The following is a 72,089-nucleotide window of genomic DNA, read 5'->3' on the forward strand; positions in this document are numbered from 1 at the left end:
TTGTTTTCAAGGTGCTTACAGATTGACTGCTTTAAAATCTGCTCCAGAGTTTTTCCAGGGATTGATGATAGGCTGACTGGTCTGTAGTTCCCGTTCCTTCTTTTTGCCCTTTTTGAAGATAGGGACAACATTAGCTCTCCTCCAGTCATCCGGCACTTCACAAGTCCTCCATGATTTCACAAAGATAATATACAGCGGTTCTGAGAGTTCTTCAGCCAGTTCCTTCAATATTCTAGGATGCAGTTTATCAGGCCCTGCTGATTTGAACTTGTTCAAAGTGATTAGGTATTCCTTGACCATTTGTCTGTCAAGCTCAAGCTCCAATCCTGCCCCTTCCACTTCATGTTTCCTGGGAGGGTCATAGACCCTTCTTTGGGAGAAGACTGAGCCAAAGTAGGAATTGTGCTTCTCTGCCTTTTCTTTGTCATCTGTTATCATTTTGCTATCCTCATTGAGTAACTGTGCCACCATTTCTTTTCTCTGTACCTGATGAAAGCTTTTTTGTTGCTTTTAGCATCTCTCGCTAACCTCAGCTCATTCTCAGCAGTAGTATCTACTCTCAGCTTTAGCCTTCCTCACACCATCCCTGCAATTCCGTGATACCTGCCTGTACTCTTCCGTTGTGGCCTGGCCTTCTTTCCACTTCCTGTATGTGTCCTTTTTTGTTTTCAGGACATCTCTAAGCTTTTTGTGAAGCCATGTTGGCTTCTTCTGCTGTCCCTCCCCCCCTTTTCCTTGTTGGAATTGCTTGCAATTGTGCTTTTACTATTTCCTTTTTTAGAAACTCCCACCCATCTTGGACTCCTTTTCTCATTAGGGTGGCTTGCCATGGAACCGTACTTACAATTGTTCTGAGTTTATTAAAATCAGCTTTCCTGAAGTCCAGGGTGTGCATATGGCTACTCTCAGCTTTTGCTTGTTAAAATCAAGAATTCAAGTATGGTGTGGTCACTTTCCCCCAGAGTTCCTGTAACTGCCACTTCATCCACCAAATCATCTCTATTGGTTAGAATCAAGTCAAGGATAGCTGATCTTGTCCCGTTAATCTTCCTGTATTTCTGTGCAGGGATATATATTTTTAAAATATAGCGTGACTCCACCTCCCTTTTTATTCATTCTGTTCTTTTTGAACAAGTTATATCCTTCAATTGCTGTATTCCAGTCATGGGAGTCATCCCACCAAGTTTCAGTTATACCTATCAAGTCGTAAATATGAGAACATTCTTCCTACTCCTGAGCCAGGAAACCATTTTTGGAGAATCCAGCTGTACACTGGCTGAAATCTTAATATTTTAAAAAGATTTATGTTGGTATATGCCACTTCTTTGCCACAAAAATGGCTGTCAAAAGTGAGACAATGATGACGCACATGGGATGCTTCAATATAAAGACTTCCTTGCAGCTGACTTGTCAATAAAATAGCCCAAGATGATGGGAGCATGTTTTGTTTTAAATTGTTAATCAAAGCTTTATGCCCATAGTTCCTACCATAAACTATCCAGAAACCAAACCTTGTTCAGGCCAAGTTGCTACTGGTCTTTAAAGGACTCTCACCATAGAGAGACAGAAAGCTGTAGCTCTGTTTCATGAATTTGGTTTCTAAATACTTATGAGTATTTTGAGAAGGCAAAGGAAACAACTTTAAAACAAGAAGATTCAAATGAATGGCTTCCATGGTGATTAGAGAAAAAAGTTCAGAATTGATTATCTAAAATTGGATCGCTGCTTGTTTCTTTTCCCTGAAACGTTGCGGTTCTGAGTTTCTTTGTCTAGACAAGGTAATTTCCCCCCTTCCATCAATGATGTCCTGAGCATGATTGTCCTCAATTGTCCTTTCAGTGCCTGTTGAAGTCATGCCTCTTTCAACAAGCCTTCTAACTGGATACTTTTATACCAGTTGATACCTGTATTGGATCTGAATGTGATTACATATATGTGCTGTTGCTTTTTAAAATTGTGTATATGTGTTTAAAATTGTTTTTATATATGCAAATATTTTAGCTGTTTATATATGCAATTGTTCTGTGTATGTGTTTTTTGTTATTGTAAAACACTTTGGGATGACTCATGGGAAGTGATTCATAAATGAAATAATAACAATAATAACAATAAAATGTCAACAGGCTCAGCTGAACACAGTGGGACTTACTTCTCAATAAATATGCATAGGACTAGGCTCCACAAACCAGTATACCAGAATCCTTGAATTAAAGCCAACAAATTGCTAGATATACAACCCAGTCAAATGATATTCAACAATGACATTCAGCATCAATGAAGTGAATAGAAATTTATATCCATAGAAATTTAAATCCAGGTACTCCTGTTTATTCTGCTTGGCTGGTTCCTGCTACCCCCAGTAACATTTTTCTTCCTCCCTCCACCTCCCCCTTTGATCAGGCAACTTGTGGCATTATCTTTCCCCCAGAAACGTATGTTCCTGAAAAGAAATGTTAGCAAATCTCCAGGCCTTTTTATTTTGTTCTTTTCACCAAAGACTTTGCTCTGCTACAGGTTTACAAAACATTTGGGGGGGGAGGGGAATGGGGAGGAGGATGTGGGCTCAGGAGGACCTCGAAATCTTCACCTTTTGGCTGTCTCAAGTACTTGTCTGCCTCAAAGCTTAATATGATGCAATTAATGAACAGCTATCCTCCACCCTTCCTGCCTTGTCTCAAGACAGATGTGCTGACAGGATGGCACCTTCTTTAAAGGAATTCAGTTTTATGGAAGGTGATGGATACAAAAGCAGAAGGGGGTTAATGTTTTGGTGGGCCCCCATGTCCTAAAACCTTGTTAGTTTCTACTGCAAATGTCTAGAAAGGACCATGGAAATCAGAAATGGAAAACTATATCTGCAGGGACTAATGATCAAGCTATTCTCTAAACACATATATTATTATTAATAATAATAACAACAACAACAACAACAACAACTTCCTATGCAGCATCTCAAAGCCATTTCACAGTACAATAAAATATATAAAACAATTGTATATCTAAAAGCAATTAAACAATTATATATATAAACAATTTTTTAAAATCACATATATAAAAACAGTTAAAACAATTACATACATAGAAAGTCATATCCAATACAAATATTAACATTGTAACTGTAAACAATCTGTAATAACACTGCTTGTAATAATACATGCTAGAAAATGTATCTAATTTCCTGTATCAATATTTCTAGCTAACCACCGATTTAAAATCTTTCCTGATTTTTTTAAATTTGAAATGTTTACTTTTCTTAAGATTATGCTATGTGGACAAAGTACAGACTGAAACCTGTAAGGCAAATACACCCATTGGGTAGTCGGGTAATAAACATGATACCATTAGTCTCTCTATTCTGTTGCAGGTTACACATCACATGTTCAAGATATGTGCACAGCATAAAAAGTCTGTGCAACCTGTTGCATTTGCACTATTTTAGATATTTTATAGCATAATGCACCACCACAACCTGACATCAGTGTGTTTTCACACACAGTCAAAGGGCCGGAGTCCTTTCCAAGTGACGAAAGGCTAAAGCAGTCTTCCTCAACTTGGGTGTCCATGAGATGATTTGGACAATTCACTGATAGGAGTTGTAGTTCAACTCACTGATAGGGCACCAGGTTGGGGAATTCTGAGCTACAGCATTTGGAACTCAGAGATGCATCCTGAGCTAATTTACAGCCCAAACTCATTCCTTGTTTCTCATCTGTTAGAGGATGATGTCTCTCATGCCAAGGGCTCAAGGGCACCACTCTACCTTGGTCAGGGGCCACCCTCATTGTTGAAGCATCAGTCTTCAGCAGTACTAGAGCAGTTTCACAACAGCTCCAGTCTGGTTTGTGATGCACTGTGTGGGCTTAGAAGGGGGGTTGAGTTTATCTGGCATGGCTCCGTAGTTACACAGCTGGTTTGTGAGATACTAAGATTTTTAACTTCTGCTCCTCTGAAGCCGAAGCTCTCTGGGTGGTTTACAGCAATTAAAAACAATAAAAATGAATATACAAATTTTGAAACACAAAAAACAATTTAAAAACACAATTTAAAAAAATTAAAAACAATTTAAAAAATATCCAGTCTTCCTTGTGGGTGGCCACTGACCACACAACACAGTCATCTGTGTGAAGCTCTACATGGTAAACCACTTGTAGGAGAGGACTTGTACAAGATTTGGGTGGACCTTATCCTCACTAGAGCCATCTTTTCAGGTTGACTGCATGGGCATATTTAAAATCCACTGAAACCACACTGGGAAGTAGTCATATAACAGCTTATCTCATGGAACTCCACTAACACCACTGCATCTACCACAGTCCTTAAGAATTCTGAAAGGACTGCAGTTCTTAAGGATCCTTGGATAGAAAATATGACAACAGAAGAGGAAATAGCAGGACCATCAGACACCACTCCCACTTGAATAGCATGCAACAGCATGAACTAATTTTAGCATAGTCCACCATTATCTGGCTGAGGATATTTGAGTGGGACTATGTGGCTCCAACCACATGGTTTCTGCATGCAGACATACTGGAATGCAGAGGAAGAATGAAAACCCTATGCTACTGTGGCAATTTGAACCAATTCCAAAGCTGCCAGCGAACTTGTATGATGACCAAATGCCCTATAGCTCTAGCTTCAAGGTTTAACCCTTCTTATTTGCATCTGCAACAGGATCACACACGCTCTATTGGGTGCAGCCAGGGCTGGAATTCAGGAGGCCCTTGGGGTGGTTTGTTCTACTACTTATTTTAAAGGGTGGGCCCAGCCTACCTACCTTTTACTTGTGTTAGGTTATTAGAAAACTGAAAATTAACTTTCCATTTAATTGGTAAAAAGAAAGCTGAAAAACAAAGTCCAGAGTGTCACATCACTCGAAAATGCTTGGAAGTTGTTTAAAAACACTGTATTAGAAGCTCAACTAGAGTGCATACCGCAGATCAGAAAAGGTACCGCCAGGGCCAAGAAGATGCCAGCATGGTTAACGAGCAAAGTCAAGGAAGCTCTTAGAGGCAAAAAGTCTTCCTTCAGAAAATGGAAGTCTTGTCCGAATGAAGAAAATAAAAAAAGAACACAAACTCTGGCAAAAGAAATGCAAGAAGACAATAAGGGATGCTAAAAAAGAATTTGAGGAGCACATTGCTAAGAACATAAAAACCAACAACAAAAAATTCTATAAATACATTCAAAGCAGGAGACCATCTAGGGAGGCGATTGGACCCTTGGATGATAAGGGAGTCAAAGGCGTACTAAAGAACGATAAGGAGATTGCAGAGAAGCTAAATGAATTCTTTGCATCTGTCTTCACAGTGGAAGATATAGGGCAGATCCCTGAACCTGAACTAACATTTGCAGGAAGGGATTCTGAGGAACTGAGACAAATAGTGGTAACGAGAGAGGAAGTTCTAGGCTTAATGGACAATATAAAAACTGACAAATCACCGGGCCCGGATGGCATCCACCCGAGAGTTCTCAAAGAACTCAAATGTGAAATTGCTGATCTGCTAACTAAAATATGTAACTTGTCCCTCGGGTCCTCCTCCGTGCCTGAGGACTGGAAAGTGGCCAATGTAACGCCAATCTTCAAAAAGGGATCCAGAGGGGATCCCGGAAATTACAGGCCAGTTAGCTTAACCTCTGTCCCTGGGAAACTGGTAGAAAGTATTATTAAAGCCAGATTAACTAAGCACATAGAAGAACAAGCCTTGCTGAAGCAGAGCCAGCATGGCTTCTGCAAGGGAAAGTCCTGTCTCAGTAACCTACTAGAATTCTTTGAGAGTGTCAACAAGCATATAGATAGAGGTGATCCAGTGGACATAGTGTACTTAGACTTTCAAAAAGCGTTTGACAAGGTACCTCACCAAATACTTCTGAGGAAGCTTAGCAGTCATGGAATAAGAGGAGAGGTCCTCTTGTGGATAAGGGGTTGGTTAAGAAGCAGAAAGCAGAGAGTAGGAATAAACGGACAGTTCTCCCAATGGAGGGCTGTAGAAAGTGGAGTCCCTCAAGGATCGGTATTGGGACCTGTACTTTTCAACTTGTTCATTAATGACCTAGAATTAGGAGTGAGCAGTGAAGTGGCCAAGTTTGCTGACGACACTAAATTGTTCAGGGTTGTTAAAACAAAAAGGGATTGCGAAGAGCTCCAAAAAGACCTCTCCAAACTGAGTGAATGGGCAGAAAAATGGCAAATGCAATTCAATATAAACAAGTGTAAAATTATGCATATTGGAGCAAAAAATCTGAATTTCACATATACGCTCATGGGGTCTGAACTGGCGGTGACCGACCAGGAGAGAGACCTCGGGGTTGTAGTGGACAGCACGATGAAAATGTCGACCCAGTGTGCGGCAGCTGTGAAAAAGGCAAATTCCATGCTAGCGATAATTAGGAAAGGTATTGAAAATAAAACGGCCGATATCATAATGCCGTTGTATAAATCTATGGTTCGGCCGCATTTGGAATACTGTGTACAGTTCTGGTCGCCTCATCTCAAAAAGGATATTATAGAGTTGGAAAAGGTTCAGAGGAGGGCAACCAGAATAATCAAGGGGATGGAGCAACTCCTTTACGAGGAAAGGTTGCAGCATTTGGGGCTTTTTAGTTTAGAGAAAAGGCGGGTCAGAGGAGACATGATAGAAGTGTATAAAATTATGCATGGCATTGAGAAAGTGGATAGAGAAAAGTTCTTCTCCCTCTCTCATAATACTAGAACTCGTGGACATTCAAAGAAGCTGAATGTTGGAAGATTCAGGACAGACAAAAGGAAGTACTTCTTTACTCAGCGCATAGTTAAACTATGGAATTTGCTCCCACAAGATGCAGTAATGGCCACCAGCTTGGACGGCTTTAAAAGAAGATTAGACAAATTCATGGAGGACAGGGCTATCAATGGCTACTAGCCATAATGGCTGTGCTCTGCCACCCTAGTCAGAGGCAGCATGCTTCTGAAAACCAGTTGCCGGAAGCCTCAGGAGGGGAGAGTGTTCTTGCACTCGGGTCCTGCTTGCGGGCTTCCCCCAGGCACCTGGTTGGCCACTGTGAGAACAGGATGCTGGACTAGATGGGCCACTGGCCTGATCCAGCAGGCTCTTCTTATGTTCTTATTAATTTTTTATTTTATTTTAATCAAAAATGGTGAGTGTATACATTTCCACACACACTATTCATCTCAGGAAACATTGTCAGCTTTTATGCACCTGGCAAATACATTCTTCTTTACCCAGGCTTTTGGATCTTACTTTAATCATAATGCGGGAAGATTCTGGCCTGGCTTAGTGCTCACCTTTTAGTGGGGTAGGAATCATCCTTTTTATTGTTGTTTATGGATGAACACTTTTATTATTCTTACATTTTATTCTATGTTATGGATTTTAAGTGTTTAATAAATTGTTCTGTTTTTTCTCTGGGAGGAAGGGTGGGATATAAATTTAATTAATTAATACATAATATTTTGTTAGTCACTTTGAGATATTTTGTAAAAAAAATGAAGTAATATAATTACAATAGACTCAAGAACGTCTCCGATTTTTGCTACATGTTTGTTTGGCTAAACTCTTGGCCTGAGCACTTAACACTTGCAAGGAGACACTATTTCATGTAATGTGTTGTTTGCCTCTTATCATCTGTGGTGGCCTATCTCCTTCTTGAGTCAGAAAAACAGAATGTTTCCCATGCCCACTGCTTACCTCCTTGCAGTCCCCATCTGTAAGCTGTAGGTGTGCAGAGGGTTCTGTACTCTCTACATACATGCTCCTTTTGTTTTTAAATACTGGCAGATATTAGTCACCATCACAACTACTTTGGTCCTGAGGACCTCGTGCTTCAAAGACTTGAGATGGCAATGGGCACACATTTCACTGTATACTGGAGGCTAGTGATGGCCATGCTTTGAGAGCAGCAAATGTTTCAAGTGTTTCTAATAAGTCAAGCAGAACATTTAATAGTCCCTGCCCTTGAATTCATCTTTTCTCTTTGGTATTAGTTCTTCAGTCACAGATTATTTGCGAATATGCAAGGCACATATTCCATTCTGCAGGTCCTTGTTGCATGGTGTGAACAAGCTTAATCCTAACTCTGATCTGTGTCACACACCACTTCTCACTTCCTTAATATCTGAACTGCATTCATTTACACTCTTCTCTGTTTTTTCTTTTAACACTCAGAGCTATTAAAGCTGCCAAAATCATCACTCATGCCAAAACATTCCTATTGAACTTCACACTGATTTTGTATCCATTATACATATTTAAGTACAATGATCCCAATACTAAATACATATTATTTTTAATTATACTCTGGTGATTTCAGTTAAACTTATTGAGATTGGAGGCATCATATTTTATACCCTAGCCAGAGTGTTTGGTAAACCCGTTCTCAGCTGCTCACCTACTAATGTCCCCTTAATTTCAAAGGCCTTGTATTAGTACAGGATACAAAACAGGAAATTGCCAATCGCCCAGTCCTAGTCTCTTGCCATATAAATAGTTATGTCATAACTATGTGGTACAATCTGGAGACTTTACTTCTAATAAGTAACTAAGAAAACCACACTCTGCAGATGTGATGGAGGAGAGTGGAAATAGTCTGGCTGCTGTGAATAATTCTATTCATGTGTGCTGGCTTTTGTTTTTAATCTGGTTAGATGCACGTAACATTGAATAAAAACAAGCAATTCAGCTAGGAGTATGCTTCACAAGCTTCTGTTCGGAGTTTCATTGTTGCTCTGATTGTCACTACATATCAGATAAGAGTCAGTGTTAGGTCACATTATTGCTGTTAAGAGTTTCTAATAATACGGAGCATGGAGATTAGAGGAAGGGGATGGCCATTTGTCACTGTGACTGGAGGTGTCACCTTGTTTCACACATATGTTTCCTATATTGTCCTGCATTAGGGATGGGGAACCTGTGGCCTTCTAGATGATGCTAGACTACAACTCCCATCATCCCTGATCCCTGGCCATGCTCCCTGGGGCTGATGGGAATTGTAGTTCACAATATCTGGAGGGCACCATGTTAGCTATCTCTGGAGTAGACAATAATGGTCTAGATGGGCCATTGGTCTGACTCAATGTAAGGCAGCTTCCTGTGTCTACTATTTACACCATATAATTACTATGGCAAGTAGCAAAGCAGCACAGCAAAACCAAATACCATATAAAAGTATGATGGTTTCATTAGCGAAGAAAATCCTCTAACATCCTTGCTTGCCAATAAATTTCCATTGTCCCCAGAGCACCCTGGTTTGGAGGAAGCAAAAGTGAACTTGGCTTCTTGCTGCTATGGGTGGGAGTATGTTTGCTGGTGGAGAAGCAGTAGCAACCTAGAGAAGTAGGTAACATGGAAACAGGAGAGTCAGGGAGCAAAAGAGAGAAAGTGAGACTGTAATTACAGGAAACAGCCAGGATGCTTTAAAGTACTTAACATACCCAGGGGCAATATACTACCAAACCTTCACACATTTCTAGGATCTGGGGGTAGTTTCTGATATACTCTAGGAAAGGGTTTCTTCTTCAAAGCCCAGAGGTTAGGGGTTAAGTAATATTCATAAAGGACAGCTCTGGGGAAGGCCCCCAACCCCCCACCCCAGCCAAAAGTTTCCTTATGCCATCTTACTGGTGCAAGATAAAGATGTCTGGCAACCAGTCTATTCAGGATAGCCCACATAGGTGAACTAGCAAAGAATGTTGTAATGTAGTATTAAAAGTTTACAGCAAAAGAGTTGTAAAAAAGAAAGCTATTTGAAGGAAAGATATCAGAAATGTAAGAATGTGTGGGAAGAGGGTCAGGTGAGGTGAGGAGGAAAAGGAGTGGAATACTATGCATAAATGTTTCTTTGAGAACTTGAAACTTGCCAGGGGACATTGGAAATCTATTTTTATTCACCGGTTGCTCCTATAGGACGAATGTATTTTACTTTCCAAGAATCTGTAGTTTCTGGATTGTGCATTTACAAAGCCATGAATATGGCAGTTTCTTCCGGATTCTCTGATTTCTCTTATGGAATATGGAAACAAAGGGACCTTACAGAAGCAGGCAACTAGTAGTGAACCTTGGGCAATACAATCCAAGCATTTTTTTTCCAGAGCACAGTTGTGCAGTATGTTCAGATAAGCATTTTTTTAATGTTGGGAAAATGCCATAATAGCTATCCACAACTGGAAAAAATAAGATTCTCCTTCTGGGATTGAACCACTGGTGGTGGAGAGTTAAAATTGTGGAGTTTGTCTGCTTTGAAGAATTAGGGATGCAATAGAGCAGAGCAAACAGCGTGTGTTAGGCCATTATCATAACCTGGCACAGCATTCAAGGGAGCTGCAGCCTAGACTACAGGTCAAACCACAGAGTGCCATGAACTGGAACTCCTGGCATCTTTTCATTGTACAAAAAGCATCCACAAGGGAAAGGGGATTTGGATTGTTGCCATGATGTGGTGGGAGCAGGTCTAATTCCTGATCCAAATCCCCCCCTCCAAATACCATTAGCAATAGAGTAAAAGGTTTACAGGTTTAGCCCACATATTTTCCTCTTCACAACTAAAAACAGGTTTTTGCAGGGAGGTGGGTCAGGGAACTGGAGTAGAGGCAAACGGTTAGACCCGCCTCCCCACTCTACCAAGGCAATTGCTTGAGGCAACTGATGCTTGGGAGTAGCATTGGTAGTCTCCCCTCCCCATTCCTCCCGAGTCCCCTATCCATTCCTGTCCATTGGAGATGAGAGATATGTATGACAACAGGCCTACCATACACCCACTACATTATCCTGCTGCTGTCACGTGCACTGAAAGATGCTGGGCACTTGCTAGTGTTGAAGTAAGATGCAACTGACAGTCCAGTCAGCCTTTGTACATGGAGCTGGGAGGCAGACTGCCATCTTGTCTTTTGCCTCAAGGGCCTCCAAATGTCTTGGGCTGGATCCCTCCCCCTACATCATGGCCCCAATTCAAATCGCCCCCTAGTGGCCCCCAGTCATGGAATTCCCACATGACTCTCAAGGAATGCCAGCAAAGAGCTAGACCAGAGCACAAGTTACCTGGAGTGTTATCCCAGCACAGGTCAGACTCCTACAAGGGGCTGAAATATTCTTGCAAACAGATGTATAGACGTTGCCTCTTTGGAAATAATCAGCTCTCAGTTAAAGGAGCCACATGCTGTTGCTGAGGTCTGTGCTCCAGGAAGACTGGTGTCTCTCTCAGGCTCTGGCACTGGTGTGTTGCTGAAAGCAAGAACCTCAGGAGTTCTCAGCACATGGGGTGTTGGCAAAGGAAAGATTTAAGAGCAGGCAATGGAAGAAACAGTCACTTGTGCTCTTCCTCTTCTTTAATTAATGGGAAGCTTGGATAATTTTATCTTTCACAACTTGGGCATTTGGAAGAGGTTTATTAAAAAGATTTGAGCAACACCATGAAAAGGATGCATAGGTGGCTTTTTTTAAAGGAATTAAAAAAACTTACATGGAGTAATGAAACTGTCCACAGTTAAAGGCAGGGAGAGAGAGAGAAAAGAAATGTACAACAATAAAGTGCATTGCAATATTCAATATTTTAACAAAGCAAAAAAAAAACCTACACCAAAACTCCCAACTCTATGAGTTGAAAAAGCGTATAACTATCTTTAAAAGATTATTCTCAATTTTTAATTAAAGATAGGGATGGCAGGGGAAAATAACATGAAATGGAAGGACTTCTCAACACACACCCACACACACCCACACACACCCACACCCCTTTTGGAGATGACCCTAATAACAATCATCCATGAAATATTTCCATAAGATCCCACTTGTAATTAATATTTTTCACTGTTGATCATGGAGTCTTTTGTTAACATAGTTTGTCCAATAGGTGCTTAGTGGCTTGGCTTCCTAAAAAAGCAATAATGCAAAGATCAGTTGAATATATATTTACCAGCTAGTATGAGCTGTTTAACAAATGAGAAATTATCATATGCATATGAATAATATTAGCTTGAGCAACAGCTGCTTCACAATGCCAACACTTGCAGCATTAATGTGTGGAGTGGTGTGGTGTTTAGAGTACTGGAATGGAACTTAAGAGACCAGGGTTTATATCCCCCCTTGGCCATCTAGTTCATTGGATGACCTTGGGCTAGTCACTGTCTCTGAGACTATCCTACCTCACAGGGTTGTGAGGATAAAATCAGGAGAAGGATGTTTGTATGCACCAATAAATAACTAAATAGTTATGTAAAAGGCTGAAGAAAAACATGTTGTAACTCATAAATATTTATTTTTGACCTCTGATATAAGAGGCCTGATTGCTCTTGCATAATAAACAATATGCACTAGTAACTGCAGATTAATTTGAAATGTCTAGCAGGTACTGTAAAGTGGTCCTGTATAGAATGTTAGTAGTACTGGGAAGAGATGTATGAAAACTGGTTTGTTTTTTTACAGAATTCCCATTCACATTACAGACCCACTGTCTTCTTTCTTATAAGGGTTCTTCTTTGATGAACCTGATAAGCCACCAAAAGGGACTCAAGATAATCTACTCCAGGTACGGGTAACTTCTTGAGCTTCCAGGGGGCAGGGGCAGCAGGGGAGCTCTTCCTGGTGTGGTAAAGCTGGTCAGGGACCAGATCTCCCCAGCCATGACCTTTCTTACACCAAAAGTTTCCTGTAAAGAAGAACTCTTGGATTCAAAAGATGCTAGGAATCATGCGCTAACAATCATAGACGTGTATTGCTACTTCTTACATCAAAGTGCATGTTCCATAGTCCAATTCACTTTTCCCTCCGTCTCTTAGAATAATTCTTAGAAGAGCTTAATGCAGCTGTGGCGATGGGGCAGAGAGTGGGGCATCTACAGGATGAGCCAACAGAAGCCACATGCAGGCCTGTGAATTACTAACATCATCATGTACTATGGATCTATAAAGGAAAGGAAGAAATAAATATGAACCTACCACCACTGGGTTGTGGACAGCAACATCTTCCAGAGTCAAAGGCATACTAATAATTTCATGTTGGGAAAAGGCAGCAGTGTTGCATTTCCGAGTTTCAGCTCTATAAGGCAAATTCAAAATATCTTCAACGTTATTAGAAATGGCAACTTCTTTTAAATTGTGATATCCATTCATCAGGATACAAAATGGCTGCCATAGTGGCATTGGGATTTTGTATCATAGAGATCCCAGATTTACGTGTCATGTTGCATACACATTTTAAAAGACAAATGGGGTTTCATAAAATCAAATGATATGAATTGGCACTGAAGACTATCAGAATCAGCAAGATTTATAATTTCTAGCACAGTGAGCATGACAACTCTTAGGTTCTGCATTGTTAATATGTCTTGACTGTCCATGAAGATTATTTTGCTCAATGTACAAAACAATCACCTGGATGCTCAGTTCTGTATCTTCATCAATGAAGATAAACACAACGGTAAGCTTCCAGGTTATTTGTATGTATGAAGCCTCAAAAGTGCAATATTGGCCTAAGGGGATTTTGATCATTCAACGCTTTCTCTCTGACCCCAAAAATATTGTGGGCAGGAGTAGCTGGAGCAGCGGGGCTGTGCTGTGCTGCCATCTACCCAACAGTGACATCACTGCCACTTACCAGGATGGGTAGGGCAGCAGTGAGGTTTGGGCTGTGCAGATGTACCAGCGCAAATGCTGGATTGGCTCTCCTAGTGCAGCCTTGATCTCACCACTGTTCTGCCCCATCCCAACACTGTCTCAATAACCAACAGTGATGGCACTGTCAGGAGGGCAGCATTTCCCCATTGGCTGGTCGTTCCTGATTGGGAGAAAACATTCACTCAGACCACAAACGGAGGTAGTCAGGTAAAAGATGGAATGAAAGCCAAGTTCTTTAGATCAAGTGTACTCACCTTTCAACGTTTTTATCTTTCTGTTGTTTCAGCATCTTTTTATTTTCTTCTAAAATTCTGAATATTTTTGAGTCTTTATGATGCCTTTTCTGCACGTTTCCACCTACTAAAGATGGAGCTGCGGTATCTTCTATTAACCTTTTATTATGATTTGTTCCAGAATGTTCTTGACAATTTGGATACAAATAATTCATCTTGAGACAATGAAAGCAAACATTAGTGTAATGTAATGCTTTACAAATGTCATTTGAAGCACTTAAACATTATTAAAAATAATTCTAACATGACATCTATCACAGTCCTATTTACTAACACACAGACCTACTGTTAATGGAGACTTAGCAGTTTACAGTGGTAGGACGTATATGGGAAACACTTATTTGTGTCAGACTTCTTTTGCAGTGTGTGTATGCAAAGCATAACTGTTATGGACTAATCACGGAAAAGGGGTGGACTTAGAGGAGTGGCCAATGCTAAGATTTAGACCCCAAAAAAGCCCACATATATGGATGCTTGAAAATTGGGTTTTCACAATATAAATCCGACCACAAACAGGACATGTATGGATCTCAAGGCCACTAACAGAATATGGAAAATATGGATTTTGTGATCAGGTATGGATGGGCCCTGAGAAGCTGATAGGCAGTGGTATCCCCTGGGCTGGTTATAAGAGCTATGTACACACCATTCATTTAATGCACATTTAAAGCACATGGTTCCCCCCAAAGAATCCTGGGAATTGTAGTTTACTCCTCATATAGCTACATTTCCCACCACCCTTAAACTACAGTCCCCAGGATTCTTTGGGGGAAAGTCATGTGCTTTAAATGTATAGTGTGGATGCAGCTTAAGAAGATGGGCAGGTGCTGGCTGAGGGAAAAGGTTAGTGGAGTAGTATGCCATAATCCCTAAATCATCAGCCAACCTCCACTGTCCCAGCATTGCCGCCTATGCTGTCTTTGAAGGGTCTCTTCCAATCCTCTGGAACAGATTTTCAGGGGCTACATGGAGCTACAAGGGGAAGGAGGAATCGGCAAAAATTTCTTCCCCTCCCAAAAGATTTCCCAGTGAGCAGAACATCTTTCACCGTAAGTCTGGATCCAACCCAGTATGAAGTAGTATGAAAGTTCCTTATGGTTTCAGTGTCAGCCTTAGGTATCTTTGCACTTGAAGTGAAAAGTTAAAATTATGGCTGCTGCTTCTCTTGAGTAGAGATTGTGTTAAAGGGGAAAAAATCACACAAGACATGGATTGGAGGAAGGAGCATAGTGATCTCTGTGGAATCTGCTGCCCAAACTGACTCTTGCACATTGTTTCATATGACACCAGTCAGCTATTCAGCACACTGCCATACACAAGCCACAATTCTGATAAAAAACATTCTTGCCAGGAAATTAGTATTAGTGTTTATTAATCATTCAAAAAGTTTGGTCACAAGTGTTGGAAGATACTGAAAAGACCAAAAAAGAGTGAAAAATATTAGGGTTTCCAAAAAACACATCAAGGGATTTTTACTACCTACAACACACCAGTGGATTCTCCTAACATAATACTTGGTAATGAGCTGAGTACATCCAACTTCTAAAATGTCAGGTTTGGGGGTATGTGAAGTATCAGGATGGCTCCCCTGATCATTTAGTAGTTGCTAATACTCGGATCTTCCAAGCACTTTTCTAGTTCTCTTTCAAAACTCTTATACTGATAGTCAAAACACTTACTCGTAACATTCACAACCATGCACTGTTGTACAGAGCTTCTGCTTCAATTACTGACTGTGTTGGTAGCAGAGAGGCTTTGCCAATCTTATATATAATGTCTAGGTAAGCACTTTGGCATCCAATTTTGGATAGAGACCTTTGCTTTTCCCTATCTGTGCTATATAGTATGAACAAGGGTACACCTCTGAAAATCAGTATCAAATTCTGGATATGAATCATTTCTAGTAGTACTCAAGATGTATGCTTTTGGGAATTATTTCTTGAAACTCAACAAATAGTCAAGTTTATTTCAGTAATATGATCTTTTGCTTAAACAACATAAAATACTGAATGTGTAAATGAAGAAAAAGACCTAATTCAAATTTATACAGTATGAATATTGAGAAACCTTTGCCTATATACAACATAAGACATATAGGTGATAGTTGTGATTACTGACCAGATCATGGACACTTTGCTCTGTTCTGACATCTGTAAACTGTCCATTTTGTTCCAGGAGCCTATTCCAGATAGCACCAAAGAAAAGAAACAGAGATTGCAGCTCCTTAAAAACAGAGCAGATCTTGTCCTAGCTGCCATCATGTCCCCACCCCCACCCCTCCAGTCTACTTGCTTCAATGGCAATACGTTATAGTTATTTTAAGTGCGCATGAAAGTAAGGAGGTTAGTGATTGCTCTTGGGTACATCTGAAATACATATTATGTCCAAAAAGAATCTAATTGTTGATCCTAAAGAATGATCCTAAGAATGCCTCTTGGCACCATCTTGTAAAAAACTGAAACAAAACACAATGTGCAAATATTACTAATGGAGTATGCAATGCAAGAAGAGTAATTTTTAATATGAACAACAGTTTGTAGGTATCTTCTTGTTCCTCTGAACTGATGTGGGCTTCTGGCCACCAACTACAATGTTTGCAATATGGAGGCTATTCTTTCGTGGTTGTGGTCTGTGTTTGTCTGGAAAATGTTGGGTATGTTACTTCCAGGAGGGCAAGACATAATATCAAGACATGATAATATTTTTAACCTACTGCCCAATGTAATAATATCATGTAGATGTGACTTTCTTTCAGGTTTAAACTGATACTCTTATGGTTGCTGACCTCATTTCCTGACTCCTCCTGTTTCTTTGTCTGACCTTAGGAGAGGAGACATATTTCCTCTGTCTCTCTCTCCAGCACCAGAGATCAAAGATCAAGCATGGCTCTTTGCCTCTCCAACTTAGTTAGCTAGTACTAGGAACTCTTTTCTATCAACCATGTATTTCCTATAATAAACAAAGCTTTCTTGTTTTCCTAGAGTCTCGTTGTCATTATATCCAGGACAAAAGGTGTGCTACTTCAGGTAAGATTCACACATGCACAGCTCAGCTAATGTGCTGTTTTGCTGCTCTGCTAACAGTTACTAGGTCTTTTCAGACTTGCTTTTAAGCAATAACTATTTACTGAAATACCAAATTCAAAGCAACAATGCTTTTTTCCTTCAAAAAGAGCAGCAGCCTTATAGTACAAATGCCTTGTTAGATTGGCATATAATCCAGCCTGCTTAATTTAGTTTTTTAATTGTTTTGAAGAGGGGACAGACTTGCAGCCTTCCATATGTTTGTTCACTACTCTTGCCAGTTTTGTTTTAAAAAATATTTTAAAGCCACACTTTCATATAAAATATTGCAAGGTAGTATGCAACCTAAAACACATTACTATGTGTGTGTTGAGTGTGCTGCCCTCATCTGGTGAGCACAATGAACCCAAGTCTTTCTCCTAAGCTTCCAGCTCAAAGGTGAGCAGGGATTGTCCTACAATTCACCACGTGATGATCTTGTCCCTCTCCCCACTCCAAGATTGGGAGGAAGGCTTGGAGTTGCTTGGCCACTGTGTTGCTGAAACATCCAGCACTCCAAGACAGTCGGTCAAATATATTCGCTAAAAACCATTGGCCTTCACAAAAATATAAACAGTTCAGTAGAGGCACATTTTAGCATAAGTGGTCCCCAGAACACGGGGCAATGAAATTTTGTCTAATCCACTGAGCTGCTAAACTAAATACAGAAACATTATAAGTAGTAAATTTATTCCCATCCTCATCCATTAGCAAGTAACTTTTTTTCTCCCCACTATTAAAAAAGGAAACTCTACAAATAATCCCTTTATTTATTTTTATTTATTTAACAAAAGGTATATACCACTTGATTGTAACAAAATCTTTAGGCGGTTTATAAGAAATATTAAATGTATCAATAACAACTTGTTAAAAACAAAGAAATCATTCAAAGACAATTAAAATCAGCAGTAAACTAAACAAAAAGATTAAAACACCTCAACATCTAACATGACTAGACAGACTTGCCTAAACAGAAATGTTTCAAGCAGGTGCCGAAAAGAACCCAGGAAAGGCGCCCACCTGATGGCAATAGGCAGGGGGGTCATTTGACAAATCTATCCCTATGAGAATGCATAGGGCCTGTCCAGAGCAGGAAATGGAGTGAGATGGAGCAGTATTTTATTTTAGCAATGCAGCAAACAAATGGGCAAACTCTATGCCTCATAGGCAGGAGCTTCCTTGGCTGCTGTGCAGCCAGGCACCCAGATGATCTCAGCTACACAACAGCTAAACTAGCAACAGGAGGAGCAAGGGCAAGACAACTACAATTTTTGGTTTGGCTACCAAAAAATTGTGGACCATGGTAAATTTGTCATTTCATTGCTTACTGGGACTGAAGGAACATCTATTTATTAAGGCTGCAAAGTGTGGCAATAAAAGGCTTGACATAGTTTCAGGAAAACAGCAGATGATGATAATGATTCAGGTGATTATTGCTAGACTTTTCAATAAATGCCCTTTCTGTTGTCAGTGACTCACCTGAACTGTTCTGAGGGGGGGGGGAAGGCTTACAACCTCAAAAACCTCAGCTTTTCACCTTGTACATTTTTAAAGCTACTTTTGAAAACTTTTTATGCAATAAGTGTTTGAACAGATAATACTGTCTTCCACAACAAACCCAAACATGACCAGGTTTACTCAGAACTACGTTCCAATGAGTTCACATATGGGATTTAGGTGCATGAAATTGCAACTGCTTTTTACTACAATCCTTATACAGCTTCTTCTAGCTTCAGCAATAGGCTTTGCTGGCATGGTGATGATGGTAAAATACATTTATAAACTTGTGTATTAAACAATAACAAAAAATCTACACAAATTGCCTCTAAATTATAAAGGTTATTATCATACAGCTTGTTCTGAATATAACTCACCTCTTGGACAATGCCATGTTAAGAAGAGAAAAGCAATACATATGGTGCAAATAGTGAAGATGCTGTTCGTATTTCCTATTTCTTTTGCAGGTTTTGTTCTGTCAGTGATAATGGTAAAAAAGCATGTTAGAGCTTATCTGCACAATTGTTTTTGGAGCCTTGACCTTACTCAATAGATAGGATGTGCAATGTATGTCTCCATGAAGGCAAATGTTACCAAATTCTTCCAAGCTACACAGCAAGACTATGAAAGAATAACCCAAATTGTGTTTGCATTTTGACAAATTTGTAGGGCAGTACAATATCTCAGAGAGGAGGCCAGGTCTCCTGCTCCCCTGGTGCATTCACTATAGCTGTCCAATTTCCCTGCTTTTTAAAGTTTGATAGAAATATCTGTGGGCTATAGGTACATTCTTAAACTGCAAGGTTTTTTGCCTATTAGTAAATTTCCCTGCTTTTTAATCCGGGAGGTAAGAAATGGGATCCTGTGCAAGCCTGCTGAGAATAGACTGATCATTTGCATGCTTATTGAGTTCAATGGGATTCACTCCTATGCAATCATGGTAAGGATAGGAAAAACTGACCATGGGGGAGGGGGAGGGGAAGAGGAAGGAGCGTATTGGAGGGGGCAAAGGAAGGGGGAGGGGAGGGCAGGTTTGATCATTTGCATGCTTATAGAGTTCAATAGTATTTACTTACGTGCAATCATGCTTATGATAGGTAAAACTGACCATGGGGAGGAAGAAGGGGAGGGGGAGGAGGAAGGGGAAGGAATGGATTGGAAGGGGATGGGGAGGGAGGGGCAAAGGAAGGGTAAGAGGGAGGGGATAGGAGGGAGAAGGGAAGGTGGGTTTGATCTAGGGTTGCCAGGCTCAGGGCTTGAAAATTATTCTGTATCTTTAAGAGAAGAGAAAATTCAGCCAAGTGCAGCTTTTCTTGCTACACTGTAATGGGAAAATCCACAAGGTGAAATTCTCCCTTACCCCTGCACAACTTTTAAAGATACAGAAGACCTCTTGGAGGCCGGGCTTGGCAGCCCTAGTTCGATCATTGCATACTTTTTGAGTTCAATGGGATTTATTTCTGTGCAATCGTGTTTGAAAATGGAAATGGACTGCCTTCAAGTCGACCGAAATTATGGTGACCCTTTGAATACGATTTTCATGGTAAATGGAATTCAGAGGTGGTTTTACCATTGCCTTCCTCTGAGGCTGAGCGGCAGTGACTGGCACAAGGTCACCCAGTCAGCTTCATGGCTATGTGGGGATTCGAACCTTGGTCTCCCAGGTCCTAGTCCAACACTGACCTGGGGGAGGGGCAGGGAGGGGAGGAGATGGGGTGGGTGGGTGGGCACTGGGCAGAAGGGAAGCCCCTTTCCTTTCCAAAAGGAAAACAGTGTGAACAGTATCATTGCTTTTCAGCGTTTCTCTCACCTTTTTATTCTACAGCAGGCACATGTAGCCTCCCACCCAAATTTAAACCAAAGCTGTCCCTGTCCATATCCACACCAGGCCTTTTTTCACTTTGGACAGTCATGGCTTCTCTCAAAGAATCCTGGGAAGTGTAGTTAGTGAAGGGTGCTGAGAGTTGCTAGGAGACACCCTGTTCCCCTCACAGACCTTCAATCAGAGTGGCTGACTGTTAAACCAGTCTGAAGCTCTGTCAGTGGAATAGCAGTCTCCTCTCAGCACCCTTCACAAACTACACTTCCCAGGATTCTCTGAGGGAAGCCATGACTGTCTCACATGAAATCAAAGTCTGGTGTGGGTGTGGCCCCCTGATTAGGCAAGCCCAGCAGCTGTGAGGCTTTTAGAACACTGACAGTTGGTTCTTACTGAGCATGTTCCGCGTTATCATTGGGTTTCAGCCAAAATGTCTTAAATTAATTAAAAATCAGCCAGGCATTTTTTTTAACTTTTAAACTGCAGAAGATGAAAGTCAGAGTATGGGGCAAGGTCAGTATTAGGATTACAGGTACTCTGTGAACATGGCTGATTTTTAATGAATTTCAACAGATTATGAGAACTCTCAGAGAAAAAAGTCCAAAAGGGCTCTGCGTTTTTTTTCTCTCTCTTTAGACTTTGAACTCTCTATTCTGTCTGACTGTTTTGTGTATCTCCATGAAAATTGAGAGAGTTGTTAAGCAAGCGTTTCTGAATTCAGGACTATAAGTTTTGTAAGGTTTTGTTTTGAAATGAGCTTATGGGAAGCATCAGAATGGCATGGGGGTATTTTCAGTTTAACATTGCGGAATGTGAAAAATCCATGCTGGCTATAGTATACAGCCACTCTTGTGGCTGTATAATCTGAATAGCAAAATCATAATAATGGGTGTATCATATTTATTTTTTTTCAGAAATGTATACAATTAATAATAGAATGCTTAAAATGCAATAGTTTTCTACCCCCCACCAAAAAAATCTTATTCTGTCTTTGTATGATTAAAAGAGCCACTTTGTCATTTCAGCCAGATTTCATCAGGAAAAATAGGGAAAAACAAAACATCTGCTGTACTTTCAAAAGAAAGAACTGTGGTATCTCAATCCAGTAATGAACTAAGCATAGAAATGTATGCCTGCATACATTCCAACAGTCAATTCATGCACATATTGCATATTATATATAGGGACAAAATTAATCTATTATTGTGACCTACATGCTTACATAACAATATGATGTTTGATTCTAATTTCTTAGCAGAAGAGATCTTTGTTTTTCAAGTCTTATAGAGAACATTGTGATTTGAAATAATCTAAATGATGAAACATTTTTTTTAAGGTTTCAAAAGACCTGCAGGAAAAGGTAATCAGTGTAAGCCAAGATTTATAGCTCCAAATGGGAGACAACCAAAAACCTGTTCTCTATCTGCATAATTGATTAGGAAGCTTCATTGCACCTTTGAAAGGCCTGATGCCTTGGAGTAAAATGCAAGAGGGAAACATTTTGAAATAAAGGCAATGTTGACACAGACTTGGACCAGCCTCTGCATGGTTAAGGAACAATCTTTCCCAAAATTAACTAAACCTTGCCCTTCTTTACAAGTAAGGGAACACTGACAATTATGCAAGCTCAATAGTATCAGTGGCTGCATACTAATTTCGCTGCTGTTTAAAGACTTAAATTCCCACCCAAATCAATAATAGCTCTAAGGGCTTTGTTTTCTTCATGGTATAAGGCCCATTTTAGAAAAAAAGTAAATGGCACTATGCTGAACGCCAAATATTTATCATTTAATATAACCCCACGGACTGAGCATATAAGTGCAGTAAGCTTAAAAAGTCAGAACTGTTAAGTCTGATGGGCTCCAAATAAGACAGTGGAACCTACCACTCCCCTTGACTTTGTAGTTCTCTAATCAACCTAAATAAAGAGGACTTGTGAATCTCCCTAGCAGGAAGCAGCTGAAGGCACAGTAGCCTAGCCCCATTGTGTAGGCTCTTTTTATCCAGCTTCATCACTATTATCATAATAAAGACAGGGCTTCCCTTTCTTCCCCTCTGGGTCTCAGCTTGATCTTGACTCTTCAGAAATTCTCTTTCATACTGTAACATGTTGGCTTCTCCTCCAGACAGAGAATAAATACAAGAACTAACCCCCCTCCAACCTCAACAACAACAACACCCCATCATCCTTTGGAGATGGAGGTTGGATGATGCAAACCTGATAAAGATTAGAATAAAGAACTCACCACCTGCTGAGTTTTGGATTGCTCTCCATGTCTTTTCTGCACTTCAGAAAGCCAAGAAGGTGGCAGCAGCAACTATGGGGGAGAATGAAGGGGGGTTCCAATGAGATTTCAAGGAATCCTTAATGAGGGGGGGGAATACCTTCCCTCCCATAAAAAGGTAGCAAAGGAAACCATATGATCCATTTTATTTTTTGTTTTTGCTCTGTAACTAATTAACCCCTCTGCCCCTAGTTTCTGTCCCTATTTTTATTACACTTTATTTCTTTATTATTATTTATTAAATTTATATCCCGCCCTTCCTCCCAGTAGGAGCCCAGGGCAGTTTTAAAGGTCATTACAGGTTACAAAGATGACCAATTTAAGAAAGAGAAACTGCAACCCAGTGCAGTACATGAAATTATTTTATGGATGAAAACAACAACAGTAAATCAACAGAATGCTTCCACAGCAACATTCTAGGATGCTTGTAGCAGCCTCATATATATATATATATATATATATATATATATATATATATATATATATATATATATATATATATATATATATATATATGCATGTGTGTACTGCTCAGTGTTTTGCTGTAATAAACCCATAAATGGTATCCATGGTAATAAGAAATCTTCATGTTGGCCACACTGGAGTTGGTTGATGAGATAGGTTTTCTATAGTTATGAGATCCCAAGTATGTGACCCATAATTTCAAGTTAATGCATAACACTGTTATCTATTGCTGTGACTTTATCCTTGTCCTTAATAGCCAGAGTGGGGTGAGGGAAAAGGAAGAAAAGTAGGGGGGATTAACTATACATTAGGATGGAAATTGAAAATATTTAGACTTCCAGCAGAGACAGGGCAAACTCCACATTACATTCATCTTGCTTTTTTAAAAAGCCTGTTTTAGGGCCCCCACACTAGCTTCCCACCAAAAATCCCTTAACTCTACACAGAAACTACTGAATATTATTTTTCTTTCTATGTGAAATGATATAAAAGGGAATATCTACCTGTCTAAAACAGCCAGTTCAAAATGAACACAGATGAAGAATCAGAAATGGGGATAAAATGAGGGCTCAGGCCTCTTTTGGTGAGTGGTGGGTCCCCAGGAGTCCCAACATCATGAGGCTGTCACTAACACCACCAATCAATCAGAAGGCAGACTCAAGTGGGTACTCCTAGTTGATTTTAGGCACTGCAGGAGTAATGGAGACAGCAGTAGGGCTAAATCACACATGGCATAAGACATACTTGTCTTATTGAAACCCAGGTCTTCCCCAATAACATATAAAGTGGATAGTTCAGTGTTCAAGTTTTGCTGCCCTGGGCTCCTACTAGGAAGGAAGGAAGGAAGGAAATAAATAAATAAATAAATAAAGTAACAAGGACATGCAGATGATGAAAACTGAATCCCTCTTGTACCTGACACTTACCTCCCTGCAATTCCCCCTAGATGATTTTTCTCTTATCTGGACTGACTTGTAGTACTAGAACCCAGCTGGGAGGAAAATCAAACAGGGAGAAAAGCTGCAGGGAGATAAGACAAGAACTCAGACAGAGGGTTGAGCATCACCCACATGTCCCTTTTGATCTATAAATTAGATTCGCACACCCTGCTCTAGACATGGTTGGAGCAGATCTAGGTGTAAGCAAAAGGATTTGCAACCATCAGATAGTGGAGTTTATTTATTATGGTAAAAACATTTATACCACATAATATAACAAAACTCTCTAAGCTGTTTGCACCGAGATGTAGCCATTTCAGTATGTTGGACTTCCCCATCCATATAATGAGGATGGTAACATGCTCTACCACATTCTGCATCAACTGGACCTTCTAAGTAGTCATAAAGAGCAGCTTCACCTAGAGCATATTACCACACACACTGATCTTGAACCTACAAATGAATGAAGATTTTAAGCAACAACTGAATCAGACAAAGACACAGCTTCCCATCAGGTAGCATGTGTAGATACTCATTCCTGGCCATCTCTACAACTTAGCATTCCAGATATAGTGAAACATCAAATGTGAATGATCAGCGAGTCCCTTTACAAGCTACCTTTCTGTGGCTTCATCCCATGCCGATGCCACCCTGATAATGTTTAGAATTTGGAACCACATGGGTGGAGTCATTGTGTAGCTCCTTCCTGCTCAATTATTGAGCTTCCTTCCCACATTAGGAAGGGAAGAACCCATGCAATTGGTCCCAGTCCACAGAGTTCCAACTTCCAAACATTACTGTGGAGGTATATGATGAAGTCACAAAAATGTGGTTCCTGTGCCACGGAGATAAATATGAAGAGGCCTAGTGATTTGAACTTCCTAAGTGAGTCAGACTAGGCTAAAGGGCCTATACAGAGAAAAAAGGAGAGAGAAATGATATCATCAACACATTAATGGTATCACATGTCACATCTATGATCAGATTCACAGAATGGTTTCACATACTGAACAAGAAGCAGCATAGGACAGAATCCACCAGTAGCTCACAGTCAAGATCTTGAAAAGATGGATATCAATTATCCATGGCAAGCCTGTGAAACCTCCCTATTGAAGAATGAGCAGAACTACTTGAGAATGGTCTTGCAAAACCACTACTAGGTATTTCAGTAATATTAAAGATTGCAGGAAGGTCTCAGAAGTCGTAACAGTTTGCTCGTTTGATCTATATGTCAAGATTGTCAGCCAAAGGTACAAGCACAGTCTCAGTGCTATGTCCAGTTGTCAGGATGAAAGGCAAACTGGCTGAGATACAGAAAGTCTCAACATGACTCCCAGCTCTATCATGGGCTAGCACATCACAAGATAACTGCTGCACTTGGACTTCTTACCTGCAACTGATTGCTTCTGTTTGCCAGCTAGTCTTGTTTCCTGCCTGGATCCTCTTTTCCTTCTCCTTCAAAACACCTCTGTTGTAGGGCACAGCAACTGATAATCTTAGTTTTTTATTTATCTGTACCATGATCCCTAATCAAAAAGTCTCAGGACAGCTGACAACATAATAATTACCACAACATTAAAAATATGAAAGTTTGTCACAAAGAGGAGGGCCAGGATCTCTTCTAGATCATCTCAGAGTGCAGGACTTGGAATAATGGGCTCAAGTTATAGGAAGCCATATTTTGGCTTAACATCAGGAAGCACTTCCTAACTGTTAGAGCAGTATGGCAATGGAACCAATTATCTAGAGAGGTGGTGGGCTCTTACTTGAGGCATTCAAGAGGCAGCTGGACAGCCATCTGTCAGGTATACCTTAACTTAGGTTCCTGCATTGAGCAGGGGATTGGACTAAATGGCCTATTTCCAAATGTATATAGAATTCTATGATTCTATATAGGATTCAACAAAGACAAAATGAAGAACTTTGCCTCATTTATTTCATGGGAGAGATTTAGACATGCCCCTTTCTCTCCCAGGCTGCATTGATACCAGACAGCAGTTTTTTGCATTTCCCCAACATTTCCTTACCTGATAATTTCTGCATTTTATTTGACCTTTCTTATGACCTAAAAGTTAGTTCTGGAAATCTAGCAGAATATAGTGGAAGTTTGGTGCTCATTTCTGTGTTAATTGCTTCCAGAAAAAATCAGTTTGCAACCCCATTAACCCAGAAAATTGTGGGAGTACAGTGACAAAATCTGGGGCAGTATACTGGTATACAGTTCTTTCCTGCCATTTTCATGGGTGAATAGAAGTGCACATGTGCAGAAAGGTGGGGAAGTAGCAATATGTCCAATGACGTTCATTGGTGTGAATGAAATTTAGCATGATATGGCAGTTTATCAGTCAAAAAGCCACAGTTCCACAATGCAAGAGGTACTGAAGTGTGAAAGTAACTTTAGAAATTGGGACAGAAGTGTTACCATTACAATCGGTAAAACTAAACCCCATGTCTGAATGCAGCCTCACTGACACCAAACAGCTTAAGAATACTTAACTTGGCCCGACTGTTCTCAGAAAATATTAAAAATATAATTCAAAATAGAGCAACACATTTTGGTAATGGTACCAAAACTCTGGTAACAGTAACACTCTAAGTCTCTCCTGGGGGGAACGGTATTCTCTTATTGAGAATGCTCCTGGCTGGCAGCACCAGCTACCTCTGAAATTCACATACTTCCAGGGCAATCCTATACATCATGTCTACCCAGAAATAAGCCCTGTAGAGTCTGCCCAGACATATTCCCAAGCAAGTGTGTATTGGACTAAATTCTTATTATTCTCCCTCTCTTCTATTCATATCACATACACACACACATCTCAAGGTTTGATTCAATTATGCATACTCAGAATTCACACAAGTTCATTTCAGTAACCTGAAGCCAGGCCCAAGCCAGTTATCTGCTCTATAACAAGGACCCTTTGGCCTTTTGTGGACAGTGGACATCTGTTTAAAAATAAAATAATCTTTTTTTTTTTTTTACATAGCTTCAGAGTGTGCTGCCTGAACACTGAACCAAGTCTGTATGATTCTGGTAAGTGTTTCGACATTGTGTCCACAAGAACCTTCCACTATATTGGCTTGTATCCATTTCTGATCACATGGGTCATGATGCTCAGTTTTCACTGAAACCCCACATCCTCTGCGGCTCCCCCAAAGTTCAGGAACACCTCTCTTTTTTTTGGAGGGGGGTATTGCACATTTTCTCCGTGTGCAAAACTATCTTTGGATGCAAGCCACAGATTTTTATTTTATTTATTTATTAAATTAATATTCCACCTTTCCTCTCAAAGGAGCCCAGGGTTGGTAATTAAATTACCAGCAAACATATTTTTCTGCTGCCTTGCAAAACTGGCTTACCATTTCATTTTAAACATTTCAAATCTTTTTTTAAAGCAATAAGTAGAATGATGCTTAAAAATGATGATCTTTGTGATTTTTAAAAAAATTGTCTTAAGCTGCCGTCCAAATCCCTTTGCACGAGTCTGGGAGGTAGAGAGGTTGGATTGGGTGGCGGTATCCCTCTGCCAAGCCTTGCCGGTCTTCACCCACAGAGATCCCCGTTCCACTCACCAATCACTATGCCAGCTCCAGGCTGCCTCCCTTGCCTTCTGACCCAGCTGGTGTAAGCCACAGGGCTGAAGATGCAGTGGTGGCCCTGCCACTCCATTATGCCCCATTAATACTGAGCCAGGGTTTTGATTGCCAGGTTAGTAAATGTGATGTTTCAGAAATACTGTGAGCACAATCTAGCCAGAGTATCATTGATCTCAATGGGGAAGTTCCGCACATGCTTAACTCTCTTCCAAGGAAATTAATAAGACATAAGAGTGCTTAGCTTTGGCTGGATCATGGCCATTGTATTTAGATGGTTAATTTAACATACAGTTCTGTATGTCTACTCAGAAATAGGTCTCATTCAGTTTAATGGGGCTTACTCCCAGGTAAGTGGGTGTAGGATTACAGTCCAAAAATGCTTTCCTCTAGTTACATGCACAAGTGACCATGTAGTTTATTTTGAGTATTAAGCTCATATAAAATCACTTCATGCCACCCTCTTACCAATTTTGTATCAACTTAAAAAGGAGTTCCAGTCTATCATCCCTTAATGCACCCCAGTTTTTAAACCCACATACATTTTTGATATATCAAATTAATTTCACTCATGATAAACAGGACTCGTCAAGCGCAGGTCCCACCTCCATCAATTTCTTAAAACACATCAAAACAAAATAGAATTAGCCCATGGAATGGAGTAAAATAGACTATGAATCTTAAACATACACACACACTCCCCATTTCTGCTTTTGCAAGTGTGCACAATTCTGGGGAGTTACTGTTGCTTTAGAAACACTAAGTATGAGTTTCCTGCATGTGATTCCACCTTCTGCTTTAATGTTGAATCAATGGAGCTCTTGTTGGACACAGAATTTGTTTTTAGCTAGGAATATCCCCTTTCCTTCACCAGTGTATGGTAACATTTTAAAGAAGATTTTTTTAAAAAAGCTTAATAATCCACATTTATCTACTGTATTCTGCCCACTTCCAAAAAGAAAATGGAAAAAAAATGACCTAGTGGCTAATATCTTAATGTACCTGAGATAGCTAATTGAAAAAGGAAGTGGTCAAAGTCATTTCTTTTTTAGACTTCAAAGGTGATCCCTCTCCTTTCTCCTCTTTACATTTTAGTGTCTGCAGTTCTGCAGCTGTCAGCTTACCCTGAGTTTCATGGCGTCAAACCTGTCTCCTCATGGTCCATAAAGTTACAGCAGCAGGGATCGTGGTATGCAGGTGTGGAAAAGGGAAAAGTGCAGGATGAGCCTGTTAATGATTTTTCTGGCACCCCATGCTGTGCTGCTAAAGAAAGAGAGCCTACTGCAGAAGGCCACCTCTCTTTGTTTGGAAAGGTATTCTTCCCACTGCAAAGGTGTTGGTTTTTCACGTCAAAGGCTGTTTACTGAAATGATTCACCTTATACAGCTTTTAAAAATGCTTTGAGCCTTTAATTAGGCACAGAAGTGGAGTCACATCACAGTGAAGACTTTTACTTTCTACTCAACTTCATCCAGCAAATGCTTTATCCTAATTATAACTCCACGTAGTTTAGGTTGGCTCAGCTGTTTAATGAAGGAGGGAAAGCAGACAAAAATCTACTTTCTGCAGACCTAGCACACCTTGCTAACAATCTAGATAAATTTAGTTGTGATAAACATGTTTACTAGGGAGTAAGCTCCACTGAAAACAGTGGGAGTTACTTCAAAGTAAATGCACATAAAATTATACCACATGCCTCACTGAAACCAATGGAACAAGTTAGTCATGACTAACAGGACTCTTTGCTTTCAAAGAGACAATAACTGCTGATTTTAACTGAACTGAGGTGTTCATGTTTCATTCAGAATGGAAGTATTCCTGATTTTACAATATACAGTAGGGCCCTGCTTTACAGTGCTTCACTTTACAGCGATTCGCTAATACACTGGTCTCAATTAGACACAATTAGACTAAAGCCTCACTCATACGGCGCTTGTTCCGCTTTTACAGCGGTTTTCGGGCATCACACGCCATTCTATTCAATGGGTTCCGCTTTACAGCGGTTTTCCCTTTACAGCAGGGGTCTGGAATGTAACCCGCCGTATGAGTGGGGCCCTACTGTATATAACATCTACTGGCTGCTGTGATTTGGTGGCAGATTGAATATCGTGAGTGTGCGCTCCTCTGAACCAGGCTGGAGCATAAAAACCAGTGAGTTAAAATGTTTGGGTAATAGCATTATAACCATTAACAACTTATTTCAGATAATATTGTTCTGAAGATAAAGGCACCATATAAAGTTATATCTAATTGTTTATAAAAGCACAATGGATTTATGTATATATGTATTTTATGTGGCTTAATACGCAAGATCTCTAAGCAGATGAAAGGTTAGAATGTGTCATCTATTTAAAATGTAAAAATACTCTACCTAGAGATTCAGCTTTGTGGGCTACACAGGCTCATCCCTTAACCATGTAATGCAGCCCATTCCCTAACCATGGTTAATGGACTGAGAATGAGCTGGGCTTTGCCATAATTGAGAGTACACAGGCACCAACCTTAACCATAGTTTGTTGTAAGACAGAAATTGAAACCATAGTTTGAAGTTGATTTTAGAACCCTGGTTAAAAGCAAACTTTGCTAGTGTTCTTATTTCAGAGGTGAAAGATAATAAGGGAAACGTGATATGGGGTCTGCTCTTCACATTCAGAATACTGACCATATTACACCTGCACTGGTCCTGTGTAGGAAATTGTAGTGTATGAAGCAGCGCCCACTTCAAAATAATTTACCAAGACAACAGTATTTTGCTCACTTTCACCAAAGGCACTTTTTCTTTGTTCAAGATTCATCTGTTTGAAAGCCTGAAGGTAAGGACGTGATCGCCTCCACTCTATTAGTTGTTTGTGCTGCCTGTTTCCCATCACTGATTGCATCCATACCCCCCTGGAGGCCTGTGGAATACACAGCTCTGGTTAGCTTGCACCATCTTGCCAACTGTACTGCAGTGCTGTGAACTGGAATCTAGACCACAGCTTCATTATGCTACAAATTGTGGGAAGAGGGAGTATATCTGTAAGAGATACACTCTATTTGACACACTGGCTGGATTTGTATAAGCCAAGGTTTCTTGCATGATTTGTGCCCCAAAATAGTGGCAAAAACTAGTGTAGTCCACACCTTATCCCATACCTAATAAAGCAGGTGTTAACTGTGCCACAATGTCCCCAACCTTCTTGAATTTTTTTCAGTGTTCCTCTGCCTTCTTCATTATATAGCCTTTCAAAAACAAAACAAAGCACCTGTGCACATAAAATCTCAATCAACAGGCACCTCCTTTCCTTATTTATGAACCTGCTAAACCACCCTTCATCAAAATAGATCCCAAGATAGTATACAAACATTAAACAATCAATAAAACACAATTAAAATTATAAAACCTATGGTCCCTTCATGATAGTCACAGCCATTCCTTCTCACAGCCATGCCCCCTTCTAGAATTATACAACCCTCTAAGATTATAGGATAATCTGGCCAGGCTTTAATACTGCTTTCTGCTTCTCTATCACTGTCAGAAATATTGTCTGAATTACTGAATTCAGTGTCTGCACATTTATTTCCTACTGCTACCAAACGGCTTGATGATGTAGATGGGATGCTATCATCAGGATTCACTATCTCTTCTTCAATTACAGTATTCTCACTCTCTACAACAGCCTTTCCCAACCGGTGTGTCTCCAGATGTTGTTGGACCACAACTCCCATCAGCCTCAGCCATTAGAAATGGTGGCTGAGGCTGATGGGAGTTGTGGTCCAACAACATCTGGAGGCACACTGGTTGGGAAAGGCTGCTCTACAACTTGTCTTGGCTTTTTGAAGGAGGACCTAATAAAGGCTTGCTGGCAACTGACACTCATTGGGCCTACATAACTTACTCAGAAAGTCCCACAGCAATAAAGAAAAGCACAGACTTCTGTAAAACTGCTGGCTGCATAGGCTTACTCTCTCTCTCTCTCTCCCTTTGGGGGCTTTTCGCTGCTGGGTTAAGACAAAGCAGGAAAGGACAAGGAAGCATGTTAGAAGGCTCTTCTCAGTGGCCAACACACTTCCCTTTCATTCTGACCGGCTCATAGGATGCTGGAGACATAGGGACCCTGCTAGGACCTGGCTCCTAAAAATGTAAGGGGTCTAAGACCCCTTGAGACCCTGGATGACTACACCTCTGCCTACAACAAAGCAACCAAAATTCGTAAAATCCCCCACAAACAAACAAAAAAGAGCAGCAGCTCATAATAGCCATAGGACCTTGGACAATCCGATTAACTTTCATCAAAGGCCTGGGTAAACTGATTATGTTGCTGGAAGCCAAATAATGCAACAGCCATCTGTGCCGTAAATGGAGCACCACTACAGATAAGGGCTTATCTCTTGTCACCATGTAGCAAACTGCAACTACCACCAGGATGGCAAGAAGGTCTCCACTGTTCATTTCAGGGCAGTAATGTAATTATAGTATTATTCCATAGTTATACAATGAAGTCCCCACCTTTTAAAAAAATTGGCATGTGTTATCAGTGTACAGGTGGGGGGGGAATGACATACATACTTATTTAACATCTATTACTTTAACAATCTTAACACCCCAAAAGAACAGCACACTATCACAATTGGAGGAAGTGTTTATAGGCAGGAAATAAAAGTAGGCCTGGTAAACTGTGGAATAATGAGGGCCAAATCAATTGGAATCAAACTCTCAACCCTCTAGAACAGCTGAGGGGGGCAGAGGGGCCTTTAGACAGAAGGAGGAATCAGCAAAAATCACTTCTGCCCCCTTCCTCCAGTGGGAACGTTCCTCCCACAAGAACTCTGAATCCAAGGAAGTATGTATTTTATTTTGGCATACATATCAGTTTTCTGTGCCAGCTAATCTTGCTTTTGGTCTTAGAATGTAAATTTGTATTTTATGTGTTATAAATTTGATAATGCATTTATTTTTATTTATTTTTTTGCAGAAGAAAAAGTATAGAACTAAATTATCCAAACTAAAAAGCAAAATGCCTCCAGGAGGAATTGCATGAATGCCAAGCCTTGGACCACACAGCAAAGAGGGGTGTGTGTGTGAGGGAGGCTATAGGGTAAATTCTATGTTGGATCTACATCTTTCTGTGAAATATTGCAAATATGATTCTCAAATGTCAGAAGAGTAAAATATTATCATGAGTCATTCCTTTAGCCATTCCCCTTGACTGCCAGACTTATCCTTATTTACCCATGCACTAAGAATAAGTAATGATCTTCTCTGTTTGAGCAACTAAATGTTAACATTGACTTGTGAGAAACAAAATCTTAGTTTTGAACCACCTCTATTCCTCTCTGCCAAATGCTGCTAAACTTTGAGCCTCACACACTGTCTACTTTATTACAATAAGTCTCTTATTTTGGTCAGTTACGTAATAGAATGAAATAAAAAGTGTTCCCAAATGATGCGCTTGAGTCCTTATGAAAAAGTTATTTGTAGAAGGAATTTCATTCAACCAGCCATTTCTAGAGGTTAGTACAAAACAAGTACAGATAATCATTATAACAGATTAAGGAGAGCAATTAAAATCTATAGATTATAAAATAAATCTTTGCATAGCTAGTGCAGGCTTGTTTACAAAGCTATTTGTCTGGTTGCCTCTGGTGAGTAAGAGGCACCTAGACAATGAAACTGGGAAAGTTGGATTTTTTCCCCTCCTTTCAGGTCATCAATTTGCCAAAAAATGACTAAGAAATGTATGTGTGGGCAGCTGGCTACTAAACATATTTGTGGATCTAGTAACTTCTGTGAACTAATCTGAAAGCCAGGGCTAAATACTGCTATTTATGCAGACGTAACAATTCACTAGAGAGGATAGCAGTTTTTAAATTATGTTTATTAAGAGACCTCTAAACCCCTGTTATCTCTCCATGTATACACTGAATGTGTAGAGAGGGGAAGTAGGATCATGCCCATTGGCCTCACCTACTGACCTCTGTGTATTCTTCATATGCACACAGAAGCCTCTTTCAGGCTTTCCAAAAAATATGCAGTGGTCAAGGGAAGGCGCTCCCTCTGCAGGTCCATTATACCCATGAAGGAAAGGCCTGAGTGGAGGCCTACACTTTCTTAAGTATCCAACTAGTTTTATCTCATTGAGCTTCTTGAGAGAATAGTAGAATTCTCTACATCCAAAAAAAGCAAGAAGAGCCATAAGATTTGTCAAAAAAAAGGAGTGATGTTGGGGAATAAAGGGAGATATGCGAGCACATATAAATGGAGAAAGAAAATATGCAAACAGGGGGACAAAGCCTGCTGAGAACAAGGGGAAATTCAAATGAGCAAGGGGTATATCATATTAAAGAGCTACAGTCTAAAGGGTGCAGGGGAATGAGAATCCAAACTGAAGGAACAGCTAAATCCTGAGACGGGCAGACCAGGGCAGAAGGTAGTTGGAGGAAAAAGGAGTATGTCACTGTTCTGTGGGGGAAATTGCACCCCCTGCAATTTCCCCCCAACATGCTGCTTTTCCCCTCCTGCCAATGATGGAGGATGGAGACCTGCAAAATTTTTAGTGGATGCAATAAGGTGTCCTCTATGCTAGACCACCTGCTCTACCTATGTGTGTCCGTCTCAGTGTGCAGAAAGGGAGATCTGGAAAATCCTATGGCCCCTTGGATGCCCTCCAGGGACAATAGGATTGAAACCATAAAACATTCTAATTTTTTTGTTATTAGTTCATCCTGTTTAAGTATTATGATTTCATGTGTATACATTCAGACTGCAACAGTAGCACACAAATGGTAATATGGGAAAGTTACAAGGTATGTAACTTTCTCCCAGAAGCCACCTTTCTTTGTGCTCTCTATGGGAGCCAGCTGCTCGCATATCCCATGCTAGGCCCTCTCAGTCACGATCTGATCAGGCTATGACTTGACAAAACTGAAAAATTCTTAAGAGACATGAAACCCTAAATAAACAGGTTCTAGACTGAATTCTGCCAGAGGCACTAGTCTTCAGTGCATTAAAGATTTTGGCAGTTTTGGGCAAATAAAAAATTGTCTGCAAAACAGAGAGAATTATGGCTCAAAATATTAGTTGGTACTTCTCATAATTTCTATGTACCAAGTATTCCACTAAACTCTACATTTGTTGCCATAGTAAAGTAGTGTTTTGAACACTGATCATATCTAAGTTAACGGATTGTCCTCCAATGCCAGAATAATTGTATTATAGGGAGTACCAGAATTCTAATTGCTCCATAATCTCACCAATTTTAAAGGTCATGAAGGCCTAAGGGTTTCTCACCTACCTTGGGAAACATTTGCTCAGTTTCTTGCTGGATCTTCACATGTTTACTCGTATGATAAATTGGAGGCTGGCAGGTGTCCATAGAGTGCAGCCAAGAATCTCTACTCTATCATGAAAATGAGGGGAAAAACAAATTTCTGTTGCTCAGAACATACACAAAAATTGACAATTTTATGACTAATTGCTTAAATACAACTCTTTTTTAAATTTATCTGCTTGAAAGCAGAAAAGCATATAACACATACAGAGAACAAACTAATTTATGGTGCTTGTTTAACTTCTTCAGCTGAAAAAGTCAGGTTTCAAAGAATTAAGAACCTTTCATGAATAAAGCACTGCTCTAACTGACCAAAATTGGGATAAATCACATTTTGAATTAAGATAATCCTGAATCTTGCAATACATCAGATTAGTTAAGGTACACCTATTTCTATAGTATAAAAAAGAAAAGTAAACAATGGGGCCAGAACATATGCACTAGATATTATATTTCCAGCAAATGTGAACTGAGAACTTATGTTCCAATTATTTTACTCTATTTTTCCATCTTTGGATGTTGCTAGAAGATTTGTAAACAGGATCTACACTTAGTATTCAAAATACATTTTCAGATTGATTCCTCTATTATTTATTATTATTATTATTAATCTTTCTGTAGAAAACTATACAAATGCAAACTGAACAGAAGGATTAAAAAACCAACAATCAGATAAATTAGGTTTTCTCTTTCATGGAGGAAAAATGCTGTATCAAATTCAAGACATTTTAACAAAAAATTGAATTTGCCCTTTTGCAAATTAAAGCAGTTGCTCCTGAAATGAGATTCCAGAATGTTTTTTTTGGGAGGGGGTGAATTTAGAGCATATGACTAATAGCACCCAATCATTTGCAATCTATATGGAAGCTGTGATTATTCCAGTGTTGGCTGCCGCTAGCCCAAATGACTAGCAGAAATCAGCCCACATGAGCAGTCATTGGAATATGGTAGTAATTGATATGAGGTGGTGAAGCGATTGTAGCATTTATCCCACCCCCAGTGCTAATACCAACATTTCTGGTAAGTGCCAGTTCCCCCCCCCTTCTAGTTTGTTGCTGTAAACACTCTTCCAGCTGATGGGGAAATGCTATATGGAAATGTCCTTTGGCATACAGAAACTACTATTTTTCATTCTTTTATTAATATTCTGAACATCCAGTGTAGAAATATAGGATAGCGAAACTCCCAAAGGGTTGGGTTTGTATACTTTGGGAATAAAGCATCCACACTTCCCAGAGCCTTAGCTTAGGGAGATGTTAAAAGGAAGCAGCAATAAAGGAAGTGCAAGTAACTCATTGTCTTTTAGCATTTCCTATGTAGCATATGAAGAGATGAGATGCCTGGTGAGATGTATGAGCCCTCTTCACACCATCCATGAGCAAGGTGAGAGCCACTTTTCCATGGTGCCATCTCACATGGCTGCAGTCCATCTGTGAAATATTGCAAACCATATGGGTAAGGACAACTGGAAAGTTCTCTTTGGACTTCCATGAAATCATGACATGCACACAGACTTGATCACAAGTTGGAAAGAAAGAATAAATGAAACATGACTGCAAGTGTGATTAGTATTTCAAAATAGAGATTATATTGTATGTGGTCATCACAAATGTTTTCTTTTAAACAGATGTTTTCTTTTACATTAAAGAATGCCATGTAAACCAATAATATTAGTATAGTTATTAACACATCAGGGCAGCATCAAATTTTGCAGAAAGGCTTAGGTGCATACCTGGTTTGATCCTGAATTGTGTATTCCAAAGGCTGGGGTGCCATAATTTTAAAATTATAGTAATTCAGAGGAACCACCTGAATCTTTAAACAATTTTAAGTAGTAAAATAAGAACAAGTCCATTGGAAACCATTTAATAAATTAAGTTTATCAAGTCTGGGTTTCCTATTACAACTCTTCACAAGACTGCTGCATCCTGAGTATGTAAGCATGTAAGAACCACTACAAACATCTTTGTTACAACAGATTGTTTAATTTAAGCACAAGCCAGCTGAACAAAGAGACAACAGCATATTAGTCTTCCTGAGTTAGTGCCACATGTTGGCCATTTATTTTACTGTTACTCTGTAAACAATAAACCTCTCTTGAGAAGCATCCCCTATTCTACTCCTTCCTCCTGTGCTCTACAAACATTCTACAAATAGAGGTAAAAGAAACTCTAAGGTGTTCTCATACAATTCCCAAAACCTATACACCACTAACAACCCAAGAACTCAACAAGTTATGTAATTTAAATTGAATGAATTAAAAAAAACCAAAACCACAACAATATCAGATAAATGTGAAAATTAAGATTGTTGCAGTTTAGGTAAGAGATGGGAAAGGAATGAGTGGGGTTTGTTTGCAACAGATGCAAGAGAGAGAGAGAGATGTTTTAGAAGTTTTTAGGAAGTGACAACATTTAACAAGTCCTAGATGGAGAGGACAGAAAAAGAAGGAAGGATAAATCAAAGGGTTCTCAGAGTTGTGTTTCCCCAGGAGACTGGGAAGTAATGATATTTTCAACAGTGACCAAAATGTATGAGGACTCAATGAAAATAAGAGGTCTTCTTCTTGTCTAAGTTCAGAGATTAATGTAAGCCCTTCAAGAGAAAATGTTGAGAAAACTGGAGCTATGGAGACATAGGCTAGCATTAACCCACACAGAATGGAATGGAAAAGCAGATTTAAAAGTAAATGTAATAAATAAGGTGAACAAGACTGAGAGCACCCACAACAGAGGGCAACATGAAGAACGCATGGCAAAACACTGAGACCGCATCAAGGAAGAAACTAAAGAAGATTGGCTAAAGAAAAAGGTGGTGAATCAGAAGTTGACATTGTTCTGGTTCACACATACAGCTAAACCATGGCTTAGCTATGTGAATGAGTACTGATGAACACAAGTGAAATGTCAGGCTCACACATTTCCCCTCCACCCTGCATGGAAGGAGGACTTCTGCTGAGTTTAGTTTCGCTTTCAACAAATCTCAGCCTGGTGTTAACAACGGAACCTTGTTTTAAACAAGTTCAGCTACTTTAATAAGACAGCTTCATAACACATGGTTTATAGCTGATTTAGTATGAAACTGACCAGAGATCATATTAAATCAGGATCCCTGGGTTGAACATAACACTAAGATTATATTCTTTAAAAATGAAATTAAACTCAGCAGATGTCCTCCTGCCACTCACACACTTTACGCAGGCACATTAAAGTTTATCCTCATACTGCTAATCCTGGTTTAGCAGTATGTATATTCACAGGAGCCAAAGAAAGAAAGAAGTCAGGGAGGATGGACTGATGAGCAGCACAAGAAAAATGGAGAGGTAAAACCTTAAGTTTCTTGAGTTTAGTTCCAACAGACTACACAGAATTAAAATTACATTGGTAAGAGTTCAAGGAGAGAATACAAAACTGAACCAATGCTTGGAAACCAAAGAAATGTGAACAAACATGGGGTAGCAATTTAGAGGGCAGGACAGCTGTAGAGATATGGAAGAAAGAACTTAACAATGAAAAAAGGAAGGAGGGGAATAACAGAGGAAGAAATGGAAGTGAAGAGACAGAGAAAGGCAAGATGAACTAATTTAGAATAGGAGCCAGGAGAAGAACAAAGGAAGCGCATTAAAGAAAACATACTAGATTGTATCAGTCTCCTGGAAGAAAACAGCATGCTTTTTAGAAGAGTTCAAGAATGGATTTAGGAATAAATCAGAAATGAACAAATTTGGAGGGAAGAAATCATTAATGTAAATGAAGAAATCTAGTCAATTGCTCCTGTACACCATTTCAAATAGAGTAATTGTTTTGAAGAACAGCGCAATGATGAGTTGGGTACAAAGACTCTACAGTTTGATCCAACTAGAAAGGAATACTACTTGCTACATCTATTGGGTAGCTAGATAGATTTATACAGTGAAAGCTTTTATACAAGGGATGAGTCTAAAAATAATCAAACTTCATTTTAAAATTGCATAAAAAATGCCACTGGTCTAGACAAAAGCAATTCCCAAACACAAAACATCGAACAAACAACAAAACAAATATAAACATACATAAGCTCTTTTTAAAGTTCTTGTTTTTGGACATGTGTGGATGAGATTTAAATTTATGTAAAGGCAATTACCTTTTTTAAAAAAGGACCTCTTTTGTGAGAGATTTTTGCACTAAGCAGTCGAAGTGTGCCAGCGCTGGAGTGAGCAATATTATCGGGTGTTAGCTGCAGCACTCTGATACATCCTTGAGAACTAGCACATAATTAGTGATGCCTTCACAACTAAATGTTCAGGCCCTAGGTCACAAGGCAGATAAAACCAAGGACGCTCCTAGTTCCTATCTATCCTCCACCGGTTAAATATTTTCTCATTGTAATTGTTTAGATGGCCTTTTGGCATTTGATTAGAACTTTTTAATGTAACTGCTCTTTCACTCTCTCTGTGTGTGTAGCTAGCTAGCTAACTGCTCTTCCACTGTATGTGTGTATCTAGCTATCTGAGCAGCCCACATGGTCTAGTACAGGGGTGCCCAAACTGTGGTCCACAAGCTTTATTCAGGTGGTCCACAGCATATCTAAATTACATATTCATATTGATTTTCAGTTGTATTTTTGTTGCTCCTTTTATTTCTTATAATTGTATTTTACTGTATTACAATTTGAATTTGATGGAATACAAATTGTGATACAATAAAATACAATATAAGAAATAAAAGCAATAAAATACAATTAAAAAATTTCCAGTATCTAGCACAGTGCATTACAGTTGCTGTGTGTGTGTGTGATGGGCCTTCAAGTTGATTACAACTATGAATCAGTGACATCCAATAGCATCTGTCATGAACCACCCTCTTCAGATCTTGTAACTTCAGGTCTGTGGCTTCCTTTATGGAATCGATCCATCTCTTGTTCTGCCTTCCTCTTTTTCTACTCCCTTCTGTTTTTCCCAGCATTATCGTCTTTTCTAGTGAATCATGTCTTCTCATTATGTGTCCAAAGTATGATAACCTCGGTTTCATCATTTTAGCTTCTAGTGATTGTTCTCGTTTAATTTTTCTAACACCCAATTATTTGTCTTTTTTGCAGTCCATGGTATGCGCAAAGCTCTCCTCCAACACCACATTTCAAATGAGTTTTTTCTCTTACCCACTTTCTTCACTGTCCAACTTTCACATCCATACACAGAGATCGGGAATACCATGGTCTGAATGATCCTGACTTTAGTGTTCAGTGATACATCTTTGCATTTGAGGACCTTTTCTAGTTATCTCATAGCTACTTTCCAGTCCTAGCCTTCTTCTGATTTCTTGACTATTGTCTCCATTTTGGTTAATTACTGTGCCAAATCATTATTTTTGGCACACCAATCCTTGACAAGTTCAATATCCTTACTATCGACTTTAAACTTACACAACTCTTCTGTTGTCATTACTTTACTCTTTTTGATATTCAACTGTAGTCCTGCTTTTGTGCTTTCCTCTTTAACTTTCATCAGCATTCATTTCAAATCAATACTAGTTTCTGCTACAAGTAAAGTATCATCTGCATGTCTTAAATTATTGATATTTCTCCCTCCAATTTTCATACCTCCTTCATCTTGGTCCAATCCCACTTTCTGTATGATATGTTCTGCGTATAGCTTAAATAAATAGGGTGATAAAATATACCCGTCTCACACCCTTCTCTATGTTCTGTCCTTACAGTAGCCTCTTCTCCAAAGTATAGGTTGCGCATCAGAACAATCAGATGCTGTGGCACCCCTATTTCTTTTAAAGCATTTCATAGTTTTTTGTGATCTACTCAATCGAAGGCTTTGCTGTAATCTATAAAGCACAGGGTGATTTTCTTCTGAAATTCCTTGGTCCGTTCCATTATCCAACATATTGTGATATGATCTCTGGTACCTCTTCCCTTTCTAAATCCAGCTTGAACATCTGGCATTTCTCCCTCCATATATGGTAAGAGCCTTTGTTGCAGAGATTGAGCATTACTTTACTTGCATGGGATATTAAGGCAATAGTTCGATAATTACTGTATTCCCTGGGATCCCCTTTCTTTGGAATTGGGATATATATTGAACGCTTCCAGTCTATGTGACATTGTTTTGTTTTCCGTATTTGTTGACAGATTTTTGTCAAAATTTGGTCAGATTCCATCTCAGTAACTTGTAGCAACTGTATTGGTATGCCATCTATTCCTGGTGATTTGTTTCTTCCAAGTATTTTAAGAGCACCTTCCACCTCGCATTCTAAGATTTCTGGTTCGTCATCGTACAGATCCTCCGTGAATGAATGAACTGCTACAACAAGCAAAAAAATCATTTAGTGGTCCATGAAGACCATCAACAATTTTCCATTGGTCTGTTGGGAAAAAAGTTTGGGAGCCGCTGGTCAAGCACTTGAAATGTACTTCATTTTACAGGACAGCTAGAATCTACCTGACCATTCAATTAACAATTACTTTGCAAATGACAGTGCAAGGTGAAACGCAACAGATGCTTTGAATATAATTTATGATTTATAAACATATTGTTTTGGGTCTTCTTGAATGGACTATTCTTATTACATATTTATATTCCACTTTTCCTCCAATGAGCTGAAAGTACATGGTTTTCCTCCTCTCCATTTTATCCTCACAACAATCCTTTCAGGTAGGTTAGGCTAAGAGTGATGGCAGTGATTGGTCCAAGATCATCCAGTGAAGTTCATGGCTTGGGGGGTGGGTGAACATAGACCTCCCCAGTACTAGTCCAGCATTTTAACCACAACTTACACATTTGTCATAGAAGTAGCAGAAACCCAATTCAAAATATAGACAAGAGTATGTTAACATGTGAATGAGCCTAAAGTATTCCCTATTAAAGTCTCACAGGTTGGAGCTGTGAATCACACAGGAAAGAACAGAATGTGAATTTTCATTTATGAAACAAAACTTTCCTTCCCATGTATGCCATATACTAAGCAGCCTTTAAAGTGGTTACTTCTCTTATTAGTTCTACAAGTTTACTGAGTTGCTGAGAAATACTTCTTGACATGGGCAAGGCAGAATATTCTCACCCAAGAACTACATTTGCTAATGGAAAAGTGAGAGTGTGCACTAAGAAATGACTTGTCTCAACAGGGCACTGGAACTCTTTAGTTTCTTACTCATTTTGGTGGCTTGGTACCTCCCCCTCCCTGTTACAAAGCCTTATAATGCACCACAGATTTCAACTAAGGGAATTAGAAGCTCAGTGGCAATACTAGCAGCTGAATTTTGTCAAGTCTTAGCTATTGACTACTGCCTGGCTGCTGTTGGAAAGGTAATATTGAATTAGGTGCACCCGAATTTGATCCAGTAAAGCAATTCTTATTTCTTGTTGGCCTGAACGAACACTTTGTTGGGATCTGATGGGCATATAGAGCTCCTACACAAGCAGGGTCTTCTCCACCTACTACAATATTAGGTGGAGCTCCACAGAACGCTGTGAAAATGCTCACACAAACTGGAGTCAATGACTTGTAACTGGTCTCAATAATAATTATACCAATGAACATATCTCTCACCCAAATGGATGCCCAGTCTCCTCAAATCCCTGCTGGCCTCAGCCATTTAGACACATTATAGACAAAAGATTGTCTGAGGAAGTCTTCTCTCCCTTAGTCGTTTTAAGAAAAAGAGGTTATTTACTACGTGCGTATTCCTCACACATATTTTTGTCATTTTCCATCTTAATCCAAGTACTCTTAGCCCCACTTCCTCTTCTAATTCAGTAGTATTATTCTTGAGAAATATGGACTATATAGCACATGAAATGTTTTCCCTGTGTATTTACTTCCTATAAAGCTATCTGTATAAAATAAAACAAATACTTTCAAAAGTGAGCAAAGCAAAATACCCAATTTAGTACAAATCAGAAAGACATGCTTTCAGAAAGAAAACAATTGAGAACAAATGAAAAGAAACATTTAAATTCAAATTGTTGAAAATACACAGAACAGTGATTAAAAACCCTTGTCTCATTTTTATTTCGCATTTACTCATATTAGATGCATAGGAACAAAGGAAGCTGCCTTGTATCAAGTCAGATCAATGATCCCTCTAGCCCAGTGTTGTCTACACGGACTTGCAGCAACTCTTCAGGGTTTCAGGCGGGGGACATTCCTAGCCCTATTTTGAGATGCCGGGGATTGAACCAGGGACCTTCTGCATACAAAGCAGATCCTCTAGCAATGAGCCACAGCTCTTCCCTACTGCTACATAGATAAACAGATATGGATAGATATTTTTATTGCTTTTAGCTCTCTTTCTATCATGCTATAACCTAAAATGAGATTTGAATTCAGTTCCAAAAGGCATTTAGCATTCTAACATATAAAGGGTGCTTCTTCATTTCTCCATTTTATTTTCTTCTCACATACCTGTGAACAATTTCCTTTGCTTCACTCAGACTCACAGTAATAAGGATTCAGCCAAGATATATTTGACTTAGGATGGGCAAACAGGAGCCCATGTGGCCTACCTTTGACTGGGGCAGGATGAAAGGCCAGCAAGACCACCTAACGGTTTGGTGACATCTTCACTAATCCTCCCGCCATTTGGAAACAATTACAGAAGTCACCTAAAAGTATCTACAGAAAGTTTCTAAGGCAAGTCACAAAAAGATTTCAGTTTCAGGCCTAAGGTAAAATATTTTATAGTAATTCTAAATAATTCCATTCAATTTATTGGAGTTACCAGGAATGAGGATCACTAGTGATGCAAAGTAGTTCAAAATTTGGCACTTTTAAGGATAAGACAAATTTATGAAGAAGTCTGTCAACAGCTATTAGTCATAACAAGTTGGACTGCAACAAAACGTTGTAGTGTTAAACGGTCCTGTTCCAGACAGTCAGGCATGCCCTCCTCTATGTTCCCTCTCCCTCCCAGCTTTCCATTTCCCCACAACAGTTAGTATGTATTCTATGGTCATTGAGCATGCTCAATCCTTACTGGGCTGTTTGCTGTTCCTCCATTAGATTTTTTCATTTTTTTTTGTATTTCTGCAAACTTTGGGGTTCCCCAAAGCTAGCCAATATCTTCCTGTTGTGCATGCCACATAAGCAATGACACTCAGAATCTGAACATCAGAAACAGAGGGAATGATTGTTAAGAAGAACTCTCCACATTCAGAGCCTATATGCCTCCAAGCATGTGATCCTGGGTACAGTCATGAATTTGTCTCCATTATCACCTTCATGGTCTGCTTGAGGGCTTTCAAAGCTACTTGTGAGAAGCAAAACGCTGGACTAAGTGAATTCTTATGTCACTAGCTCAATGCTCATTAAGGTTGATGGCTGGGTGGGGAATGGAGAGTTAAAACCCTTCCACAATTTACTCATTTACTTCTTTTGCACTCCTCAACTGTGCATCCACCACTGAGTCCATTGCCTCAGGCAGAGCAGGAAATGGAGCAAGGGCTGATTTTCCAAATCTGGGCCTGCAGGTTCCTCCCTGTCCTACAACTTGACAGCCTGGGGGAAGAGGAGGAATGGAATGAATAACCTAAAAGCTGCATTCAGGGTTGGCGCATATAGAGGTAACAATACAAACTTCAGTAGATGGAGCAAGATACAGAGACTTGCTTCCTCTAACTGCAACCTGTTTATTTTAGATGTCAGTACAAACCATTAAAAATAGCCCTGTCCTGACTTCTGTTTCTTAATTATACTGACTAGAATGTGACAAAATGCTGGGATGTGATTTTATATGCATTGATATACCGATGTTCTGTCAATTTTGGAATGGCTGAATTCGTTTCCTACATTCTCATTTGCAAAAAGCAATGTATTGGCTCAGATCGGACATTACTTTAAACCATAGTTAAACTAAACCATGGTTTAAAGGTGAATGCACAGCATGTTGTTGCATGCTAATGAAATTGCATATGCTTTGCTCCTCCCCTAGCTCCTGCCATGCTGCCAGTTTGGCTTTGTGCTACCTCCAAAATCCAGCCTTCAAAATCTGGCTTCCTGTAACTTGAGCCCATTATTCCACGTTCTGCACACTGGGATGATCAAGAAGAGATCCTGGCCCTCCTCTGTGAAAACCTTTCAAGTTCTTGAAAGAGTGCGATCATATCTCCCCTCACTCTTCTTTTCTCAAGGCTAAACATGCCCAGTTCTTTCAGTCTGTCCTCATGGGGTTTTGTTTCCAGTCTCTTGATCATCCTTGTTGCCACCCTTCTCTGAACCTGTTCCAGTTTGTCTGCTTCCATCTTAAAGTGTGGTGTTCAGAACTGGTCACAGTGCTCAAGACTAGCCAGTGTTGAATAGAGAACTAGTACTTCATGCAGTTTTTTTTATAAATTGTTTTTATATTGTTTTAAATTTTTAAATTGTGTTTTAAATTGTTTTTAAAATATATGTTTTAAATTGCATATTTGTTTTAATGTTTTTGATTGCTGTAAACCGCCCAGAGAACTTCAGCTATGGGGTGGTATACAAGTGCAATAAATAAATAAATAAATAAATAAATTTGAAAACTACTGTTACTGCAGCCTAAAACAGCATTTGCCTTTTTTGCAGCCACATTGCACTGTTGACTCATATTCAGCTTGTGATCAACAATTCCAAGATCCTTGTCACATTTAGTATTGCTGAGCCAAGTATCTCCCATCTTAAAGCTGTGCATTTGGTTTCTTTTTCTTAGAACTTTGCACTTATCCCTGCTAAATTTCATTCTGTTGTTTTCAGCCCAATTTCCCAGCCTAGCCCAATTTCCCAGCCTATCAAGATCACTTTGAAGTTTGTTTCTGTCCTCCAAAGTATTAACTATTCCTCCCAATTTTGTATCATCTACAAATTTGGTAAGCACTCCCTGCAACTCCTCGCCCAAGTCATTAATAAAAATGTTGAAGAGAACTAGGCGCTGGACTGAACCATGTTGTACCCCGCTCATTACCTCCCCGCACTTTGAGAAGGAACCATTGATAAGCACTCTTTAAGTGCGATTTTGTAGCCACCTGTGGATCCAGATAGTTATTCCATCTAGCCCACATTTAGCTAGCTTGCTAATCAGAATATCATGGGGTACATTGTCAAAAGCTTTGCTGAAGCTGAGATATATTGTGTCCACAGCATTCCCACAGCCTACCAGGGAGGTTACCCGATTAAAAAATAAGATTAGTCTGCCAGGATTTGTTCTTGACAAATCCATGTTGGCTTCTAGTAATCTCTGCATTGTTTTCAAGGTGCACACAGAATAACTGCTTTATAATCTGCTTCAGAATTTTCCCAGGGATTGATGTTTACTGATGATACAAAATTGTTCAGAGTCGTTAAAACAAAAAGAGATTGTGAAGAGCTCCAAAAGGACCTCTCCAAACTGAGTGAATGGGAAGTAAAATAGCAAATGCAATTTAATGTAAACAGGTGCAAAGTGATTATGTTGGGGCAAAAAAATCTTAATTTCACATATATGCTAATGGAGTCTGAACTGGCGGTGACTGACCAGACATGAGACCTTGGCGTCATAGTCGATAACTTGATGAAACATCAACCCAGTGTGCAGCAGCTGTGAAAAAAGCAAATTCCATGCTAGGGTTATTAGGAAAGGTATTGAAAATAAAAGTTCTGATATAACGCCATTGTACAAGTCTATGGTGCGACTGCATTTGGAATACAGTTCTGCTCACCTCACCTCAAAAAGGATATTGTAGAGTTGGAAAAAGTTCAAATAAGGGCAACCAAGATGATCAAGGGGATGGAGCAACTCCCTTATAGGGAAAGGCTGCAGCATTTGAGGCTTTTTAGTTTAGGGAAAAGGCGAGTAAGAGGTGACATGATAGAAGTTTATAAAATTATGCATGGCATGGAGAAAAGTTTTTCTCCCTCTCTCATAACACTAGAACTCATGGACATCCAATGAATCTGAATGCTGAAAGATTCAGGACAGATAAAAGTACTTCTTCACACAGTGCATAGTTGAGCTGTGAAACTCTCTCCCAGAGGAGGCAGTGATGGCCACCAACCTGGAAGGCTTGAAAAGAGGATTAGACAAAATCAGGGAGGACTGCTGGCCATGATGGCTCTGCTCTGCTTCCATAGTCGAAGGCAATATGCTCCTGAATACTTGTTGTTGGAAACAGGGGTGGGTGGGAGAGTTCTCTTGTGCTCAGGTCCTACTTGCGGGGTTCCCATGGACAACTGGTTGGTCACTGTGAGAACAGGATGCTGGACTATATGGGCCACTGGCCTGATCCAGCTGTGCCCATGATTTCACCAGTGTGCACCTTTAAACCATAGTTTAGTTTAACTATGGTTTAAAGTAACATACAAATGAGGGCATTTTTTCTTCTTAACAATATTCTTTAGAATAACAATGAAATGTAACATGAATTTCTATACTAAACTTATAAGGAGAATGTACACTTGTAAAGGCATCTAGGTCATGATATTATTTGAATTAGCTTCCCTTCCATATCAGTAACTTGCTATTTCTTGAAAGCTATACTTCCTTTGCAGCTGTGAAGAAGAAAAAAGGGGGGGATGAATGAAAACATAAAGAAGTTCTTATACTACTTTATTGAAAGGACAAAATCCCCGGGCAATACAGACAGAATGCTTTAGGCACTGAAAACAGACTGTTTATAATTCATAATTATAATTATCCAGATTCCTGGATAAAAAGGTAGGGGACAAGTATAACAAAATGGTCACAATATTTAAAATTGCTACAGCCTCAGATAATCCTGAGTATAAGCTAAAGCTTTCCTGTCTGTGGCATAGAAAATGTATTATAGTTAAGTAGATATAGTTCATAAGAGCCATATAGAAGTCTGTAGCTAGAAGATTAATTAGTTCAAAACAATATGTAAAACAGAGTCTGCACCTTCTCATCTTTGCCTCAGTTCCCTATCTCAAGCCTCATTCTCTTCTTCCATCAGATTTCTATTTCTTGGTTTTCATTCTTTCTTCAGTTACCTTACCTCTAGGGTGCCTATTCCTTAGCTTCCCTAATCTGTGGTTTTATCTTTTCAGTTTTTAGTGTGCCAGAACAAAGCTATTTCTGAACTACAATATTTCATTCTCAGCCAACCCAACAATTTTATCTTCCCTCACACCAAGTAGATTACACATATTCCATGGGCTTTGATCTCTGAGCACTTGGAATGTTTGTTAACACTCTGTGCCATAATATCAGCTCAGCCTGTTTCACCACCTCAAGAACAGTACAAAACAGAAATGCTCAGCAAGTTCACTTAGAAACAAGCAACTAAATGGTTGAATAAATTTGCTGGCATTACTGAGATTGAGTGATATGTTCAGTGTTTGGAATCGGTGTTTGGCAATAGTTTAGTTTGTGCAAAAAGCTAATCACAGACATATTTTTCTTAATTCTGCCCTTGTGCCTCATTTAGGCTGGCAGTGTTTCTGAAACACTCAGGTATGCAAATGGTCATGAGTTGTTTCTGTTCTACAGTTCTGATCACCATGTCCTACCACCATTGTCTGGCAGAGTCAGGGACTGAAGAGCTAATGGAGACTTTCACAATCACACAAATCTGTTCTGTACAGTACCCTAGGACCAGGAATGTCATCTGGAGACTTAGAGGGCATGTGCCAATGTCTCACATCTCTGTTATCTTATGTCACTGCCACTTCATCAGATTGTTCCATTGGAGCCCCAGTGGAAGTAAACTCTATATCCAAATTGCTGATTGTCTTTAGATGGTAATTTCTCTAGAGCAATGACAGCAACGTCTCCCTTACTACTATTATAGCACTAATCTAAACTACTCTGTATACCCATGGAAGCAGATATTATATTACTCACCACTGGCAGAATATAATAGATAGCTGTTAACAGACAACACATTTTTTGTTCATCTGTTCCTGGAGCTGGCTATACTTCTGCAGACTTGTTCCAGCCTTTTCAGGCTACAGCTTGAAGCACTATGACCATCTTCAGAACTAGTTTGACCTCTGATCATGGCAAGAAACACACAAAAAAGGAACTTGTGTGCCATGTTCTGTTATATGTAACTGCCTCCAACCTTCTCTAAAGCCATGTTCTACACGCAACCTTGGTGTCAGAAATGGTATTAAGCATCTCAGTTTGTGGTGACCTTGAAAATATTGCTCTTCTGTAGAGATCTCAGAAAGCGTTTTATAATTATGCCTTTTTTGGCACATGAACATTCTATACAAATGGTGTGTTCTACCACCTTAATTGTTTGGCTTTCTTTGATATGGTGTCAGTCTTCATCCTTACACAAGAGTATGGTTCCTTGGTCACCTTTCTGGAGGAACCAAGAGTCTCACGTTCCCTAACTATATGTACCCACCAAAAATTGACTGAGGTGAATTTGGAGGTTTCTGCTGAGGCAAAACATGCAGTATAGATGAATTAATTTACTTCAGAGTACTAACTGTCATCAAATATGTGAAAAGTTTTTCAGAACCAACAGATTTAATTGAAGTATTTAAAACAATACTTCAAAGCTCATAATGAAGTGTCAGACTGCAAAACAATGTCTAACCTTTCACTAAAATTCAGAAAATGCAAAAGCCACCCTAAGTAAATAATTTAAGTTGCAAATTAACCTTTTAGCTAAATTCAGCAACCTGACAACTTGCTCACTGCTAGGTACAGTTGACTAGAAGAGTAATGTGATCATTACACAGAAGTGTGAAGAGATCAGCCATCCTTGGTTCATTTTTCAGGGCACAGCTGGTGAACTGTACACAGTAAAGTGGAGTGGAGAAGGGCAAGGGGCGGGGGGGAGATCTAAGGTATGCTTGGAGCATTCCTTCTCCTTTTAACATTTTCTTCGCTGTTCTCTCTCTTCTAAGAAGTCTTAGATACATGTTATTCAACGAAACTGTGTCCTGGATTGTGGTGTATCAGTATGCTGAGCCATGAGCTCAGAAACTCCAGGATGTGACTCTGTTGTGTCACAGGTTCTGCATAACATGCTTCATGAAGGACATCTTCACTTGGACCAAAATTCAACAGTAACCCATCTGTTGTTTACAGTTTTGTATCATTTTATAATGCAAGACATTTTGCTGTGGCTTGTTATTTATGTGTAGCAAAAGCCATTCACACAAAATATGAGATGTTTACAATATATAAGCATGTGTATATATAACATTAAGATCCAGTGTGGTGTAGTGGTTAAAGTGTTGGACTACGACTTGGGAGAATAGGGTTCAAAGGTGAATTGAGTTTAAATGAACCAGAAAGCTTGTCAGATGTTCAACATATTTTTAAAAAATCATTAAACTCTCAAAAATCTCCCATTTATGTGGAAGAGATAGGCCAGAATCCAAATGGCTGCACTGGAAGTTTCCATGATGAAATATACAGTGGTGGCTGCTGCCCATGGGGATTGGAGAGGTGGAAAGCAGAGGGCCCAACAGTAGGTGAAGATGGAGCTAAAGTCTAGGTTTGTCCCTGTCTTCCTTCCTGCTGAGTTCTTTAAAGGCAACACTGAGAATGAGGAGGAGGAGGAAGAGGAGGGGGGTGACAGCCAGAACCACCCACTGGACTGGTTATAAGTAAGAAGGCAGGCAGGTATGGGCTGGCTAAGTGCAGATATGTCGGTGGGGCAGTGCCCCACTAGCCTCAGTGGACCAGCCTCCACTGGAAATATATCTTCAGGGTCTTGACCCTCTGCCTCCACTTTTGATTACAGTTCTATATAGCACATGACAAACCACTCCTAAAAACCAGAGGTTCATTAAGGAACAGATTCTTTTGCAGTGCAAGACTCTGTGGTCAGAAAAGGAAACTAATAAAGCTTCCTGTGGGCTATGGTGGAAGCAAATGGCATGAGCCTACCACAAGCTCCTTTGGATCCTGACCACAGCTTGTGATCCAACGACATGCTGAAGCAGGGGCTTCATATTTTCTGTGCCATGCTACCCATTGCAAATGCAGAACAGTTCCAGTCTCACATAGGAGAAGGAAAAAGCAAGAGCTTAGTTTGAACTAAGACTCAAGCAGGGCTTAGCCACAGAATCTCTTTTTGATACCAGATAATGAACAAAAGAGAGGACCTGAAGCTGTGTAGTCCAGGGTTGGAAAAAAATCAATGATTTTTTTTTAAAATGGATTTTAAACATTTAAATCAGATTTCAACATTTTCTTAAAGCAATTAGTAAAAAAGAGCCTAGGCCAAAGATATAATCATGAATACTAATTATACACCTTCAAATTATATTATATGAATATGTTAACAGCAGTTTATGGAGCTGGGAGATAACCTGAGACACATTCACACTGTACATTTATTCCACTATTATTCCACTTTAAACAATCATGGCTTGGAAGTGTAGTTTGTGAAGGGTGCTGAAAGTTGTTAGGAGACTCCTCCTCAAAGAGCTACAGTTCCTGAAAAGAGGGACTGACTGTTAAACGACTCTGAGAATTGTACCTCTGTGATCAGAATAGGAGTCTCCTAATAACCCTCAGCACCCTTCACAAACTACACTTCCCATGATTCTTTAGGGGAAGCCATGCTGTTTAAAGTGGTATGATAGTTGAATAAATGTACTGTGTGACTGTGGCCCTGATCTGATTCTGCAGGTGGTGCAGAGAAGTGCACAAGCTCTCCCTCTGTCTTTCTCTGAAGGCCTTGCCTTTTTCTGTAAGTGCAAAGATAGAGAAGGTCAATGAACAGAGAATTTGGGGAGATGGAGTAGATCTGGAAGAGACCACTGAAATGGTAATCCAGCTCTTAACAGCAGTAGCCTCTTCTGCAGGTGTAGAGAGATTTTTTTCTTCCTGTGGACTAATTCATTCTAAACTGAGAACAGGCAGTGTAATCCAATACACGTCTACTCAGAAGTAAGCACCACTGGCTTCAATAAGACTTACTTCCAGGTAAGTTTGTGTTGGATTGCAGCCTAAATTGGGAACTGAAAAAGCAGAAAAGCTTGCATTTCTTTTCCATACAATGAATAAGAAAGACATAGGTGAAGAAGCCCCCTCTAGGACGCACACCTTAATGGGGAAAGGGGGTTTGAGAGTGTTGAAGAAGCTGAGAGCAATGCAGTCAGGAGTCAAGTAAGAGGCTAGACTTCTAGCAAGGACACCCAAGGCGGAATGGTCAAAGCTGACACACCAGACTAAGATGCATTCAGACTCAGAAGAAGGCAATGGTAAACCACCTCTGAATACCTGTTACCATGAAAACCCTATGAATAGACTATGCAAAATGCAACAAGAGATAGTGCTGGAAGATGAGACCCACAGGTAAGAAGGCACTCACTGAGCTACTAGGGAAGAACAATGGACAAGTACGAGTAGCGCTGTGACTAATGACACAGCTGGGTCAAAGCCAAAAGGAAGCCCAGAGGCCGATGCACACAGATGCGAAAGGAGAGTCCGGAGTTGTACGATGTACCCAATAAGAACATGGAATATGAGAAGCATGAACCAGGGAAAGTTAGAAATTGTCAAGCAAGAAATGGAACGTATCAACATTATAATACTTGGCGTGAGTGAATTAAAATGGATGGGAATGGGACATTTTCAATCAGGCAACTACAAAATATTTTATGCAGGAAATGAGAAATTAAGAAGAAATGGGGTTGCTTTAATAATGAGAAGTGATGTAGCAAAAGCAATTAGGAGCTATAATGCAAGGTCTGGGTATATCAATGAGATTTAAAGGGAAACCTATTAACATAACCATCATACAAGTCTATGCTCCAACTGCAAATGCAAAAGAAGAGGAACTGGAAAGATCTTACGCAGAAGTACAGGAAGAAATTGATCACACACCAAAACAAGATGTGCTGATAGGGGAATGGAATGCAAAAGTAGGGAACAGAGAAGAACTAGGAATTGTGGGGAAATGGGGCTTAGGAGATAGAAATAAAGACTTATTGAATTCTGTGAAGCCAGTAATTTGTTTCTTGCAAACACATTTTTTGAGCAACCGAAAAGATGACTGTACATGTGGACATCACCAAATGGTCAATATAGGAATCAAATTGATTATATAATTGGTAACAGAAGATGGAGAAGTTCCATACTTTCTGTGAAAAGTAGCTCCTAATTGCTTTTGTTACATCACTTCTCATTATTAAAGCAACTCTCTTCCCTTTCTAAATCCAGCTTGGACATCTGGCACTTCTCGCTCCATATATGATAAGAGCCTTTGTTGTAGAATCTTGAGCTTTACTTTACTTGCATGGGATATTAAGGCAATCATTCGATAGTTACTGCATTCCCTGGGATCCCCTTTCTTTGGAATTGGGATGTATATGCAACGCTTCCAGTCTGTGGGCCATTGTTGTTTTCCATATTTATTGACAAATTGTTGTCAAAATTTGGACAGATTCAGTCTCAGTAGCTTGTAGCAACTCTATTGGTATGCCATTTGTTCCTAGTGATTTGTTTTTTCCAAGCATTTTAAGAGCAGCTTTCACCTCACATTCTAAAATTTCTGGTTCTGCATCATACGGTTCCTCAATGAATGAATCTGTCATCCTTACATCTCTTTTATAGAGTTCTTCAGTGCATTGCTTCCATCGTCCTTTTCTTCCATCTCGGTCAGTCAGTGTGTTCCCCTGTTGATTATTCAACATCCCTACTCTTGGTTTAAATTTCCCTTTCATTTCTCTAATCTTTTGGAATAGGGCTCTTGTTCTTCCCTTTTTGTTGTCCTCTTCTATTTCTGTACAATAACTATTGTAATAGTTCTCTTTGTCCCTACATACTAATCGCTGTATTGTTGCATTTAGGGTTTTGACCATGTTTCTATCTCCTTTTGCTTTCCTTCCCTCATTTTAAGAGTTTCTTCAGTCATCCATTGATGTCTTTCTTTTTAACTAGAGGTATTTTTTGCATTCTTCCCTGATAATGTCTCTACTCCATAGTTCTTCTGGTTTTCTGTCAATTAAGTTTAAAGCCTCAAATCTGTTCCTTATTTGATCTTTATATTCTTCTGGGATGTTATTTAAATTGTAATTTGGCATTATGATTGCTTTCTTCTTCTTCTTCTTTAGCTTTACTCTGATTTTCGATACAACCAGTTCATGATCTGTACCGCAGTCTGCTCCTGGTCTTGTTTTCGCAGAAAGTATGGAACTTCTCCATCTTCTGCTACCAATTATATAATCAATTTGATTCCTATATTGACCATTTGGTGATGTCCACGTGTACAGTCGTCTTTTCGGTTGCTCAAAAAATGTGTTCGCAAGAAACAAATTATTGGCTTCACAGAATTTAATAAGTCTTTCTCCTGCTTCATTTCTGTCTCCTAAGCCCCATTTCCCCACAATTCCTAGTTCTTCTCTGTTCCTCTTGGTCTAGACTCCTAACGGCATTGCCCTCAGCTTCTTCAACACTCTCAAACCTCCTCACCACATTAAGGTGTGCATCTTAAAGGGGGTTAAAGATCTTTACATTTATCTAAAATCTGAAATAGTTAACCATTTAAAAATCCATGTACAAGTTTTGTTAACGTTGTTGTTTGCTGAAGAAAAAAACTAACCAGAAGAATAAACAATCTTATTCATACAATTTAAAAGCCTGTTTGGTGGTGGTGATGCTGGCACATCATGACGAAAATATGATTAATTGAACATTTGGAACTGGTACATTTCCTGAATGACTTCACAAGTTCATTCTGCTTTAGTACTAGAATGACCAAAATATCATCCCATTTTTTGATGAAAATTAACCTGAAAACAATTCAGAATAATTGGTTAGTGTGTACCTACCTTCTAATGAAACCTACATCTCTGAATATGTACTAAGGTTATATTAAAAAATAATGTACTTCCACTAAAAATGATGATTAAATAGAAACTTCCTCACTAGTGATTTAAATCGTTAAAATTGAATCCTTCAGAGAAATGATTTAAATCATCATTTAAATGAAATCAGCCATGGTGCAGACAGGCATTCCCTAAATCACACAGACATCTAAGGATGAGGAGAGTCTTTTAAGCAGGTTGTCCCATCACTGCTCATTTTAGAAGTTAAACACTGGGCAAAAGCCCCTGAACAAAAGGGGATCTGTGTGGAATGGTTCTCCCTACCTCATCAAAACAATTGTTAAATTATCTACATGCAAAAATATAAACTATTGAATCAAAGGAGCAGATAGCTCTTCTGGGCATTTTCACAAGTGACTTTAAGAAAACCTTTAAGCCTGGATGAGTCACTTGTGTATTATGGGTTGGATTCAGCTTTTTGTTGTTGTTATGTGCCTTCAAGTCGATTACGACTTATGGCAACCTCCAATAGCATTCATTATAAACTACCCTGTTCAGATCATGTAAGTTCAGGTCTGTGGCTTCCTTTATGGAATCAATCCATCTCTTGTTTGATCTTCTTCTTTTAGACATGCTTAGAGTAGACATTCTGAAACCAACAGGACTTGTTAGTGCTCTGGATACAACACGGTATTAACACAGTACAGGAAGGCATGTATTTTATAAAACTATTATTTAAACACAGAAATGTAGCTTCATTCAAATACACAGAAAAGTAAAAACCTATTTAAGCATCACATGAAAGCAACCTATCAGAGCAATCTCCCACCCACTCTCTCATGTATCAAGCTGAGTTAAGATTGCTGACTATAATTAGAAACCTCATAAAGTAGAGTACTTAGAAACCCAAGGTTATAAACGGAAACATATATTTGCTTACTTTTTTCAGCCTGCTACTGTTTATAAAGCCATCAACAGGCTGTACTGGATTGGTTCTTGCTGAAGCAGATAGAGGCAAAGACTTAGCAGCAAACACTGTAGATTAAAAGCACATAGTAAGTAACAAGTCAGTAAATTATTTTGTGTCATTTGTTGCTGAATTTTTATGATTAATATTTCCAAATGCCTACAGCTCTTGCTTCTTCGCTGCAAAGCAGAATCTAGAGGGGCAAATTTTGAGGGCAGAGCTGGCAGGTGAGAAGCGATGGCTTAACCCTTCTCCTACATGAAATTTTCCTCCTGTAACTCCCTCTCACCTGGGGTTCTAGACTCACAGGTTCTGGCTTGAGAATCTCAAAAAATCCCAGCTGGAGAAATACAGCTGATGGGGGAAACTGACAGAGGAAAATGTCAATATCAGGGGAAATAGTTGTTCCAATACAAACAAGTGTACATGTGAGAATATTACTCTGATTTGAATTAATCTGTTTCCCACCAAGTTCTTTGAATTCATACTATTATCAGTGCTTTTTAGCTGTTCAAAAATGCCAACCTTATAAAGATACTCAGCTTTTTGCTTTTATATCTGGAAGCTTTTCTTTGAGCTTTGAACCATGAATGCTGTCCTGGGTGAGTTTCCAAAAGTGTTCATAATCTTGTTGGTTCTTTAGGATTCCAAGTTTAATTAATTCATTCTGTAACCCAATAACCTTAAAAGAGAAGGACATTGGAGAAAGAATGAGAGAGAATGTGGGGAAATGCATTAACAGTTAACAAGCACCAAAACAAAATATAACATTATTTATTTTATCAAGTACTCCATTTTGTATTAATGAATCATGGGAACTGTGATGCCTCTGGATATGTTATTTATGACAGACAGAAACTGTTGATTACATTGTTTTTTGCAAGGCTTGTAAAAACACACTGCTGAAATGATTTTGTCTCTGTTGTTCTTTGCAGCTTATGGCATATGAGCTCGCTAAAAGGGGGAGGGGGAAGCTCAGAAGTGTCCTACTCCCCTGTGCCTGCCCACCTGCTTGCAGATTAAGGGCTATCCCATTAGCAGGATATATCTGATACCTGTCAATTTAACTGGCTTTGCATTTTATGCAGTGTGCGAAATACAGAAGTGGCTTCTATATGAAGACAAATGCAAATGAATGTAAAAGATTGGTTTTGAATATGTAGCTTATAATTTCTCTGAGTATATTAAAAAAACCTTCACTGTAAAAAAAACTACTATATGCACGGTAATCATATTTGAACTGGATCAGTTTAAACATTTATTTAAAAAGAAAAATCAGCATAATCAATCAGACTAGTTTTCCACACTTCCCCCTTTAAACAGACATCCCAAGATATATAGAATAAAATAAGTGAGTAAACAGGATTTATTTTTCTAATAAGCCCTCATGAGTGTAAATCTCTTTTTCTTCCTGCAGAACATGAATATATTTTACATATCTTCAGATATCCTTACTTCATTCTCTGCAATCAATGGATTGGAAGCAAATGAATTAAACACTGAAGGAAAGCTTTCTGTTACAGGCTAACATGACAACTCTCCTAGAACTGGTAAGGAATCTATTAACAGCTGCCACATGACCACAATCATATTAAACACTGATATATAGTATCAGTGCATAGACCACTTTTGAACATCACTTTTTCGCCATAGTTATGAAGTGTTCTTCTATTATGTATCCAAAAGTGAAAATCTGCATTTGAGAAAGAACTTTAAGATATGTAGATTAAGAGCTAGTTCCTGAAGATGCATTTTCACAAAGAGCTGTGAGTAACTGTTTAGGATCAATTTGTAGTTCAAACAAAAAAACAAATCTCCATAAACAGAAGATCTGCATAAAAGTCAAAGTCTTATCCACTTCTGTTTTCTTAGTGATGCTATAACTGAAAGCGGATATCTTCCAAAAGCAGTATACAATTTTTAATTAGAAGTTTAAAATTGTTTTCTTGTGACTAAGCAAGTGCTTGTCTTCCCAGTACTAACAAACAATTGTGGGGAGGTGGGCAGACCTAAGCAGGGAAATTAAGGATGGATAAATGGGAATAGTTGAAAGCAGCTTTCCTTTAGACCAAGAACCTCTGGTAAGAGGCATGAGAAGTTGAAATCAATGTTAAGTCATACTGGGCTTGCTGTCTGGGTAAACAGAGAAGTCTTTAATGTCCAGGACTTTCAGTAAGAAATTAATTCTTTTCAATAGTCAGTAATACTGGTGTTTATTCTGTGGATATTTTGTGCTATTTTAGATTACTTTTTCTTTGGATTAACACTTTAAGTGTTTTATTTAAGTTTTTAATATATTTTGCATATTTTTATTGTAAATCACTTTGGGACGCCATATAACAAACTAACTAACTAAGGTGACTTCTAGACACTTAATAAAGACCAGATTTGGAAGTAGTCATTTCTGAGTTCTCACTGATTGCAGTTCAGATCTGTAGGGTGCTTATTTTCATATTGGGCCCTTCTGCTTCATGTGGCTGGCAGTGACTGATTCAGAACCAATGGCCAGGACTGGAAAGCATTTGGTACTCAGAAAAAAAACAGACTCTCTTGGAATACTTTCTAGTACTTATAGCATTGTTTAAAACAATTCTGTTGCAATAAAAAAGAGCAAGTTGAGACATGCACCTTACCAGGTAACTAGTTGACTGTGGAATGGTCTCCAGGTACTTCCTATCGTGAGACACTTTGCAGAAGGGCGCTTTATGACTGGGGATACACTTTTAAAAAAGAAAATAAAAATTACCAGTATTTTTTTTCTGAGTAGCTGGGAAACAAAGTTCCAAACAAATGACAAGTAAACATTCAGCCACAGGAAGCCATTAACAACAGTGGGCACCAATTAGGCCTCAGCAGGTATTCCTAACACCGCCTGGTGCTTTTGCCCCACCCCAAATGCTTTGACATAAGACTCACAAACTCGGGCTTAGGAAGCAGGCGGTTTCATTTACTCAGCAATTTGTAGCCACATATTCCTGCTGATAGGCTTATAAAACTTGTTTGTAGTCTTTTTCTACTTCCCTTCAAGTTTGTGTCATTACAAGTCACAATTACTATCTGCCCAAAGGAAAATACTTTTGAGGGGAGTAGAAATTAAGTTGTTGGCAAGCACTTTCTTTGCCTTCTTCTTTTTCTTCCATGTACAACAGCTATGTAAAATGATAGATCGAAAGCAATCTCTTTGTTAAGAAAATATTTACTACAAACAAAAGTTTTATGGAGAGTGCTTTAAAAAAGACAACTCTTTAGTGGAACAGAAGAAAAAAAAATTGAGCAAAACTTTTAACTAGCTTACAGCTCAATCTTAAACATGCTCACTTGGAAATTGTCCCATTGTGTGGGGATGTATGTGCAAATAATAAAAAACTTTCCACTGTGTTCCAATTTCAAGAGGGAAAAATAGGTCTTCTTAAAAATTGCAATTGTAAAATTATTCCCCATACTCTAACATGCCTTACCTTAATAAATTGTAAGGATGCAATCCTATTTTTGAGGTCCGCTGACTGGGGGACTGTTGGAAACTCCAGTATGCTGGCAGAACTTGAGATATGCTGCTGGCATGACAGAAACACTAGAGCAAGGGTCACCAACTCAGCGCCTGTGGGCACGTTGGTGCCCTCAGGGGGAAAAATAACCCCCAGATCCCCATTTTTCTTGTTTTTATAGTAAGCTTATAGCATTTTTAGAACCTGAAATATAAGACAAAACATACACATACCATGCTTCTCATTTTTTGTGTGTGAGAAATTAGCCTGCTCCACCCTTTAAGTATTTTATTTGCCTCCTCCCCGGAATAATCCTGCCCTCTCAAAAAAAAATCCTGTGATGCCCATGTCTGAGAGAGGGACAGATGCACTTGAGAGTTAGGGAGAGATGTGTGTGTGAGAGAGACAGAGAGGAGAGGAAGGAAGAATACATATGTATGCATGGTCTGAGAGAGAGGGAGAGATGTATGTGTGTATAAGTGAATGAGAGAGATACATGTGTGTCTGTGGTCTGTATGTGTACAGTGAGTATGTAAGCAAGACAGTGAGTGTGGTATGGTCACCTTCTATATTTTTCTTGGCTCTGGGGAACGCTCCCTGTTGTTATTAGGTAGCAACAGCACCAGTGTGTGTGTATCTATGTGTGAGAGAGGAATCAGTATTGTGTGACCTCCACAATCAGGACCAGCAGGATATTGATGACTCCCCATGGTAAGCCTAGGGCTGTCCAGGACAAGCAGGCAGGAAGGAGGGAAGCAGCAATTACTGTACTCTCTCTAAATATGTAATCATGTAATGCCCCCCATAGCAGCCATCTTATCTTATGACCCCCATGGCAGCCATTTTGTGACTGGTGCCATATCATTTCTCAAAATTCAAAATGTATCCACTGGTCCAAAAAGATTGGTCAACCCTACCAGAGTGGACAGAATGTGACAAATGACTGTGGCTGGCATAGGGGAAGAGCACATTTATGCCATGTTCTACACTATGGTCACCCTCTTTGACAGCAGAGTGTTACTCCAGTCCCAGACTTGGTATAAGGGATTTTCCATCCATTGTTTAGGAAGTATGTGCTCCAGATGCTGACTATTGTTGATTGCTATCTTGCCACTTTCACACTACACATTTATTCCACTATTATTTTACTTTAAACAGTCAAGGCTTTCCTCAAAGAATTCTGGGAACTGTGCTTTGTTTTCAGCTTTGTTAAGGAACCCCTATTCCCCTCACAGAGCTACAATTGCCAGAGTGGCTTTTTCCCAGAAAACTCTGAGAACTGTAGCTCTGTGAGGGAAATAGGAGTCTAACAACTCTCAGTACCCTTCACAAACTACACTCCCCAGGATACTTTGGAGGAAAGTCATGACGATTTAAAGTGGAATAATAGTGGAATAAATGTATGGTGTTAAGGTCTGTTTCCCTTTGTTCTTCATGGGCTGCTTTTTCAATTATACAAGGTCCATTCCACACACTGTTCTGTACAGGCCAGGAAGTAGATCCCTCCCTTGATGAGTGAATAGGATGCTCCCACCTGTTCCTCTGTGGGATTGTTAACTAGTTTGCTCAACAACAGATAGTTATACAATGTAGGTTCATAGCAGGTAGGTGAAGTCATAAGAGACACTGCATCTGCTACTCTGCTGTTAGTTGAGGCACTGCTTGCTGCTGAAGTATTGGCAATCCCATGCATGTGTCTTTCCCCTTCAAGATTGCCTTCATCCTGGAAGCTATTCAAAAGAGACTTTGACATTGCCACATGTACTACATGTGTCTTTGTTACTAAGAAGCTACAGCTAAGCATCTCTGTCCCCTACCCTAGTAGGATCGGGGGTGTTGGAAGTGGGGCAAGAGCACCTCCTGTTGTGTTCTTTTGTTTATGTTCCAGAAGGGAGATAGAGTTTGGGTCCTTCAGATGGATAGGCTTGACTACCTTTACCTGTGATGCTCTGACTGACTTCCTTCGTCGCTAGACTGATACGTCTTAGGGAGCTTATCTGCCCCTCCTCCTTCCGCCCCTTCCCTTCCTCTCTTCTTCGACTGTCCAAGAGAGAGGAGACATCCTTTATCTCTGCTCTCTCCCTCCTGAGCCATGAGGGCAACTCCCACGTCTGGGCATTGTGCCTCCAACTTGGTTAGAACTAGGTATGCCTTTCCTATCTACTATGTATTTCTATAAATAAAGTAGCTTTTCTTATATTACTAAATCTTAAGTCTCAGTGATCTCAATGCAGGGTAAAAGCCTGCTACTTAGGTAAATACACACACCGGCACACACACATCTCAGACCATTGTGATCTCTGCTAACATCTATACAAATTTACACAACAAAGGGTTGTGCTGACCCAGTAAGCTAAGTTGAATTGCAAGTTGTGCCTAAAAGCTAAAAAGGCTAAATACTGTGTGTGGTTTACAAAGAGATCAAAAAAGGAGACTAGGTTAGAAAAAGAAAAGCAGAACAAAAGATAGGAAAGCCATGGCTAGAGAATCAACACTTAAGACGAGCATCCCAAGCCTGGAGAAGGACAATCATGCAGTTTGGAGTCTTTGAATGACCGCACTCCCGGCAGGAGAGGATCTGTATGAAATCCTGACCGATCCTGAACCATCGGCAGAGGATGAAACTGCTTCAGCATCCTGGAGACGCAAGCATGCAAAAGTGAAATCTCTTATTTCTGCATTATCAGATGAAGCACTAAATGTTTGCATAGGATGTAAGAATGTGAAAGAAAAGTAGCAGAAGCTGGAAGAAATACATGACAGAAAGTCTAAAAATCATATAATGTTCTGTTTACTCTGAAAGAGGCAGACAGTCTCAATACACACTTAGGAAGGTCCACAGAACTGCTCCGAAAACTGGAGAGATGTGGAAGAAAAATTTATGATGAGATCCAAAAAGAATCGCTCCTGAGCTCTCTCCACAAGCGTTATAAATTAACTGCTTCTGTGCTACAACAGACAGACCAGAATATGAACCAGATTATATCATATTTGAAGGACCAGGATTTTAAAGAGAGACAGGAACAAACTCTGTCTGAGAAGACAAACCTTACTATGGGCAGGGACAACAAACAAATAAAGCATAGAGACATGAGTCATTGCCCGAATCCGCAGGAGGGCACAGAACACAGAAGAAAGCTCCTTTTTAAGTGTTTTCCCTTGCCTTCAGTACTGTACAGTATTACAGTACAGTACATAATGGTAGATACAAAGAAAAGTCGTAAATCTATCACCTTAGATATGAAGCTTAAAATGATTAAACTGTCTGATGAAGGTGTTTCTCAAGCTGAGATAGGCCGAAGGCTAGGCTTCACTCGAACGACAGTTAACACGATCATGAAGAGCAAAGAAAAAATTACTGCAGAAGTTAAGAGTGCTACGCCAGTGAACACAACAAAAATTAGAAAAAGGGATAGCGTTGTTGCAGACATGGAGAGACTCTTAATAGTTTGGATAGAAAATCAGACTGCACGCCAGGTTTCTGTAAGCCAGGCAATGATTCAAAGTAAGACCTTAAGCCTATTCAATGACCTGAAGGCTAAGAAAGGTGAGGCAGCGAAGGATGCCGAATTTGTTGCAACCCATGGATGGTTTGACAGGTTCAAGAAGAGGTCTAACCTACTTAACAGCAGAGTGCAAGGAGAGGCAGCTGCTGCAGATACTGAGGCTGCAGAAAGCTATCCACGCGACCTTGCCAAAATTATTGAAGAGGGAGGCTACTCCAAAGAACAAATCTTTAATGTGGATGAGACTGGGCTGTTCTGGAAAAAGATGCCTGCAAGAACCTTTATCGCCAGAGAGGAGAAAACAATGCCAGGCTACAAGGCAGCTAAAGAAAGAATAATCTTTCTGTTAGGTGGCAATGCCTCTGGTACCTTGAAACTAAAGCCTATGTTAATTTATCGTTGGGAAAACCCTAGAGCTTTAAAGAAGTATGTTAAAACTAGACTTCCAGTGCATTGGAGGTCTAATAGAAAAGCATGGGTGACTGCAGCCGTTTTCGAAGATTGGTTTGACACCTGCTTTGTACCATAGGTGAAAGCCTATTGCAAGGACAACAATATCCCTTTTAACATTTTGCTCCTTGTAGACAATGCTCCTGGCCACCCTTGAACGTTAGATGAACTGAACCCTAACATTCGAGTGGCATTTCCACCACCGAATACCACCTCACTCCTGCAGCCCATGGATCAATGTGTCATAGCCACCTTCAAGTTGAACTACTTGAAAAGAACCTTCAGCAAGTGTATTGCAGCAATAGAAAATGAAGAGGGGACAGGGCAAGAAGTCCTAAAGAAATTCTGGAAAAGCTACAACATCTTGGATTGCATCAAAACTATAAGAGATGCTTGGAATGACATCAAGGAAACAACAATGAAAGGGGCCTGAAAAAAATTATGCCCACAGTTATTTGATGTCGAAGCCTTTGAAGATCCTGTAGCTGATGTTACTGAAAATATTGTAGAGATGGCAAGGCAGTTAGAGGTGGAGGTGGAGGCAGAAGATGTTGCTGAACGTATGGCGTCCCATACTGGACCCCTCAGCAATGAACATCTTCTCGAACTTGAAGAGGAGGGAGAGGAAGAAAATGTGCCGGATGAGGATGAGACCATGGAACAGCCTGAAGGCCTAACTTCAAAAATTCTCTTGGAAGCTTTCCGTCATCTTGATAGCGCCATGGCTCTTTTTGAAAAGCATGATAGGGACTTTGAAAGAAGTTCCAAAGTCAATGCAAACATTTTGGGGGCTTATGCCTGTTACAAAGAAATCTACAGGGAAAAGAAAAGAGCTACAGTTCAAACCTCCTTAGACACCTACTTTTTCAAAAGGCCAGCAGCAGCACCCAGTCAGTCTCCCAGACCATCAACATCCACTGAAAGTCCATATCTAGCATCAACATCAGCCCCAAGCCCTACTCCTACTTCAGGTAGTCCATCCAAGTCACCAGCAACAAAGCATCTAGCCCTTGATGACTCAACTTATGAAGTAGAAGATATGCCCTCTCCTTCATCCTTCCTGCAATACATGTAAATTTTCGTTCATCCATTTCACATCTGCCAGCTGACATTAAAGGTAAGCTTACCTTATTTTATGTTTATTTTAGTTATAAATGTGTTATTTACATCAGTTATGCCCATATATGACGATTGCAGTGCAGTACATGCATCAATAAGTGAAAAAAAGTAGTGCTTCACTTTAAGTACATTTTCACTTTACATACACGCTCCGGTCCCATTGCATATGTTAAAGCGGGGTATGCCTGTATCTATACAAATTTACATAACGGGGGGAGGTAATAGCTTGATGGCTTCTCCTCTCTTTGTTGACTCGGGTTTCCTGGATGATGATGAAACACACACTACTCCCTCAGTGTGTGCAAGTGGGATGGGTGCTGTTGGCAGAGTGTATGAGACAGCTGGCAGGGTCTTTCTAGGCAAGCTAGTGGGGGTGGTGGATTGGTCACACAGGTTGCTGTGGGAGGAAGTGGACCAGATGGGGTGGTTGGCCAATACAAGGGCTGGGCTATTGGTCCATTCAGTGCTACCTCTGATATATTCAATTATTTCTTGTGTGTCTAGATTAGGGGGAGTACCCTCTCCCTTTTTCTATTGTGGGAAGCTCTTCTGGCAGCCCCTGTCTCCTAGCATCTATGACCAGGTCTTGGGGCTGGGGTTAAAGACAAATGTTTTGATTGTTGCCTGTTCATGTGGCTGGGCGGTTAGGTAGCTGCTCTGTTTGTAGGGTGGATTCAAGTCCTGGTACTTCTGAATTATTTTTAAATGGGTGAGTGTGTGTCATTTAGAGATATGGCTGCATCACAATTCCATGCATGTTTATCATCAAGTTCAATGGACCTTCCGCCCTAAAAAGGGAACTTAGAGTTGAAGGTATATTGCAGAAATCAGGCATAGAAGCCAGGGATGTGGCAGCCCACTTGGGAGAAGATAGTTCCACCAACTCCAGTTAGGAAGATGCTTTGCTTCTCCCATTACATTCCTCCAAAAAGAAAAGCTTCTCATATTGGCAAGCATTCAATGCCTGCAGGGTTTTTTTAATGGCAATTTTCAAATATAACTTATATGCATCCAATTTTATTGCTTGTTTTACATTATCCGCACTCCTTTTGTATTTTGGCTTTTAAATTGTTTTTATATATGCAAATGTTTTATATTTATTTTATCATATTGTTATCATAGTTTTGAGATGCCTCATAGGGAGTGATTCATACATGAAACAGATAAAATAAATTAATACTGTTGTACTGTTAATATCTACATGTCATTACTTTATTTTAAATTGGTTTAGTTTGCTTTTTGGAGTTAGATGGGAGAAAACAATATATATCAATTAATTCATGCTCTATTTTTGACTACCGGTGCCTGTTACGTTGGGTTAAGAATATAACCTATGACTGAGCCAGATGTTCACCTCAAATGAACATATGAAACTGCCATATTTTAGCCAAGTTCAAACCTTACAGGAAGCCATGGTTCCCTGCAAAGCCTTGTGTTCACAAGCCCCTTCTTCCTATTACTTTCTTTTTTGTGCACCAAGAGCAGAATATCAAAAGTATCTGATATTAATAACAGCTCCTCATGATATTTGAATCCAGGGAACTGTGATTTATTTAAACTATGGTTAGTAAGAACAAGCCAGGATAAAACTGTGGCTTCAGATCCTAGCTTGTTCTCACTAACTATAGTTGAAAGTTTAAACAAACCATAGCTTTCCAATTTCAGACCTCCCACACTGTGATTAGTTTAAAACTGGATATTTTATATCTCCTCCTTTGGTGCATGAAAGAGGAAGAGAAGTGAGGGAGAATACATGAGCCTGAGGCTTGCTGTGGCTCAGTCAATTAAGAGGAAACTATGGTTTCCTGTTATATCTGAATCAGGCCATGAGTTAGACCACTGGTCCATCTACCCGTTTCATCTGCCTGACATGCAACAGATCTCCAAGGTCTTTCCCATCATCTCCTATCTGATCCTTTTAACTATTAATGCTGCACACTGAACCTAGGATCTTGTATACAAATGCTACCAATGACTTCAGTTCCTCATCAATAAGTTCACTAAATGGCCTTAGACAAATTCCTGTTCTCTCACTCTCTCCCTTCCCCCTCCCCAACTGCAACCAGCAAATAATAATACTGGTCTACCAAGCAGAATTGTTGTAAATATATTGAGATAAAATTAATACTTGAGCTGTCATATAAATAATAAATTAATATATTTAGCATTTATGTAAGTGTTACACACAATTTTTTTTAATCTTTACAATAACCATGGAAGGTTCATTGGTGTTATACCCATAATGCATATAAGGCCAAGAAAGTCTCACTTGATTAATACAATCTAGTAAGTTCATGGCAGAAAAAAGATTCAAACTGGAGAGTTCCTGATTCATTATTTAGTCTCAGCAACTGCAGCCCATTTTGGAATATACTATTTCAGCAAGCCTATGCACTGATCAAAGTTAGGCTGATCCTTACTGATTACGAAAATGGTCGGACTCTTCTTATTACAGCACCTACTTTTTATGTGTAGGACCTTTATCTGTGATGCTAATTATTTATAAACAAAAAAGTAAGCTGGCACTTGAATGGAATTGAATCAAGATACAGGCATTAATTTAGTGACACTGGGAAAAAAATCTAAACAAAGATAGTTCCTTTTGAAGCAGGCTACTGTGGAAAAGTGAAGTAATTTATTCATATACTAGGCCTGTAAATGGATTATGAAAAGTAAAAAAAAGCCTTTATGGGGTGGAGTGGGGGGAAGCCACGGCTTTTTACTGCTACTTGATTGTTTTAACTTTCTCCACACTTGCAAACTTTATAGTACCAATAAAGTTACTGAAATTCAAATGGTAGGGATAGGAACATTTGCCTGTGTTTCCTTGTCATTTCATCATAGCCTAACTCTGTTTTATTACTGAATCCTTCCAGCAATGTAGAACAAAATAACAATTTGAAAAGGTAGGCAAGTGTTAAGTAGTATATGCAGTATTACTGAGCATTTTTCAGTCTCCTTGGCTCGCCAATAAGCAGTTGTTTAATGAGTACAGCTGTTGATGGGGTGATCCCACAGAATAAGGATTTATCTGAACAACCACTGAAAGCATTCCCCAATCACATTTAATCCATACTGCAACCTCTGACATATGTTGCAATGCCGTGCAACCTTTCTTTATATAATAATGTGGTATCTGGTCAGCACTGTTTTAATGTAAGCAAGGTATAGGGATTGTTCCCTTTAGTGGGAAGGTAACTTTGCTACTTGTATGGCATCCCCTCCATTTTATTTGAAAATTCTGCAAGATCCGCACTTTGCTGTAGGAGATTGTGTAAGTGTCTCTCAGATATACAGTATTCAAAAAGACATATAGAGTTAGGCAGGGGACAACTGAAAATATACATTCATATCTTAAAAGTATGAGACAGCAGAAATACATCTGGGCCTAGACAGGAAGATAGTGGAGCACATGAACCACAAACCTATAATTCTGTATCAAATACTGAGCGCCAGGAGGGCTTACATTGCTCTATCATCATATTAATAATAAATATATTACATACCACTTGTCTGCTTATACAGCAGAGGTAGAGAGATGTTCTGGAACTCCAACTCCCATCAACCCCAGCCAGCAGGACCAATGGTCAGGGATGATGCAAGTTGTAGTCCAGGAAAATCTGGTGGGCTACAGTTTCTCCTTCTCTGTTATAAAGTAGCTTACATCAGTGAAAAACACAACAACCAGTGTCGTACAATGATTAGAGTGTCGGATTGGGACCTGGGAGACCAGGGTTCATATCTCCACTTGACCATGAAGCTCACTGAGTGACATTGGGTTAGTCATGGTCTCTCAGGAAAGCCGACTTCACAGGGTTGTTGAGAGGATCAAATGGGGAGAGGAGGAAAACCATGTTTGTATGCCACCGCGCACTCCTTGGAATAAAGGTGGGATATAAATGTAATAAAATAAATAAACACACACACACAAATCACCCTGTAAAACAATTAAAACTATACAAATTTATTTATTTATTTATTGTATTTGTATACCGCCCCATAGCCGAAGCTCTCTGGGCGGTTTACAGTAACTTGAAATTAACCCTGCAGTCAAGAAAAGCTAGTTTTAAAAAACAGCAGAATTACACATTAAATCTCTACTGAAATAAAAACATTTTTCAGTTTTGGTCTGTTTGGACAAATGGAAATGGACTGCCTTCAAGATGCTTCTGACTTATGGCGACCCTACAAATAGGGTTTTCATGGTAAGCAGTATTCAGAGGTGGTTTTACCATTGCCTTCCTCTGAGGCTGAGAGGCAGTGACTGGCTCAAGGTCACCCAGTGAGCTTCATGGCTATGTGGGGATTTGAACCCTGGTCTCCCAGGTCGTAGTCCAACTATTTACTTATACTTATTACTTTTATACCCCACCTTTCTTTCATCATAGAACCCAAAGTGGCATATATGTGACTCCTAAGCGGTCTCTCATGCAGACACTGACCAGACCCAGACCAGCTTAGCTTCAAGAAAGTAGTGGTCTCATGTGCCTCCAGACCATAGGAGCCATCCAAGCCTCACCCAGACGGAGCCACCAGGCAGTGAGATGCCAGCACTACAAGGTTCTATTTCTCATATGACAGCTCTTACAGTTGACTGCCACTGGTGACAACCCACTGCCCACAACAGCATATGCATTCTTTTCCCTTGGAAGTTCACTGCTTCATTTTATGAGCCAATGGTGACTATAATCAGTCCACAGAGAGGATTACTTAGCTTATTTGTGCTTCTGTGGGTACCTGGCTTCTCTCTTGCTATGGCAGCAATTGGAAGTTTGGGGTGGAATGATGGTACAATAAAAGTGTTTACCCAGTCTTCAGTTGCTCTGGACACTGAACTCTGCTGTTTCCTTGCCACCCTCAATGGATCTATGGTAAATTCTCCCTGCCCTGGAAGTATACTGCCACATTTCATCCAGCACTAAAAGTGTGACAAACTAAAACTACTCACCACCCACAAAGTACCAATGGTGTTTACACAATCATAATCAGCAATGCAGTTCCAAATGTGTTCTGTGGATACGTATTGCATTTTCTCAAAGATTTTTCAAATAAAGATTTCTGGAGATTGGAAAATTTGATATTATTGTAACAGAAAACCTATCTGAGGAACTATATGGACTGATGTTTAGGATACTCAATGACACTGATCATATTTCCACCACCTGTAAAGTTTAACTATAGGATACTGATCGCCAAGGGAAAGTGCTTATATAGTAGTACTTTTACGTACATACAGGTATATTCATTATATTACTCTTAAAGGGAAAAAACACTGTGAAAATAATGGGAAGTGTTTCTGTTTTAAAAAGATGTGAAAAATGTAGCTCCCTTCTTCCTCTTGAAAAATGTATTTAATATTGACAGCAAATATTAATGAATTAAAATATCACTTTCACACAAAAGAATGCATATTATTTATTTCTACACCTGACTACATTGGCATTATATCAAGAACATTCCTTCAATCAGTATTAAAGATTGACTCAAAGGGACTCCTTATAAAGATCCTATCTTCTCTGGAATAATAGGTTTATTATTTTTCTTTAGAACATGAGTAGCTTACCTTATTTGGGCTGAGGGCCAGATTGACCCATGGTCAATCCTCCAAGGGCTGCATTTTAAAATGGGCATGGCTGAAGTGTAAAAGTGTATTTGGACAATTTTTATATATATCATCTTTTAAAGGACACATTTTGGTAGTCTTGAGGTGGTGTCACAAAAATCTTTTGGCATCATATAATCACAGCAGGGGACCGACAGGAGTAGTCAATAAAGCAATATATATGAGTGTGTGTAGAAAACCATTTTTAGAAAAAAATGACAGTGGGGGGAAAGCACAAAATAGTTTTGTCATCACAGTGGGGTACCAATGGGAGCAATCAGTAATTTAAAAATATATAATAAAAAATAAAAGAGGGGGCCTGTGGGGATCACAAAAAAAACTCATGGGGAGGGCGTTATGTGCCCCATGGGCTGTGTGTTAGCCATCCGTGCTTTAGAACACTTTGGCTATAAACTTACAACATATTTATCTGGAAAAGCAGATCAAAATATGTTCCTTTCTTCCCACTGATATCAGCTAAGTTTTGCTCTCAACAATTTTTTCTTGTGTCAACAAGTTAAGGCTTGTAGCTTCCCTAAGTGTGGGGCCAGAATCTCACTGGGATCACTGAAGGACAAGATGAGTTGCAAGCACTGGAATGCTATGGGCTCAGTTACCTGAGGAGGGAGGTTGGCGTAAGGAAAGGAAGAGTGATGTGTATAGGACCTAGATGGGAAGTGAAGCAGCAAGCAAGGGACAGATGGGCTTGGTGGTCAGACAAAAAGCAATACGTGGAGGTAAGAAGGAGTAGGCTGGTAATACCAATAAATTGTTATAGCAGGTGAATCAAGCGAGGTATCCAGAGCACAGCCTTGTCCTGATTTCTTGGATGAGTTTCAGCTGGTGCAGCTTGAGGACGTTGACAAGGTGCTTGGACAGGTTCATGCAACCACTTCTGTGCTGGATCCTTGCCCTTCTTGGCTAATAAAAGCTAGCAGGGATGGAATAGCCGGCTGGGCCAGGGAAGTGATTAATGCCTCTCTGCGAGAGGGGGTGGTCCCTGGCTGCCTGAAAGAGGCAGTAGTGAGATCACTCCTGAAGAGGACCTCCCTGGACCCAGAAAACCTTAATAATTATAGGCCAGTAGCAAATGTTCCATTCCTGGCCAAGGTCCTGGAACGAGTGGTTGCAGGCTAGCTCCAGACACTCTTGGATGAGACCGATTATCTGGATCCATTTCAGTTGGGTTTCAGGCCTGGTTCTGGCATGGAAACAGCCTTGGTCGCCCTGTATGATGACCTTTGTCAGGAGAGAGACGGGGGAGTGTGACTCTGTTGATTCTCCTTGTTCTCTCAGTGGCTTTCGATACCATTGACCATGGTATCCTTCTGGGGAGACTGGCTGAGTTGGGAGTGGGAGGTACTGCATTGCAGTGGTTCCACTCCTACTTGGCAGGTCACCTCCAGGTGGTGCTTGGGGAACATTGCTCGGCACCCTGGACTCTCCAATATGGGGTTCTGCAGGGGTCAGTTCTGTCCCCCATGCTGTTCAACACCTACATGAAACCGTTGGGTGTGGTCATCCGGAGCTTTGGAGTGCGTTGCCATCAGTATGCTGATAACATGCAGCTCTCCTTTTCATCTTCTTCAGGTGAATGTGCTGAACCGGTGCCTGGCTGCGACAATGGACTGGATGAGGGCTAATAAACTGAGGCTCAATCCAGACAGGACTGAGATGCTGCTAGGGGGTGGTTCTTCTGACCAGATGGTGGATGGCCAACCTGTCCTGGATGGGGTTGCACTCCCCCTGAAGGAGCAGGTTCGTAGCTTGGGAGTTCTCCTAGAACCATCTCTGTCACTTGAGGCTCAGGTAGCCTTGGTGGCACAGAGTGCCTTCTACCAACTTCGGTTGGTGGCCCAACTACGTCCCTATCTGTACAGAGATAACCTGGCTTCAGTTGTCCATGCTCTGTTAACCTCCAAATTAGATTACTGCAATGCACTCTACGTGGGTCTGCCTTTGAAGACGGTTCTGAAACTGCAGCTTGTGCAAAATGCAGCGGCCAGATTGGTAACAGGGACCAGACGGTCCGGACATATAAAACTGATTCTGGCCCGCTTGCACTGGCTGCCTGTATGTTTCCGAGCTCAATTCAAGGTGCTGGTTTTGACCTATAAAGCCTTATACAGCTTAGGATGGAACGCCTCTCCCGATACGAACCCACCCGTACACTACGTTCAAGATCAAAGGCCCTCCTCCAGGTGCCTACTCCAAGGGAAGCTCGGAGGGTGGCAACAAGGGAGAGGGCTTTCTCAGTGGTGGCCCCCAATTATGGAATGATCTTTCTGACGAGGCGTGCCTGGCGCCAACACTGTTATCTTTTCGGCGCCAGGTCAAGACTTTCCTCTTCTCCCAGGCATTTTAGTATGTGTTTTAAATTGTTTTTATATTGTTTTAAATTTTAAAATT

At 39.8% G+C, this 72,089-nt stretch overlaps 1 protein-coding gene across 1 annotated transcript; it reads right to left on the reverse strand.

The window, feature by feature from the left end:
* Nucleotides 1–11,369: 11,369 nt before the first annotated feature.
* Nucleotides 11,370–55,537, reverse strand: LOC133384439 (uncharacterized). The gene is made up of 8 exons (XM_061626376.1): nucleotides 55,492–55,537; nucleotides 34,831–34,935; nucleotides 22,521–22,592; nucleotides 18,833–18,930; nucleotides 16,015–16,075; nucleotides 13,858–14,051; nucleotides 12,926–13,025; nucleotides 11,370–11,861 (listed from the first exon to the last, which is right to left on the reverse strand). Exons 2-8 carry the CDS (start codon nucleotides 34,909–34,911, stop codon nucleotides 11,796–11,798), a joined length of 672 nt encoding a protein of 223 aa, XP_061482360.1. The 5' UTR covers nucleotides 34,912–34,935; nucleotides 55,492–55,537; the 3' UTR covers nucleotides 11,370–11,795.
* Nucleotides 55,538–72,089: the final 16,552 nt, after the last annotated feature.

The sequence above is a fragment of the Rhineura floridana genome, chromosome 4, assembly GCF_030035675.1.
Source record: "Rhineura floridana isolate rRhiFlo1 chromosome 4, rRhiFlo1.hap2, whole genome shotgun sequence".
NCBI lineage: Eukaryota > Metazoa > Chordata > Lepidosauria > Squamata > Rhineuridae > Rhineura > Rhineura floridana.

Coding starts and splice junctions, on each gene's coding strand:
- LOC133384439 (XM_061626376.1), bottom strand. CDS start 34,911: ATGGACACCTGCCAGCCTCCAATTTATCATACGAGTAAACATGTGAAG. Junction 16,076..18,832: donor AACATGGCATTGTCCAAGAG/GTGAGTTATATT, acceptor TATCTGGAATAG/GCTCCTGGAACAAAATGGAC. Junction 14,052..16,014: donor AGCAAAGTGTCCATGATCTG/GTCAGTAATCAC, acceptor CATTGTCTCAAG/ATGAATTATTTGTATCCAAA.